This window comes from Aegilops tauschii, chromosome 6, assembly GCF_002575655.3.
Source record: "Aegilops tauschii subsp. strangulata cultivar AL8/78 chromosome 6, Aet v6.0, whole genome shotgun sequence".
Taxonomy (NCBI): Eukaryota; Viridiplantae; Streptophyta; class Magnoliopsida; order Poales; family Poaceae; genus Aegilops; species Aegilops tauschii.
The window spans coordinates 276072735-276144823 of NC_053040.3; the positions used below are offsets into that span (position 1 = coordinate 276072735).

The 72089-nt window shown below is 46.2% G+C and overlaps 2 protein-coding genes across 2 annotated transcripts; both read left to right on the plus strand.

Annotated features, from left to right (window-relative positions):
- Positions 1-17796: 17796 nt before the first annotated feature.
- Positions 17797-19226, plus strand: LOC141026017 (uncharacterized). The gene is made up of 2 exons (XM_073501965.1): positions 17797-18143; positions 18803-19226. The coding sequence occupies exons 1-2, from the start codon at positions 17797-17799 to the stop codon at positions 19224-19226; spliced, it is 771 nt and encodes a 256-aa protein (XP_073358066.1).
- A 16326-nt stretch (positions 19227-35552) lies between these two features.
- Positions 35553-37029, plus strand: LOC141026018 (uncharacterized). Its single transcript, XM_073501966.1, has 3 exons — positions 35553-35899; positions 36608-36702; positions 36803-37029. Exons 1-3 carry the CDS (start codon positions 35553-35555, stop codon positions 37027-37029), a joined length of 669 nt encoding a protein of 222 aa, XP_073358067.1.
- The last annotated feature ends 35060 nt before the right edge of the window (positions 37030-72089 follow it).

Sequence of the window (72089 nt, forward strand, 5' to 3'; positions counted from 1 at the left end):
TCCGCGAGCCTCAACACTCATTGGACCGCACACATCGGTATGTATGATTTCCAATAAGTTGGTTGCTCGCTCCATTGTTCCGGAGAACGGAGTCTTGGTCATCTTACCCATGAGGCATGGTTCGCACGTGTCAAATGATTCGTAATCAAGAGACTCCAAAAGTCCATCTGCATGGAGCTTCTTCATGCTCTTGACACCAATGTGACCAAGGCGGCAGTGCCACAAGTATGTGGGACTATCGTTATCAACTTTACATCTTTTGGTATTCACACTATGAATATGTGTAACATCACGTTCGAGATTCATCAAGAATAAACCATTAACCAGCACGGCATGACCATAAAAGATATCTCTCATATAAATAGAACAACCATTATTCTCGGATTTAAATGAGTAGCCATCTCGAATTAAACGAGATCCAGATACAATGTTCATGCTCAAAGCTGGCACTAAATAACAATTATTGAGGTTTAAAACTAATCCCGTAGGTAGATGCAGAGGTAGCGTGCCGACGGCGATCACATCGACCTTGGAACCATTCCCGACGCGCATCGTCACCTCGTCCTTCACCAGTCTCCGTTTATTCCGTAGTTCCTGTTTTGAGTTACAAATATGAGCAACCGCACCGGTATCAAATACCCAGGAGCTACTACGAGTACTGGTAAGGTACACATATTTTACATGTATATCACATATACCTTTGGTGTTGCCGGCCTTCTTGTCCGCTAAGTATTTGGGGCAGTTCTGCTTCCAGTGACCACTTCCCTTGCAATAAAAGCACTCAGTCTCGGGCTTGGGTCCATTCCTTGGCTTCTTCCCGGCAACTGGCTTACCGGGCGCGGCAACTCCCTTGCCGTCTTTCTTGAAGTTCTTCTTACCCTTGCCCTTCTTGAACTTAGTGGTTTTATTCACCATCAACACTTGATGTTCTTTTCCGATCTCCACCTCCGCTGATTTCAGCATTGAATATATCTCAGGAATGGTCTTTTCCATCCCCTGCATATTGAAGTTCATCACAAAGCTCTTGTAGCTTGGTGGAAGCGACTGGAGGATTCTGTCAATGACCGCGTCATCCGGGAGATTAACTCCCAGCTGAGTCAAGCGGTTGTGGAACCCAGACATTCTGAGTATGTGCTCACTTACAGAACTATTTTCCTCCATTTTACAACTGAAGAACTTGTCGGAGACTTCATATCTCTCGACCCGGGCATGAGCTTGGAAAACTAATTTCAGCTCCTCGAACATCTCATATGCTCCATGTTTCTCAAAACGCTTTTGGAGACCCGGTTCTAAGCTGTAAAGCATGCCGCACTGAACGAGGGAGTAATCATCAGCACGCTGCTGCCAAGCATTCATAACGTCTTGGTTCTCTGGGATTGGTGCATCACCTAGCGGTGCTTCTAAGACATAATCTTTCTTGGCTACTATGAGGATGATCCTCAGGTTCCGGACCCAGTCCGTATAGTTGCTGCCATCATCTTTCAGCTTGGTTTTCTCTAGGAACGCGTTGAAATTGAGGACAACGTTGGCCATTAGATCTACAAGACATAGTGTAAAGATTTTAGACTAAGTTCATGATAATTAAGTTCATCTAATCAAATTACACAATGAACTCCCACTCAGATAGACATCCCTCTAGTCATCTAAGTGAAACATGATCCGAGTTAACTAGGCCGTGTCCGATCATCACGTGAGACGGACTAGTCAAGATCGGTGAACATCTCCATGTTGATCGTATCTTCTATACGACTCATGCTCGACCTTTTGGTCCTCCGTGTTCCGAGGCCATGTCTGTACATGCTAGGCTCGTCAAGTCAACCTAAGTGTATTGCGTGTGTTCCGAGGCCATGTCTGTACATGCTAGGCTCGTCAACACGCGTTGTATGCGAACGTTAGAATCTATCACACCCGATCATCACGTGGTGCTTCGAAACAACGAACCTTCGCAACGGTGCACAGTTAGGGGGAACACTTTACTTGAAATTATTATAAGGGATCATCTTACTTACTACCGTCGTTCTAAGAAAATAAGATGCAAAAACATGATAAACATCACATGCAATCAAATAGTGACATGATATGGCCAATATCATTATGCTCCTTTGATCTCCATCTTCGGGGCACCATGATCATCTTCGTCACCGGCATGACACCATGATCTCCATCATTGTGTCTTCATGAAGTCGTCACGCCAACGATTACTTCTACTTCTATGGCTAACGCGTTTAGCAACAAAGTAAAGTAATTTACATGGCGTTATTCAATGACACGCAGGTCATGCAAAATAATAAAGACAACTCCTATGGCTCCTGCCGGTTGTCATACTCATCGACATGCAAGTCGTGATTCCTATTACAAGAATATGATCAATCTCATACATCACATATATCATTCATCACATCTTCTGGCCATATCACATCACATAGCACATGCTGCAAAAACAAGTTAGACGTCCTCTAATAGTTGTTGCAAGTTTTTACGTGGTTTGTAGGTTTCTAGCAAGAACGTTTCTTACCTACGTATGACCACAACGTGATTTGCCAATTTCTATTTACCCTTCATAAGGACCCTTTTCATCGAATCAGTTCCGACTAAAGTAGGAGAGACAGACACCCGCTAGCCACCTTATGCATCTAGTGCATGTCAGTCGGTGGAACCTGTCTCACGTAAGCGTATGTGTAAGGTCGGTCCGGGCCGCTTCATCCTACAATGCCGCCGAAACAAGAAACGACTAGTAGCGGCAAGAAGAATTGGCAACATCAACGCCCACAACTTCTTTGTGTTCTACTCGTGCATAGTAACTACGCATAGGCCTGGCTCATGATGCCACTGTTGGGAATCGTAGCATAATTTTAAAATTTTCCTACGCTCACCAAGATGCATCTATGGAGTATACTAGCAACGAGGGGAAAGGAGTGCATCTACATACCCTTGTAGATCACGAGCGGAAGCGTTCCAATGAACGTGGATGACGGAGTCGTACTCGCCGTGATTCAAATCACCGATGACCGAGTGTCGAACGGACGGCACCTCCGTGTTCAACACATGTACGGTGCAGCAACGTCGCCTCCTTCTTGATCCAGCAAGGGGGAAGGAGAGGTTGATGGAGATCCAGCAGCACGACGGCGTGGTGGTGGATGTAGCGGGTCTCGGCAGGGCTTCGCCGAGCTTCTGCGAGAGGGAGAGGTGTAGCAGGGGAGGAGGGAGGCGCCCAAGGCTATGATATTGCTGCCCTCCCTCCCCCCCTTTATATAGGCCCCCTGGGAGGGGGGGCGCCGGCCACAACCCATCTAGAGGGGGGGCGGCGGCCAAGGGGGGTCCCTAGGCGCAGGGGGGAGGCCCATGGGGGGGCGCCCAGCCCACTAGGGGCTGGTTCCCTTCCCACTTCAGCCCACGGGGCCCCCCGGGATAGGTGGCCCCACCCAGTGGACCCCCGGGACCCTTCCGGTGGTCCCGGTACTATACCGGTAACCCCCGAAACTTTCCCGGTGGCCGAAACTTGACTTCCTATATATAATTCTTCACCTCCGGACCATTCCGGAACTCCTCGTGACGTCCGGGATCTCATTCGGGACTCCGAACAACTTTCAGGTTTCCGCATACACATATCTCTACAACCCTAGCGTCACCGAACCTTAAGTGTGTAGACCCTACGGGTTCGGGAGACATGCAGACATGACCGAGACGCCTCTCCGGTCAATAACCAACAGCGGGATCTGGATACCCATGTTGGCTCCCACATGTTCCACGATGATCTCATCGGATGAACCACGATGTCGAGGATTCAATCAATCCCGTATGCAATTCCCTTTGTCAATCGGTATGTTACTTGCCCGAGATTCGATCGTCGGTATCCCAATACCTTGTTCAATCTCGTTACCGGCAAGTCTCTTTACTCGTACCGCAATGCATGATCCCGTGACTAACGCCTTAGTCACATAGAGCTCATTATGATGATGCATTACCGAGTGGGCCCAGAGATACCTCTCCATCACACGGAGTGACAAATCCCAGTCTCGATCCGTGCCAACCCAACAGACACTTTCGGAGATACCCGTAGTGCACCTTTATAGTCACCTAGTTACGTTGTGACGTTTGGCACACCCAAAGCACTCTTACGGTATCCGGGAGTTGCACGATCTCATGGTCTAAGGAAAAGATACTTGACATTGGAAAAGCTCTAGCAAACGAAACTACACGATCTTTTATGCTATGCTTAGGATTGGGTCTTGTCCATCACATCATTCTCCTAATGATGTGATCCCGTTATCAATGACATCCAATGTCCATAGTCAGGAAACCATGACTATCTGTTGATCAACGAGCTAGTCAACTAGAGGCTTACTAGGGACACGTTGTGGTCTATGTATTCACACATTACGATTTCCGGATAACACAATTATAGCATGAACAATAGACAATTACCATGAACAAAGAAATATAATAATAACCATTTATTATTGCCTCTAGGGCATATTTCCAACATGCGTCTCTCCTGGTCGGGCCTCAGTGGTCTGCCAATAGCGATCTGAGGATTTAAATCAGCGAGGCTCTGGAGATAACCCATTACCCGCTGAGTCAAACACTCTTGAGCGATAACATACTGGGCAAGGTTGGCCAGTACTGGGTCTCTTTCGATTCGTCCACCGGGAAAAGATGCTACTTCTCCGGGTGCTGCACGACTCGGAAAGTAATAATATCCTCTTTCGCTGGCATAGGGTACCGCGAATCGAAGACGAGCAAGCGCTTCGTACGCAGCAGCTTCTATGGCCATTTGCGGAGTCGGCATGGATTTCCCCACGAAGGAGACTTCCGTTGGGTCTTGGTTTGGGTTTACGGGAGGGATGTGCACCACTGCCCAATATTTCGAGGTGGAAGGGGTGATCCTCGATTTGAGCAACTCGTACTGGGGTGGATGGATAGCACTCATGGTACTGCAGGTAAAGTCCCACAATATTTTGACAAAACTACCCGGGGTTGCGTCTGGAGTTCTCAGATAAATACTGGGGGTTGGCATGGCAAAGAAATGGCTGTGAGAGTTGTGCACCCGATGAGGGATACTTGGCAAGGTCACGAGGTGGCCTTTTATATAGCATTGGGGCTGGGTTATTTACCGTGGTGAAGGGTAACTAGTTTGTCGATTCTGGTCTATGGGGTCGGGGTCAAAGCCACAGATACACATATCTCATAAATGTGACACGTTGTTGTGGGTGTCGTCGGGGTGGTTTTGGTAGCTGCGCCCGGAATTTAAAAATGCAACTATACGCTAACGTACTTATGCATGGCTACTATTCAAAAATAGGGGTGCACAAGCAGACAGCGTTTAATAATGATGATACAGGATCACACAATTACAAGGCGTAGAAATACTAAGGCTCGGTACTACTAGAGCGACTTAGTCTACTTCGTTAATATCTAAGCGGGCTTGCCATACAGACGTCGAGGCCTCTCCACGGGTTTCACCGTCGGGATTAGCTGGATGAGGTTGAGGGGCTGCAGGGTCGGGGTAGCGATGATGACCATCGCGGGGGTTGTTGGCCACAATCCCGTTGGAGCGTGTTCCCAAAAGGCGACGAAGCACTTCTGGGGACACCAAAGCATTTTGGTCGATGGCTGGGGCAGACCTCAAGGACTCGATCGGGTGTCCGAACAGCACGACTGGGTTGTCGGTGTTGGGCTCATCTTCTCCTCTCGCCGGGGCTCGGCGAACCAGTTCTCCACGAGCTGCGATCAGATCAAGGGTAATTTGATCGAACAGTTCCTCTAGTGCACTTACATAGCGCACAAGATGCAACAATGCAGGATCCGTCTCGTGATCTCCGTTGGCAACCTGGGGCGGCCTACCATACCCGTCACGGCTGGGGTAGTAGTAGAACGAGCGACAGTTAACTCTGGGCGACAAGTGCCGGAGTTGAACTATAGCTTCTCGAGCAGCTAGTTGGATGGCTTGTGGCTCAAAGGAAGTGGTCCTTCCGGTGAACCTGTAGGGGCGTTCTGGCGATAGACCCCTACCATAGATGTGTACAGTGGCCCAGAATTGATGGCTCTCACCGCTCATGGGTCCTTGGTACACAACATACTCTAGGGGCTCTTCTAATGCATAGGCACGGTGGGTGAGGTTTGCGAGCACGGTCACAAAACCTCCAAGGTTGGTTGCTGTGGTCTCATTGTGAACAATGGGTCCAGGCATCATAGCTCGGTTTGGGAAAGAGGCTGTGCTGTGATGGGGCTAGCGTGCCCCTTTTTATAAAAAAGGGGACGGAGTCTTCCTTCGCACGCTTGCGAATGAGACATTTTAGGTGTCGGTCACTGGCGCGTGATCGACGGGCTAGGCTGATAGGTTGGGCACCGACTGCCAAAAGCGTCGGGGTCACTATGTGGCTATCTTACGCGAGAAGCTTGGCCGGGGTTAGGTTAAGGTCTGGTGGGTTGGTTAACCTAGGTTTATTGACCTGGCCAAGATAGAATTAGCCAGTGGTCAGCCTGGCTCTGATACCAAGTTTGTCACGACCGGATTTTCGGTATATTAATTTTCCAGAAAATGGCCCTTGTGCTCATCAGCCCCAGGATTACTGTTAGCTGATGAGGCACCAACTCGATACAGAAATTCCAAGCAAAGTACCAAATATGTAGTACAAGACCATTGTGGCCTATGAGTACAACAATTGGTTTCTAGTGGTTGATGGCGGAAGCGGTTTGTTGTTCATCTGCGTCTATGGGACTCCATTTCCCACAAGAACAGCTAACCAGGATAACTCCTATCTTCGCGAGGCTGCTATCACCTTTGCATGGGTTCCGGGGCTGTCGTCGCAACGCTCCTCTCCATGCAAGAAATCTGGCCAAGACAATAGCCAGGGACAAGCCAGTGAGTACGTTTGAATGTACTCGCAAAAATTATGAACACGGGTATAATGTAACAATGGATAATCATGCTCCGAAATATTCTATGATCATAACGTCAGTCACGAAATAAACAAAATTCATGATGCACGCATGCAGGTTGTTCATGTAAAATATGAATATGCAATACGGGAGTAGAAATAGAATGCACCGATCGAGTGTCTGAAGCGACGCCTCGAAAGGAAAATAAGATAAATCATGCCTCAGTCGGGCGTCTGAGCGACACCACATAAAGGGCTTATAAATAAAAGAAATAACAAGCATGCCACAGTCGGGCGTCTATGAGACACCACATAAAGGGCTTATAAATAATAGAAATAACAAGTATGCCACAGTCGGGCGTCTGAGCGACACCACATAAAGGGCTTATAAGGAAAATAAATAACAAGCATGCCACAGTCGGGCGTTTGAGCGACACCACATAAAGGGCTTATAAATAATAGAAATAACAAGTATGCCACAGTCGGGCGTCTGAGCGACACCACATAAAGGGCTTATAAGGAAAAATAAATAACAAGCATGCCACAATCGGGCGTCTGAGCGACACCACATAAAGGGCTTATATAAGAATAATCACAGTGAATATCCAGGAGGTAGAACCGTCCCAGGGATACTCAATAATTCAAATAATGTAAATGGTTAGTCCACAATAATAATAATCATAATCCTCATATGCCACAGGTCATAATCAATGTTCTGGCTTAGCAGTTTTTCCTCCGTAGACTGACATTAAGACCGACACTAAACCCATCTCAGACTGTAGTCCTTACCCATGGACATGGCTATCCGAATAGATTTAATCTGTACAGAGGATGTACTCTTTACCCATGAGTAACGGATTTCTTTAGTCCACCGGGACTAATTCCGTCTACGGTCTTTTAATTGAAAACACACCTGACCCGCACACACCAGCTTAACTTACCGGCGTCTGGAATCACCCACGACACCTGTCAAGCAAAACTCTAAGTGGGGAGGCTACAACCTCGACTTAGCATGGGATCAAATTTATATCGCGCGCTCTAAGGGGTGCCCCCCTCTCGGTCCCAACCGGAAACACCCATGCCCCCGGACCAGGTGGCATGCCTACCGGATGCAGCCGGTATCTTCCACCATGGCCTCTCTGTACGGTGTGTGCTTGGAAGGGGTTGACAACTTACTGAACCGTACCCTACCTGCGGCAGGGACAAGTGGTAGTACGAAACAAGTATGGGGGTTACTGGAACAAGACTCGATCTATGTCCGACTCAGGAGGTCCAAGTATTCCCTGTATGATTAGCATAACAAATATATTTCCATTAACAGATAAAGTCACCACTCATCATACCTCACCATGCCATACTGGACATACTCGTCTCGACGAGGAACTAGGGACAAGCTCGTGTCTACCCAAGACAGAGACTTTCCCGGCTTCCTTCCGGTATGCATGAAAAGCTTACGAGGATGATGACTATCACCAGTATATCCATTTCTAACAGCAAAGAATCTCATTATGCACTCACGCGTATGATCGTATCGTCACATAAAATAACGAATGCTCCATGTCAAGGTGGTGTTGTAACCGTATCAAACAACACCCAAAAATATCATGCCAGGGTTCAGAATGCTTGCCTTCAAGTGTATGCAAGTGGGGGTGCACTTTTTGAAGGTTGCCTTCTTCTTCAAAATCCTATTTTTGAAAATATTCAAATTAACACATAGTTTAAAAACAGTACAAAAAAGTTGTTTGGAAATTTTTCCAATAAATATGAAAATAAACTAGGCAGAATTTGAGAAACAACAGAAAAAGAATCAAATCAATTGGACTTATATTTTAAAAGTTATAGCCAGTCAAAGTTCTGTTTTTAAATAAAACAGAAAAGGAAACGGTTCGAATAGAAATACGTTTTCGAGACGGAGGAGACGTACTTCTGGGTTTACGCTTTCACTTAAAACAGTGCGGGCCGGCTCGGGGTCACTGACAGTGGGTCCACGGGGCCCACTGGTCAGGTTTGACCAGTCGCCTTTCCCTCGTCTTCCTCTGCCCGAGCGGAGGCGGGACTCCGGCGATCGACGCCGGCGATTGGCGGCTCCTCGCGGGCTCCGGAGCGCAGGGATGGATCCGCGGTTCCTGGGCGGTCCTCCCGGTGGTCGCTAGGTAGGTGGGGGCGGAGGGAGCCGCCGACGGCGAGCTTCGCGGCGGAGGTGGCTTCGGGAGGTTTTGGGGATTAGAGCTACGGTGGTTCCCGATCGCATTTGAGGTGTTGGGTGGCTCCGCGAGACCGAGGGGAAGGGGATGGTGGCACTGGTTAGACGGGTGCGGCTCTGGTTGCGACGAGCGGGGCCGGAGCATGGCGGCGGCCGAACCTGCTGGAGATGGGGAAGAAGGCCTCCCGCCGTCGCTGGCTGGCCGTGGGGGCTTTGGTGGAGTGGCTTGAGGTCGCCTGGGCGCCTGGTCGAGCTCGGGGTCCCTTTTACAGGCGGTTGGGGTCGGTTCCGCGGCGGCCGTGGATAAGAACGCCGGCGACCGTCGTTCTGTAGCTGCAGGGCGACGTGGCGGCGACGAGCGCTTGCCGACGAGTTGCGGATGAGCTCGAGCTGTTCCAGGGGGCAGCTGGCGCGCGGGGGTGGCTTGGGCGGCGCCGTCCATGGCAGGAGCTGTCGGAGCGGCGGTGGCGGCTTGCGTCGATGGTGCTGTAGGGTGCCAGGAGGGGGCCAGGGCGGCTCTGCGGCGAGGGAGGAGTCGGGGCGCGTTGGCTGCGAGTGGGGAAGGGCCAGAACGAGCGCGGGGCGACAGCAGTGGAACGCGGCGACTCGGTGCACGCGCGTGCAAAACGTGCGCTCTGGGCGCGCCCAACGCACGCACGCGAGGTGTTCGGCAAAATGCCAAGGCATGCCAGGAGGCTAGGGTGGGGCTGGGGATTACCAGGTCTAGGCTAGGGCTCGCAAGGAGATCAGTGGACAAGCTTGTTAGGTCAGGGGATCAAGTTCACAATGCAAACTAATAATCATGCCAAATCTGTCCATGCACTCAAGGTGTTCGACAGAATGCTAAGTGCATCTAGGCAACTCTTGGGGTGGCCAAAAACTCCAGACCAGTGTCTCTATAGATGATAAAGGGGGTGGCAAGGTTAGTTGGTCAAGACCAGAAACTTGTTAGTGCAAATATTTGAGAAAACCAATTTTGAGCAGAAACTAAAAGCTATCATCTCATGAACCTAAAATACTCCAATGGGTCCATCCTCCTGGACTTAAGGGTTTTGTAGGGAGGACTACAAGCAGGAAAAAGCTCATGGGTACTAGAGCAAAATAAATTAGGGTTGCAGTAGAAAAAGACAAACTGGACCAGAGAGCAAAAGAGGATGATTTGCTCAAATTTTTCAAAGAACACTCATGGGTCTTTGCATGAAGTTGAATTATATGCATCTACTGACATCTCCAAACACTTGGAAGAATTTTTAAAGAAATATTTAAATAGGTAGTAGTGCAAAAATACCTACTGGACCAGATTTGAAAATTAGGTGTAGAGCTCAAAATCTCCAATGACCAAAGGATATTTTTGCATAAAAGTGATGTGGAAACATCACATGACATCCCCAAATTTTGGTGAAAATTTTAAATGCATTTACCAAATGGTTGCAGTGCACAAGAGGCTCCAAATTTATGAAAAATCATTTTAAAAGAATAAAGCTCAGGAAAAACTATTATGGAAATAAATCCACTGATAAAGAATTGTTTTATTGAGAGAGTATACAAGTCCAATAATATTTTTGGAAAGTCTCCACTTGAGGTAAAAACCCACAATATTAAAGAGAAGAGGGGTTCTGAAATCAAAAGATAAATCCAGAAAATAAAAATTTAATTTCCTGGCAAAATTTCAATTAATAAAACAAAGGTCGGGGTGTTACAGCTCGGAGATGGGTTGCGGGAGCGCGCGGGGTCGGCGGCGACGCGAATCGAACTCCAGCGACCGCGCTTGGGGACGGTGGCTTCGACCTCCCTTGCGTCCCGCATCGCCGGATGGGAGGATCCGTGGGAGGACGTCGGCCGCGCTGGATGCGAGCCACGGCAGGAGGGTGGCGGCGGGGTTGCGGGGGAGGACGACGGCGAAAGGGGATCGGGGCGGGCCGGTCTGTCGCTCTGTTTTCCTTTTTTCTGGATCTCCGAAACATCGCTCGGCTCCTATACAGGCACGCCGTGATCCAAATAACTATTCTAATGCTGGGATTGGAATAGTACTACTCTATATATATATATATATATATATATATATGGCTGGACTATTCTGTTAGCCGTAACAGAATAATATTTTGTTACCCCCCGCCCTATATAGGCGCGACGCGCCGACCATCGTAGAATCCCTCCGACCCAGCCCGAACCCAACCCGCCTTCTTCCGTCGGAGGCAGCCGTCGTGGGCGAGCGAGCGACGGCGGCGGCCGGAGCGAGGGAGCCCGCGGTGCCGTGACTAGCCGGCGACGGATCCGCCGCCTTCTCCTGCCTCCTTCCGTCGCCGGATTCATCGACGAGGCCGTGATCCGCCGTCTCCTGCCTCCTTCCGTCGTCGGATCCATCGGCGGGGCCGTGATCCGCCGTCTCCTGGCTCCCTCCGTCGCCGGATCCAACGACGAGGCCATGATCCGTCGTCTCCTGCCTCCCTCTGTCGTCGGATCCAACGACGGGGCCGTGATCCGCCGTCTGCTGCCTCCCTCCATCGCCGGATCCAACGACGGGGCCGTGATCCGCCGCCTCCTGCCTCCCTCCCTCGCCGGGGCTCCTTCTCTGGGGCAGTGATCCCTGCAAGGTGCTGCCTCCCAGGACCTCTTCGCAAGATGTCCACCACAAGCAGGAGCTGCATCAATGGCGCCGCCTCCCAAGAACATGCCAGTACGCCGCCCACGAGAGGAAGAAGAAGAAGTCAGTCCACTGGAGGTATTGTCTGCTTCCCACGTTTGTGCCAGTACATCAGTTCATCAGTCCTGCTATGAAGAAGAACCTGATAGTACATTGCATATGCTTGATCAGTTCATTACACCCCTGCCACTTGATGCACAATTTGGATGTCGAGGTTACTGTCAGTACCTCTAATATGATAGCTTCAGATCAAAACCAAAAAACGTAAACTTATGCATCAGTCCAAGGAGCTACTAGGCTTTATATAAGGTTCAGCTACCACTGCAAGTTGTATGATGTTATTTCTAATAGTACATGCCGTGTAGTTGCGTCAGTTCGAACTAGTGAAAGAATGTTGTTGAAAAAAAGTATACACATGTTACACAGTAAGTTCAATGATACATAAACTAGGAGTACATCTAGTGTAGTTGCATAAGTTATAGATGAACAAAAGAGAAGACATGCATCAGTTTTATATATATGCATATCCATACATCTCTGAAGTTCAATGTTCAGTTTACAAGCAGTGCTAAAAAACAGTACATCAGTGTTGAGCATGTACGGTTATACTGTTCGACTGAAAACGAAACCAGATACAAAATAGAGAACAACAGTTTAAATAACAACCAGCGATCCAAGTTCAACTTGTACATTGCCTTCAGTGCACGACATGTTACCCATAGCATGTATACGAGAAAAATGCAGAAAAGATTAATCCCAAAACTGTTGAATGTCATTGCAGAAGCGAGCAAGGCGGCACATGCAGCGAGCGTTTGATGAGCCAAGCAGATATGGGGCGCCACCTGGTTGGGTAACACCAGAAATACCACCTGGATACTTCAACAATACAGGCAGATTTCAAGATACACCGGAATCATCAGAAGCACGGACAAGTTCTTCTATGCAGCAAACACCAATATCTGGGAATACAAGCTTTGTCACTCGTGGGTTGCAACAAGGCCAACAATATCCCCAACAACAAATGTTTTCCTTCCCTAGCGCATGCAGAAAGCCAAGGACAGGAAGTCGTGGATGGGTTGCAACAAGACTTCCACCAGTCGCTCCGTCAACATCAATCATCCGTGCTGCAAGGGCGGTTGCGACGGGAAGACCAGGACAAAGAGACAGAAATTTTGGCTGCTCTAGCAGGTTCCAAAGTACAAGATATGAGACATATAGACAGGAGCAACCTCAAAACGAATCTGAGGGGAGACGGCCGTACAATGAGAGATGGAAATCTTCGTCAACATTGCTCCCTCCAAGAGATGCATTGCTGCATGTGCCAAGGGTGACACCACCCGCGCACATACACCAGGGTGAACAGGAAACACCGGAGGCAGCACAGAGCTATACACATGTAAGTATCCATATAGAAAAAAACATACAAGCACAGTCCATACCATGGTACTATGACCACCCCATCTAACATTTTCATAACTGCGTTTTTGTTTGCTCACTGTTGCGTGCAGCCACCTAACATTGAAGCTTATGTTCTGCCAAGACTAGAGATGCGCTATGAAACTTTTGAAGAAGCAAAAAACTTCTACAACGTCTATGCGAAGCACACGGGTTTTGCTGTCAGGGAAGGCCCCAAGTTTAAGACCAGAGCCTACCTTTATTGCACGTGCTATGGAGTCTATGAATCAAAGGTGTCTGAAGCAAATAGACAGCGGAACAAAACAACAGCCAGGACTAACTGCGGGGCTATAATGAGGCTGAAGAAGGAAAAGGATGGAACATTTGTCGTAAAAGATATAGTCTGGGAACACAACCACAGGCTACAGCTCACTCCGGAAATGCTTGTCTTCTTGCACTCCCACAAAAACTTTGACAAAACAATCTTGGAGTACGTCAAGTACCTGCAGTTCAAAGGCATTGAACACGCGCAAATCATGAGCATACTGGGCGGTGATGACCCTGGTAGCTACTTCCTCGAAATGAATGCCAAAGACCTGATTAACCTGTAAGTACAAACTTGTTCTCCTCCCATAAACCGCCTCTGTCTTTTTTCCTCTGTCAGTACAAACATATTACGCAACGCATGACCTGACACCAGTTCAACATGCATTTTTGAATGAACTTTTAATATGCAGGAAAGCAAAGAATTCAAGGATGGATGATGTGGACGATGTCCTAAAGACTGTCAACTTCTTTAGGGAGATGAAAGATATAAACAGGGAATTCTTTTGTGACATGCAACTCGATGAGTCCGACAGAGTTAAGAACATATTCTGGGCGAATGCAAGCTGCCGAGGGGCCTATCAGGACTTCGGTGACTGCGTAACATTTGACACCACATATAAGACCAACAAGTACCATATGCCACTTGGGGTGTTTGTCGGTACTAACAACCACTTACAGACTACATTCTTTGGTTTCGCCCTGATAAGAGATGAGGATGCAGATTCATTCATATGGTTGTTCAAGACATTTTTAAGGTGCATGAGAGGGAAGGCTCCTACATGCATCCTCACAGGCACAACCGCGAAAACCACCCCCAATCACCACCACCCCCCTCCCCCCAAAAAAATAAAAGGAAAATAACACAGTAAAAAATGTTGTGTCAGTTCTATTGGTATATATGCACCACCATATGCTGACCACTCCATGTCTCTTTTCTCATTACCAGACCAGTGCCCGGCAATGGCTTTGGCGATACCAGATGCTTTCGGGAACACAGTACACAAGCTGTGCCGCTGGTACATTATGAAGAAGTACAGGGAACACCTCGCATACCTGTACTACCTGCACGAAGACTTTAAGGAGGAATTCACATCAATCCTCAGCTGGCCCCTCATGCCAACTGAGTTTGAGGATGCCTGGAAAGGACTCATGGATAGGTACAACCTCCATGATGATGCCACGATGGTGGCCATGTGGAACGAGCGTGAGAAATGGATATCCGCCTACTTCAAAGAAATTTTCTGCGCCAAAATGACATCCACACAGCGAAGTGAGAGCATGAACTATGTGATCAAGAAGAACTTTGTAAGTGAGAGACAAAACCTACACCGGTTTGTCAGCCAGGTAAACTCCTGCATCAAAACCAGGAGGCAGACAAAGAACCAAGAGACAATGGGTAACAGGGTATAGCTCTATCACCTGTCGTGAGACAAAAAAGATGCTTACTAAAGTAAAAATTTATTAGTTAGACAAGTTTTTGCTGCGAGAAAACTAAAAATTTGGTCATCATTCTTGCATGTGCAGAAGGAACAAAACACGCTGACCTTCTATGGGTTTGACACCCAGATGGCAAAGGTTTACTCGCGAGCTGTGTACAGCGAGATCAGAAAAAGGCTAAAACTGAGCACACTCTTCACGGCGACAGAGACGGAAGAGCCCACAAAGTACCTTGTGCGCTCCAACAACCCGCAAAAACTGTCTGCATGGTCTCAGCACGCGTTCCAGGTGGTTGCAGACCCCGTGGGAGAAACATATGAGTGCGAGTGCAGGCTATGGGACCACACAGGTGAGGACTACAAAAAAAGATGTTACATACTGTACTACTTTCTTTGCAAAGTTTTTGTTCGAATGAAATGACAAAAAACAAGCACCTCTTCCAAAAACAATACAGGCCTTTTCTGCGTGCATGTCCTGTGCATGATGCAGACAATTAAGGCTGCCAGCGTTCCAGAGAAATACATCCTCAGGAGATACACCAAACGCCCGAACATCCAGCCAACATTCGACAGAAATGACTTGAGGACACTAGCGTCAAACAAGGCATCCCAATACTGCATTGAAAGCTCACTGCTGACGCTGAACATGAGGGTGCACAGAAAAAGTTTGAGAAGCCAATGGCGAGGTCACGGGTCGTCATGGAGAAACTTGAACAAGAACTCGACGCCATGCATTCTGCTGAAAATGGAGGTGTGGCGGACAATGAAGCCATTGAGAAGGATATTGCTACAATGTTATCCGAGATGAATCATCTGGGAGCTGTTGACCCGTTCGACAACGAGGAAGAGGAGCAGCAGCAACCAGAGCTTGCCCATGTGCACACTCAAGAGCACCAACAAGCTCACATGCGAGATCATGAGCTTGATGGTGCTGTAGGCGAACGACATGACAACAGCACATCCTACCACCAGCAGCAGGAAAGAGTGATTAAACCACCCATATTCTCAAACACAAAGGGGAGGAAGAGCAAGACGCAAGCAGCGAAAGCAGCAGCCAAAAAGCCGCCATGCCCCATCAAGCGTGTGGAATTTGGCCCGGACGGCAAACCTCTCGGGATAAGGGCATGCGGATTCTGTAACGTCGTGAGCAACCATAACTACCGCACATGCCCACTCCGGACAGATGGCACTGTCAACAAGCACAAGCAGATTGGAGCCACCCAGGTTTCTACCAATGGAGACAACACACGTAATAACTACACTTGCCGCAAGTGTGGGGTAACTGACGGGCATAATGCCCGCACGTGCAAAGTGAGCAAGGAGGTCATTGGCGCTGAACAGACACAGGGCAAGGTGCAGAGTTCCAAAAAATCAAATGAAGACGATGAAGAAGAAGAGTTTGACGAGAATGACGACCAATCAGACGAAGACAATGAAGATGACAGTGTCGGGGACGAGGAAACCGAAACTGACGATGAAGCTCAAGGCTCAACCAGGAAAGGGCGCCGGCAAGGCACACCATTCGGGGCCAGTTAGGAGAAGCTCAAGACTGAACAACTAAACAATACATAGTGGTCTCAGTTGCCTCGGCACACAATGAGGAAACATTTCAGAAACACTGTCGTTACCAAAACTTATTTAGCTTTATCGTCGATTTCTCGATCAGTACTATAGTTAAGATATAATTTGTGATTTGTGCCCGCTGGACCAGTGACATTATTATGTAAACCATTTGATAATCCTTTTGAATGCAGTCACAAATACATTTGAAAAAACTTATCTGGATTTATCTGACACAAACGCTACTGTCGACCAGTAACTCAGGAACAAAAATATGTCAAGGAAAATTTAAACTCTTATAGTACATCGGTACTGATAGTTCTCAGTCGTCAGTACAAAGGCAGAGTACACATCAGTACTGATATAATTTGTGATTTGTGCCCGCTGGAGCAGTGACATTATTATGTAAACCATTTGATAATTCTTTTGAATGCAGTCACAAATACATTTGTACTGATGAAAAACACTACTGTTGACCAGTAACTCAGCAAAAAAAATTGAAGGAAAATTTAAACTCTTATAGTACATCAGTACTGATAATTCTCAGTCATCAGTACAAAGGCAGAGTAAAACAAACACACCCGTGAACACCTCAAAAACATCGTTTTGAAAAAACAAAGCTATGTCTGCTTCTGCCAGACACAATTCAGAAAGACCATCAGTACATAAAAATAATTACCTCAAACAAAAATGCGAATATAATACATTCTGTACTGATGAAAATCTAATTTATCTGTAAAAAATACTCGGAGATTATCTTGATATAAACAATCCTTTAAAAAATACAAAAATTGTTTTAAAAAACATTAGCATCACACATAGTCTCACTGGTATTTGGTAAGTTCAATTACACTTCAATCACTAGTCCAAGTACCACAGTAGAGGAGTACAGACCTCCATCATCACCAACCCTGACACGTGCAAGTGGGATAAGCAGCTGATAAGTACAGCTTGACAAAGACGGATCAGTGCGACAGTAAAATGCCGTCATCACCACCCTTGAGACGTGCAAGTGGGATTTAGCAGGTCATAAGTACAGCTTGACAAGACTAGTCAGTGCAGCAGTAAAAACCATTTGACTTGGACAGTTACTTCTTCCAGGCCACCACCCGCGCCACCCACTAAGCGGTTGCCATAAGGGACTGCAAACGGTGACCCCACGCCACTACACCCACTACGCCCACGCCCCCGACGAACCGCCTCCCACAAATCCCCGTCGACGCACTGCAAAAAACCCCATTCTCTTCCATCTCTCCATCATCCCCACAAACCACCATTGCCGCTTCCATCTCCACTGCACACAAAGCACAAACTTCTCTCTCACAAGCCCACAGCCGCCGGAGGAGGGCGATGGCGGAGGAACCGTCCACCAAGCGTCATCAAGACGAGCCGTCGGACAAGAGCAGCAACCTCGTCGACGTTCACGTCCCCGGCGAGAAGCGTGAGTACACCAAAACCCTCAGAGAGGTTGAGCTCCACGGCAAGGAGAAGCTGGAGATCGTCTGCACCAGTGAACCAGACAAGGCCGACGAGGTGATCTCCATGCTCTGGAGGAAGCTTGGCGGCATGCTTCGTAGGATCGTCGGCGTTGGTGTGCACTATACCAACGAAGATGAACTTCCCCAGATGGCAGCAGTCCTGCAGTTGTGCGTCGACGACCTCTGCTTGGTGTACCACATCACAGCGGCCACAAAATGGTGAGCCATCCTACTCATTTTCCCTGTTTGGTTTATCTGTTTTATTAGTACTGTATCCTGGAAATCTCATCAGACTTGTTTCCCAACTAGATGTGCTAGTGTGGTTTGTGAAAAGTGGATGCACTACTGCATTTTCTCATGTAGATACACTATAAATGTATTTTTGAACCTGATGCACTGGATTACTATTTGGAAAATCTTGCGGAAGATTAATTTCTGAAGTTGATTGACTAGTGTAGTTTCTGAACTTGATTCAATAGTGTAGTTTATGTACTCGATGTATTAAAAAGATGTTTCTGAACTTGATGTAGTGAAGTATTTTATGAATTTGATCTAATGTTATTTTCATAAGAAAATAAACTAAGGACTTGGTGAAGCACTGTTTATGTGTTATCCTATTCAACAAAAGTAAACTAAACTAGTACCAAAGCAGAACATACAACACTGACTGAAACTTTGTATAATCCAAAAAGAAGAATAACATGATGTACTTAATTTAATTTCAGAACTTTGTTTACTAGTTTTTGAAGTACATTCATCCATTATTTATGCTACATAAACATCTACTTAATGGATTCATCGCTTGTAAAACAAAACAAAAATGAATAATTCAAACATCAAAGTAATGCTAATTTTCAAAAATGTCTCTCCCCTTGCAGGCCCAAGCGCCTGAACGAGTTGCTGCAGCATGAGACGTTGTTCACATTTGCCGGTTTCAGCATTGAAAGCGACAAAGAGAAGCTGAAGTTGTCCGGTTTGGAGATCAACCCCAACAAGTTCATCGACATTCAGCGCAAGTGGAGAGTTCCATACACCGGAAAAGAGTACGACTCCTTGACTAATGTTGCAGCCAACATCATCCACCCATTCTACAAAGGCATGAAGAAGAACATCAACACGCAGGAAGACTACAAACTGTGGGGGACCAGCCCGCTGCCAAACAACCTCATCGAGTACGCAGGAGTAGATGTGTACGCCACGTACAAGTCATGGAGCATGATCGACTACATCACAGATGGTTTGGAATTTGCAAAACAGCGGGAGGCTGCGAATTTCTACGACCACCCCTATTGCCCCTTTTAGGGATGAAGATACATCAGAGCCCGCCTTCGTTTTCCTTCCGCTTGTGCTTGCCTTTTATCTTGTTGTTTCAAATTAGTAGTTTGCTCTTGTTGGGTTGAATGAGTATGATTATGTCGTGCTTGTCATGGTTGAACAAGTTTATTTATGTCATCAAGTACAATGTTTTGTTCATCTCATTATATATGTTTGGTAGCTTCGTATGTTGTTAATCCATCATTTCAAATTCAAAAGTAGCTTCTGAATGGAACATTGTGGCTGCTCTAAAGTACTAGTTATGATGCAACTAATCACACAACGTTGTTCTATGTCTAGTTTCGATTCAGTATTGTATAGAAAACATAACGTTGAGATCAATCAGCTCAATTTGAGTTGCTTAACAACACTTCAAAAGTTGAAGCAAAAATTCTTAGTACTTCATGTAGTGTTCTCATTCATATGTAGCTGCTAGAAAATTAACAAGTACTACAAACAGAAAAAGTTAAGAAGCATCAGCACACACTTATGTTGGTCGCTTGCAGATTAAGAATGACAGTACTAGTACACTTGATCAGACAGTACATACTTACTACAATAAAAAGTACATAGAAGCATCAGTCCGTAAGCGCTACTATGAATGGACTATCAGTACAACTTAGTCTACACGCAAGTACATCTTAGATTACACTTACACAAAACTGACAAGAACTAGAACAAAAAGTTTCAGTCCAAGTTACTGGTGGAGTCAAGTACTAGATTCAAACAAACAAAAAAAGAAAAAACTGACCGCCCAAGGTCAGGCGCAGGCCCTGACGCTACTAGATACTTGAACTCGAGCCCATAGGCGAATCCCTAGTAATCCGAACAACATAGGGCCCACCGATCAGGGCCCATAGGTCAAGAGAGACAGAGAGAGCGAGCGTCGTGTATAAGCGCTCGGGTAAGTATTCAGAGGAGTTCGACCAATGAAACTCGGCTGCGCTTATAAACAGGTCCGGAGCCCCCTCGATGTAACGCCCACGATGCGGCTATATCTCCCACGTGTCGAGGCACGACTTAGAGGCATAACCGCATAGTGGTTTTGTCGCAAGAAGGGTCATCTTCACACAATCCCATGTAATGAACAAGAATGGGATAAAGAGTTGGCTTACAATCGCCACTTCACACAATACATAAATATCATCATACATCATCGAAAATACAATCATATAGGCCGACTACGGCCAAAATCCAGATGAAAATAAGACAACCCCAAATGCTAGATCCCCGATCGTCCCAACTGGGCTCCACTACTGATCATCAGGAAAAGACACATAATAACGACCACGTTCCTCGTCGAACTCCCACTTGAGATCGACGCCATCATCTGCACTGGCATCGTCGGCACCTGCAACTGTTTTGGTAGAATCTGTGAGTCACGGGGACTCAGCAATCTCACACCCGCGAGATCAAGACTATTTAAGCTTAAAGGGGAAAATGGTGCAAAGAGGTGGAGCTGCAGCGGCAAAAGCATATATGGTGGCTAACTTGCGCAAATGAGAGCGAGAAGAGAAGCAACGGAACGGACGTCATCTAGCAATGATCAAGAAGTGATCCTGAACACCTACTTACGTCATCCATAACACAGACCGTGTTCACTTCCCGGACTCCGCCGAGAAGAGACCATCACGGCTACACACGCACTTGGTGTATTTTAATTGGGTCAAGTGACAAGTTATCTACAACCGGACATTAACAAATTCCCATCTGCCTCATAACCGCGGGCACGGCTTTCGAAAGATAATACCCTGCAGGGGTGTCCCAACTTAGCCCATCATAAGCTCTCACGGTCAACGAAGGATAAACCTTCTCCCGGAAAGACCCGATCAGTCTCAGAATCCCGGTTTACAAGACATCTCGACAATGGTAAAACAAGACCAGCAAAGCCACCCGAATGTGCCGACAAATCCCGATAGGAGCTGCACATATCTCGTTCTCAGGGCACACCGGATGAGACATCCTACGAGTAGAACCAGACCTCGAGTTTCCAGGAGGGGGCCCCGCAGTCTGCTCAGTTCGGACCAACACTCGAAGGAGCACTGGCCCGGGGGGGTTAAAATAAGATGACCCTCGGGCTCGCGAAAACCCGGGGGAAAAGGCTTAGGTGGAAAATAGTAAAACCAAAGTTGGGCCTTGCTGGAGGAGTTTTATTCAAGGCGAACTGTCAAGGGGGTCCCATAAATCACCCGACCGCGTAAGGAAAGCAAACTCAAGAAACATAATCCCGGTATAACAGTAACTAGGGCGGCAAGAGTGGAACAAAACACCAGGCATAAGGCCGAGCCTTCCACCCTTTACCAAATATATGGATGCATTAATTAAATAAGAGATATTGTGATATCCCAACATATCCATGTTCCGACATGGAACAAACCTCAACTTCACCTGCAACTAGCAACGCTATAAGAGGGGCTGAGCAAAAGCGGTAACATAGCCAAACAACGGTTTGCTAGGAAAGGATGGTTAGAGCTGACATGGCTAAAATGGTAGACATGATATAGCAAGTGATAGGTAGCGGAGCATGGCAATAGAGCGAACAACTAGCATAGCAAAGATAGAAGTGATTTCGAGGGGTGGTCATCTTGCCTGCAAGGTTCTCAGAGTTGTCGAAAGCTCGATCCTCGTAAGCGTACTCGACAGGTTCCTCGTTCACGAACTCGTCTCCCGGCTCTACCCAAGACAAGAACACAAACAAACGGAACCACAATCAACAACGAGAAATGCGCAAACACCATGATGCAAAACATGTATGATATGCAAGATATGATATGCGATGCATATGCGTGCTCCGGAAGGAAAATGATGAACATGGCAGTAACTTGGCAAACCAAGCATGCCACTAGAAAGATTAGATGATTTTGGTCGAAATCGATATAAAGATCACCGGAATCGGATGCACGGTTTGCAAATGGCAAGCAAAACAAGGATGACACTAATCTGCGATAAACAGCAAGATAGCACTTAAAATGCAACAGGTAACAATGCTACAACACCCCAACATAGCAACAAAGCACATGGCAGTAATCTACAGGAGATGCTTGACAAAATATGAACACTGAGCTACGGCTAGTTCACAACATATCAAGCTCAAACAAGCATGGCAAAAGTGCAAAAGATTACTGGTTCACAGACTTAGTGAAAAACTGGACATGGCAGAAATCAGCATCAGGTAGCAATGTTCAGAGCACGAAATCAACATGCTACAGGAACTAAACATAGCAAAACAAGGCATGGTAGTGTTCTACTAAAAGCACATGACAAAAGTCCCTTACTGACCATAAGCCAAAAAGGAACAGAAGATATGATGGCAAGCATGTTAACATAGCAAGTTTCGTTATCAGGTTTCAGACTTAGCAGAAAACAGAGCATGGCAGAAATATTAATATGTAGGCCTCTTTGTGAGCTTGATGCACTCACTACAGAGCAATGCATGACAAACCAAGCATACCTACAGCAATATGGCATGTTTATGAAGCTAACCATGGCAAGAACAATTGCATAGCATGTACGGATCAACTACAATAAGCTTGGCAAAAAGGCATGTCATGTTAAGAAGCTGCCAGGAATATTTTATAGCAAAAGTAGAGCAAGATTGAGTCATGCTATGGCACTCTATAATTGCAAACAATTGCAGGAATGGATCAATTACAACTATAGCTACAAAACATCCTTACTGAATATCTCCAAAATATGTATGGATCTCTCTGTAGCATCAAGTTTACATGGCAACAAAATTACAGCAGACGAGGACTTTGAGAAATCACTAAGTCCCTGAAATCAGAAATATTACGGGGCCTACTTTGCATGATTGTGCTAGTCACCACAGAGATCACAAAATTCATGGACTATACCACTGGAAAGATGGCATGGCATACTTCAAAACACATGTAGAGCTCATGCTCAAAAGATGCACAGATTAAATGATACAAAAATGACAAATCTCCAAGTTCTGTCAAGAACCAGAGAATAACAGCAACTAGCCCTCTTCTAACGAAGATTTGGGCTTCAAGATGACCTCTAATGAACATGGTGCAATTGAGCAAAATGAAGAGCATCACGAAACGAACAGTTTGACATATTACACGCGCGAATCGGAGCTACATGCACAGAGTTATCGCATCGGGAACAGAGCAAGGTGCTGATGAAATTTCAAGACTTAGAAAATAAAAGGGGGGTCTCGGGTCAACCTTCCTGTTGACCAGATCGGATCGGGGCCGGCTCGGGCGCGGGCTTGCGGTGGTGTTCGCCGACGGGAGGAAGAGGAGGCCGGCGGGCGACGGCCGGAGGGAGGAGGGGCGCCGGCCGGAGGCGGCGAGCGCCGGAGGCGCGGCGGCGGCGATGGCCAAGCGGCGGCAGAGGGCGGCGGCCGCGGCGGCGGGCCGGCGGTCGCGGGAGGCGGCGGTGCGGGGCGATGGCTGGGCGCGCGGGCCGGCTGCGGGCCGGCGGGCCTCGACGGCGGCGACGGAGGAGACGCGCCACGCGGCGCTCTGCGGTTCGTTGGTTTCGGCGGCGGACGTGTCCGGCCGACGGCGGACGCGTCCGGCGGCGCGGAGGGGAAAAATCTAGGGTTCGTCTGCGAATCCGTTTTTCGGGATGCCCACTTATAAATAGGTAGACGGAGCTAGGAGACTCCAAATGAGGTGCGGTTTTCGCCCACACGATCGTGATCGAACGACCTAGAGCATGGAAGTGAGTTTGGTGGGTTTTGGGCTGGTTTTAAAGGGGTTTTTTGCTGGACACTCAAATGGACTTAGCGGATGCCTGGTTAACCGTTGGAGTACCAAACGACCTCCGAATGGAACGAAACTTGACCGGTAGTCTCCGGGTGGTATAAGAAGACCACTTGACAAGCCTCGGTACATTCCGAGAAAGTTTGACACACGCACACGAAAGAAAACAAGAGGGGTGCTCCAGAGGAGATAGGAGCGCCGGATTGGAAAACGGACAACGGGGAAAATGCTCGGATGCATGAGACGAACACGTATGCGAATGCAATGCGCATGATGACATAAAATGAAAAAGCATGACATGACAAAATACAAAACGAAAGACAAAACCCGACAACGGAGAGAAAAACATAACACATAGCCGGAAATGGCAAGAGTCGGAGTTACAAATATGGCAAGTTACATGCGGGGTGTTACAACACTCCACCACTACGAGAGGATCTCGTCCCGAGATCTAGGTCTGAAAGAACTCCAGATATTCGGAACGGAGATGGTCCTCGTGTTCCCAGGTGGCTTCCCAGTCGGAATGATGCGACCACTTCACTTTCAGGAATTTGATAGACTTGTTGCGAGTCTTGCGCTCAGTTTCTTCAAGAATAGCAACTGGGTGCTCATGATAAGACAAATCTTCTTGGAGGTCAATCTCTTCGAAGTCGATAGTGCGCTCAGGCGTCTTGAAGCACTTGCGGAGCTGTGACACGTGGAACACATCGTGCACGTTCGCGAAGTTGGAAGGAAGTTCAAGTTGATAGGCGAGGTCGCCTCTTTTACCAATCTTGAAAGGACCCACGTATCTAGGGGCAAGCTTCCCTTTGATACCGAAGCGACGAGTGCCTTTCATTGGAGAGACGCGGAGGTAGACATGGTCTCCGATCTCGAAAGCCAAATCACGATGCTTACTATCATAGTAACTCTTCTGACGCGATTGCGCAGCTTTGAGATTATCACGGATGACTTTACACATTTCTTTAGCTTCAGTGATTAAGTCATTGCCAAGAAGTTGGCGTTCACCAGTCTCTGACCAATTGAGAGGAGTACGGCACTTTCTGCCATAGAGAATCTCGAATGGGGCCTTGCCCGAACTCGCTTGGAAGCTGTTGTTGTAGGAGAATTCAGCATAAGGAAGACAATCTTCCCATTTCATGCCAAAGGAAATGACACAAGCCCTGAGCATATCTTCAAGAATTTGATTGACTCGCTCGACTTGGCCACTAGTTTGAGGGTGAAAAGTTGTGCTGAAGCGAATGTTTGTGCCCATGGCCTTCTGGAAGGAGTCCCAGAACTTAGAGGTGAAGATGCTTCCACGATCAGAAGAAATCAATTGTGGAATGTCGTGCAAGGAGACAATTCTGGAGGTGTAAAGCTCTGCCAGCTGAGCTGCTGTGATGGATTCTTTGATAGGAAGGAAATGAGCCACTTTAGAGAGCTTGTCGATGACAACGAAGATAGCGTCATTTCCGCGCTTGGACTTGGGGAATCCAGTCACGAAGTCCATTTCGATATGATCAAACTTCCATTCCGGAATAGCAAGAGGTTGGAGGAGACCAGCTGGTCATTGGTGTTCTGCTTTCACTCTTCGGCAGACATCACATTCATTCACGAATTGAGCAATTTCTCGCTTCATTCGAGTCCACCAATACGACTGCTCGAGATCATGATACATCTTCGTACTTCCAGGATGAATGGAAAGGAGAGAATTGTGCGCCTCGTTCATTATGACTTTCCTTAGATCACCTTTCGAAACCACAATCCGGTCCTCGAAGAACAAAGTGTCTCTGTCATCAATGCGATAGCACTTGTATTTGGAAAGACCCTTGTCGATACCACGTTTCACCTTCTTCACCATGGCATCAAGGAGTTGTGCCTCACGAATTTGATCTTCCAAAGTAGGAGAGACTATGAGGTTGGCAAGAACGCCTTGAGGAACAACTTGGAGATTCAGCTTGCGGAAAGCTTCACAAAGATCCGGTTGGAAAGGCTTGAGAATTAAGCTGTTGCAATAAGCTTTCCTGCTTAAGGCATCTGCAATGACATTTGCTTTGCCTGGAGTATATTTGATACTCGGATTGTACTCTTGAATCATTTCGACCCATCGACTCTGCCTGAGGTTGAGGTTGGGTTGAGTGAAGATATACTTGAGACTCTTGTGATCAGTGAAAATGTCCACTTGTCTTCCCAACAAGAGATGTCTCCACGTAATCAATGCATGGACAACTGCCGCCAACTCAAGATCGTGAGTGGGGTAGTTCTTCTCGTTGGGCTTCAACTGCCGAGAGGTATAGGCCACAACCTTCTTCTCTTGCATTAACACAGCACTGAGACCTTGGAGAGAAGCATCACAGAAAACTTCATACGGCTTGGATTCATCAGGAGGAGTCAAGACAGGAGCTGTGACTAGTTTCTGTTTGAGAGTGTTGAAAGCAACGTCACACTCGGGAGACCAGACATATTTCACATGCTTCTGTAGGAGGTTGGAAAGAGGCTTTGCAATCTTGGAGAAATTCTCAACGAATCTTCGGCAATAGCTTGCAAGACCCAGAAAACTGCGAAGCTGTTTGACATTTTTGAGGAGGTTCCCAATCCAGAACTGCGGACACCTTCTCGGGGTTAACAGCGATGCCTTTGGCAGAGATGATGTGGCCAAGGAAAAGAACTTCATCGAGCCAAAACTCACATTTGGAGAACTTCGCATAGAATTGATACTCTCTGAGCTTGTCGAGCACCAATCGCAAATGTTTGGCATGATCCTGCTTATTCTTGGAGAAGACCAAGATATCATCGAGATACACCAGAACGAATTCATTGGTATAGGGGTTGAAGATGAAATTCATCATCCGAGAGAACACTGGAGGAGCATTGACAAGGCCGAAAGACACGACAGTATATTCATAAGAACCAAAGCTCGTTCTGAATGCTGTCTTGGGAATATCTTCTTCACGAATGCGAATCTGATGATAACCCATCCGAAGGTCAAGCTTCGAGAAAACTTTAGCACCTTTGAGTTGCTCAAATAGCTCATTGATGTTGGGAAGTGGATACTTGTTCTTGATAGTCTTCTTGTTCAATGGACGGTAGTCGACACAAAGTCGGTCCGTGCCATCCTTCTTCTTGACAAAGAGAACACCACAACCCCATGGAGAAGAACTCGGTCTGATCAAACCCAGACGTTCTTGTTCATCGAGCTTCTTCTTCAATTCCTTCAGCTCGTTTGGTCCAAGCTTGTATGGACGCTTGCAAACGGGTACAGTACCAGGCTCTAGTTCGATAACGAACTCAACTGGCCGGTGCGGAGGCATACCCGGAAGCTCTTTTGGAAAGACATCTTGATACTCGCAAACGACTGGAATTTGAGAGATGGCATCCAATTCGCCCTTCTCATTGAGAGTGAAAAACCGAATGGTTTCATCACGAGCGGCAAAAATAATCACATCCTCAGACGAGTGTGTCAATTGAATTTCCCTGGCAGCACAATCAAGTTGAGCCTTGTGCTTAGAAAGCCAGTCCATCCCGAGAATAAGATCAATATCCGAGTCACCAAGAACAATTGGAGAAGATTGAAATCTATAGTCGCCCATCTTGATGGAGACATCGGGAGCAACCAAACTAGACGACAAAAGCTTACCCGGAGAAACAACTTGCATAACTTTGGATAAAATATCTGTGTCAACATTGTGCTTCGATGCAAATTGGTATGACAAGAAAGAATGCGATGCACCAGTATCAAAAAGAACTTTTGCAGGAATATCATTAACTGAGAGATTACCCATTATCACATCAGTAGATTCCTCCGCTTGAGCTGCATTCATCATGTTCACCTTTGCAGACTTTGGATTATGCTTGACCACTGCATTGCTGGAAGATCTGACAGGAGGAGGAGGAGGAAGACGCCTCTGGTTGAAGCACTTGTTAGCATAGTGACCTTTCTGCTGACATTTGTTGCAAGTCACCTCTGAGAGTGGACGGTGATAAGGAGCATTGGACTTTGGAGCTTGGTTCTGAGACTTGTTCTGATAGCCAGAGTTGGAAGAGTTTGAAGAACCATGGCCACCTTTGTTCTTCTGCTGGTAAGGCTGACGAAACGGAGGAGGAGGTAACCAGAACTTCTGTTGCTTAGCTGACACAAGTGAGGAAGAAGAAGACTGAACTGCGTCTCTGACTCTCTTCTTAGAAGCCTCACACTTGAGCTGAGCAGCCTCTTGCTTTAGTGCCATATTGTAGAATTGATCAAAGTGAGTAGGCTCAACAAGAACGAGAGCTAACTGCAGATCCTCTTTAAGGCCACCTCTGAAGTGATAGATCATGCCCTTTTCATCAGGAATGTCTTGTTTAGCGAAGCGAGCAAGTTTCTGAAACTGAATGTTGTATTGATACACAGACATGTTTCCTTGCTTGAGATTGCGGAACTCCTCACGCTTGCTCTCAACAACACTTTGTGGAATGTGGTGCACTTTGAAGTCCCGACAGAAGTCAGTCCAAGTGATCACACGACCTCCTCTGGAATCTTTGTATTGCTGAAACCAATCAGCATCTTGGTCCTTGAGCTGGAAAGAAGCGAACTTGACAAAGTCCTCAGGCCTGACATTGCTACATTCAAAATGCATGTTGATGTCCACGAGCCAATCATCGGCATTCGTGGCCTCGGCACAGTAGCTGAAAGACTTGGGCTGATTTGCGAGAAACTGGTTGAGAGTGGCAAAGTGAAACTGATTCTTGCCTTGACCTTGATTGCCTTGATTGCCTTGCCCTTGAGTACGTTCTTGCAAGAGTTGTAGAATCATCTGAGCATTGGCGTTGGTGGCTGCCATGATTGCTTGCCATGCCTCCGGAGGTGGAGGTGGTGGCGGAGGGTTCGTTTGACTCCCTTCATTGCGATCCGGATTCTGACGCGTTGGCGGACCCATCCTGAAGAGGGTGACATCCGTTAGCATCTTGATAGACAAAAGATAAGTAGAATCAATGGATAGAAATTGCAACATATAGTCTTCACAATAAACATTCGAACGAAGATGAACGAATGAATTCCGTAGTAAATCATCACACTTTCATAAGTTGAGAAGCCACTTGAAAAAGATATGGAATGAACAATTGAATTCGAAGAAACTCGAATACCACAATACAAAATAAAACAAATTATTGGCTTGCAGAATAAGCCGGAACAAACATATGATAGATATTTCGTCCGAAGTTTTCGTGGTGGGGCCCACACGGGCTCAATCGTACAACACCATCATGTACAAGGCTGTGCACATGACATACGAAGCGTCCCCGAGTCGGCAAAGCCATGGACTCTTTAAGACACAACGAGACCACTGTAAAATCAACCGTATACAGGCGGACCACTAGACGTCGAACCCCAATCTCATATCATGCGTCTGTCGGAAAGATATCCTAAGGCTACTAGAATTCCCACTTATAAACTCCCGAAACTTTCTGGTTATGCAATCTGGTGTAGGGGATACAGGGGACACAAAATATATCACCCAAACTAACAATCCCTAGATCCGGCTGTATCCATCCGTCAACACATAACCAAGAAACCTTCGGAAATTGTTTACCTCAACCTTCGAAAAACATCCGTTATACAAGTTATGGCAATACTCCCGAACTCCCGCCCCAGTACTGGGTGGCGTCGAGGTGATCTCACCAACAACTGCATAAAAGAGATTTCGATGTCGGCGAAACTCAGGTATTCCAGAACTGCAACGATAAAATTGTGACGACAACACCTCGGAGCTCAACTCCCCGGGACACTGCCACAACCCCTAAATGTCAGGAGGCACCAAGAACAATGTTCTCGTCACAAATCGATCGAAACGATTCCAAGATACCCGCGTGATCCTAAATTTTTTTTAGTGAAATTTGAGGAGAGAGTAGTCAAAACTTCTACGTCAGGAGACCTCACCAGAGCGACGAAGGAACTGAGGAGTAAAGAGAATCCTACTCTCCGATATATATAATCCTAAGACTCAAAACATTTTTATTCTAGACTCAACAACGCCAGCGATTCGATCAAGCAGGGGGCTCCTAAGTCGGGGATGGCTCTGATTACCAACTTGTAACGCCCACGATGCGGCTATATCTCCCACGTGTCGAGGCACGACTTAGAGGCATAACCGCATAGTGGTTTTGTTGCAAGAAGGGTCATCTTCACACAATCCCATGTAATGAACAAGAATGGGATAAAGAGTTGGCTTACAATCGCCACTTCACACAATACATAAATATCATCATACATCATCCAAAATACAATCATATAGGCCGACTACGGCCAAAATCCAGATGAAAATAAGACAACCCCAAATGCTAGATCCCCGATCGTCCCAACTGGGCTCCACTACTGATCATCAGGAAAAGACACATAATAACGACCACGTTCCTCGTCGAACTCCCACTTGAGATCGACGCCATCATCTGCACTGGCATCGTCGGCACCTGCAACTGTTTTGGTAGAATCTGTGAGTCACGGGGACTCAGCAATCTCACACCCGCGAGATCAAGACTATTTAAGCTTAAAGGGGAAAATGGTGCAAAGAGGTGGAGCTGCAGCGGCAAAAGCATATATGGTGGCTAACTTGCGCAAATGAGAGCGAGAAGAGAAGCAACGGAACGGACGTCATCTAGCAATGATCAAGAAGTGATCCTGAACACCTACTTACGTCATCCATAACACAGACCGTGTTCACTTCCCGGACTCCGCCGAGAAGAGACCATCACGGCTACACACGCACTTGGTGTATTTTAATTGGGTCAAGTGACAAGTTATCTACAACCGGACATTAACAAATTCCCATCTGCCTCATAACCGCGGGCACGGCTTTCGAAAGATAATACCCTGCAGGGGTGTCCCAACTTAGCCCATCATAAGCTCTCACGGTCAACGAAGGATAAACCTTCTCCCGGAAAGACCCGATCAGTCTCAGAATCCCGGTTTACAAGACATCTCGACAATGGTAAAACAAGACCAGCAAAGCCACCCGAATGTGCCGACAAATCCCGATAGGAGCTGCACATATCTCGTTCTCAGGGCACACCGGATGAGACATCCTACGAGTAGAACCAGACCTCGAGTTTCCAGGAGGGGGCCCCGCAGTCTGCTCAGTTCGGACCAACACTCGAAGGAGCACTGGCCCGGGGGGGTTAAAATAAGATGACCCTCGGGCTCGCGAAAACCCGGGGGAAAAGGCTTAGGTGGAAAATAGTAAAACCAAAGTTGGGCCTTGCTGGAGGAGTTTTATTCAAGGCGAACTGTCAAGGGGGTCCCATAAATCACCCGACCGCGTAAGGAAAGCAAACTCAAGAAACATAATCCCGGTATAACAGTAACTAGGGCGGCAAGAGTGGAACAAAACACCAGGCATAAGGCCGAGCCTTCCACCCTTTACCAAATATATGGATGCATTAATTAAATAAGAGATATTGTGATATCCCAACATATCCATGTTCCGACATGGAACAAACCTCAACTTCACCTGCAACTAGCAACGCTATAAGAGGGGCTGAGCAAAAGCGGTAACATAGCCAAACAACGGTTTGCTAGGAAAGGATGGTTAGAGCTGACATGGCTAAAATGGTAGACATGATATAGCAAGTGATAGGTAGCGGAGCATGGCAATAGAGCGAACAACTAGCATAGCAAAGATAGAAGTGATTTCGAGGGGTGGTCATCTTGCCTGCAAGGTTCTCAGAGTTGTCGAAAGCTCGATCCTCGTAAGCGTACTCGACAGGTTCCTCGTTCACGAACTCGTCTCCCGGCTCTACCCAAGACAAGAACACAAACAAACGGAACCACAATCAACAACGAGAAATGCGCAAACACCATGATGCAAAACATGTATGATATGCAAGATATGATATGCGATGCATATGCGTGCTCCGGAAGGAAAATGATGAACATGGCAGTAACTTGGCAAACCAAGCATGCCACTAGAAAGATTAGATGATTTTGGTCGAAATCGATATAAAGATCACCGGAATCGGATGCACGGTTTGCAAATGGCAAGCAAAACAAGGATGACACTAATCTGCGATAAACAGCAAGATAGCACTTAAAATGCAACAGGTAACAATGCTACAACACCCCAACATAGCAACAAAGCACATGGCAGTAATCTACAGGAGATGCTTGACAAAATATGAACACTGAGCTACGGCTAGTTCACAACATATCAAGCTCAAACAAGCATGGCAAAAGTGCAAAAGATTACTGGTTCACAGACTTAGTGAAAAACTGGACATGGCAGAAATCAGCATCAGGTAGCAATGTTCAGAGCACGAAATCAACATGCTACAGGAACTTAACATAGCAAAACAAGGCATGGTAGTGTTCTACTAAAAGCACATGACAAAAGTCCCTTACTGACCATAAGCCAAAAAGGAACAGAAGATATGATGGCAAGCATGTTAACATAGCAAGTTTCGTTATCAGGTTTCAGACTTAGCAGAAAACAGAGCATGGCAGAAATATTAATATGTAGGCCTCTTTGTGAGCTTGATGCACTCACTACAGAGCAATGCATGACAAACCAAGCATACCTACAGCAATATGGCATGTTTATGAAGCTAACCATGGCAAGAACAATTGCATAGCATGTACGGATCAACTACAATAAGCTTGGCAAAAAGGCATGTCATGTTAAGAAGCTGCCAGGAATATTTTATAGCAAAAGTAGAGCAAGATTGAGTCATGCTATGGCACTCTATAATTGCAAACAATTGCAGGAATGGATCAATTACAACTATAGCTACAAAACATCCTTACTGAATATCTCCAAAATATGTATGGATCTCTCTGTAGCATCAAGTTTACATGGCAACAAAATTACAGCAGACGAGGACTTTGAGAAATCACTAAGTCCCTGAAATCAGAAATATTACGGGGCCTACTTTGCATGATTGTGCTAGTCACCACAGAGATCACAAAAATTCATGGACTATACCACTGGAAAGATGGCATGGCATACTTCAAAACACATGTAGAGCTCATGCTCAAAAGATGCACAGATTAAATGATACAAAAATGACAAATCTCCAAGTTCTGTCAAGAACCAGAGAATAACAGCAACTAGCCCTCTTCTAACGAAGATTTGGGCTTCAAGATGACCTCTAATGAACATGGTGCAATTGAGCAAAATGAAGAGCATCACGAAACGAACAGTTTGACATATTACACGCGCGAATCGGAGCTACATGCACAGAGTTATCGCATCGGGAACAGAGCAAGGTGCTGATGAAATTTCAAGACTTAGAAAATAAAAGGGGGGTCTCGGGTCAACCTTCCCGTTGACCAGATCGGATCGGGGCCGGCTCGGGCGCGGGCTTGCGGTGGTGTTCGCCGACGGGAGGAAGAGGAGGCCAGCGGGCGACGGCCGGAGGGAGGAGGGGCGCCGGAGCGCGGCGGCGGCGGCGGGAGCGGCGAGCGCCGGAGGCGCGGCGGCGGCGATGGCCGAGCGGCGGCAGAGGGCGGCGGCCGCGGCGGCGGGCCGGCGGTCGCGGGAGGCGGCGGCGCGGGGCGATGGCCGGGCGCGCGGGCCGCGCGGGCCGGCTGGCCTCGGCGGCGGCGACGGAGGAGGCGCGCCACGCGGCGCTCTGCGGTTCGGATGTTTCGGCGGCGGACGTGTCCGGCCGACGGCGGACGCGTCCGGCGGCGCGGAGGGGAAAAATCTAGGGTTCGTCTGCGAATCCGTTTTTCGGGATGCCCACTTATAAATAGGTAGAGGGAGCTAGGAGACTCCAAATGAGCTGCGGTTTTCGCCCACACGGTCGTGATCGAACGACCTAGAGCATGGAAGAGAGTTTGGTGGGTTTTGGGCTGGTTTTAGAGGGGGTTTTTGCTGGACACTCAAATGGACTTAGCGGATGCCCTGTTAACCGTTGGAGTACCAAACGACCTCCGAATGGAACGAAACTTGACCGGTAGTCTCCGGGTGGTATAAGAAAACCACTTGACAAGCCTCGGTCCATTCCGAGAAAGTTTGACACACGCACACGAAAGAAAACAAGAGGGGTGCTCCGGAGGAGATAGGAGCGCCGGATTGGAAAACGGACAACGGGGAAAATGCTCGGATGCATGAGACGAACACGTATGCGAATGCAATGCGCATGATGACATAAAATGAAAAAGCATGACATGACAAAATACAAAACGAAAGACAAAACCCGACAACGGAGGGAAAAACATAACACATAGCCGGAAATGGCAAGAGTCGGAGTTACAAATATGGCAAGTTACATGCGGGGTGTTACACTCGACTAGCGAGGTGGGACTAAAACCAGAGCGCATGCGCACGCCGCACTGCACAGCCGCGCGGACGAGCTATCAGGGCCGGAAAACGGCCCAATAGCCTGCATCGTTTACAAACACCCCACCAATAAGCCTACTTAAACAAACCAGAGGGCGAGGCAAAGAAATATAAACTACAAGAAAAATGTTCGAAACTGAAAATATATAAATTCAAATATTAGTTCGCAGGAAATAACTTTGAATACGAAAAATATAAATAAAAATAATTTTAGCTCTGCACCACGGATAATAAAAAAAGGAGAAAATATGATACAAAAACAACGAACCTCTAAAAAGAAGAGAACTTAATAGCGTATCTGTTATATGTACATAATTTAAAAAACCGAATTAAATATTACTTTCAAGTTCAACTAGTAAAATGCAAAAAGTTCAAAACATATAATGTTTGTCAATTATGCTAAATTTCTTATTTACATAAAATCTGACAAGTTCAACTACTAAAATAAAAGAAGTTCAAATAGAATTTATTTGTCAATTTTGCTAAATTTCTAATTTATATAAAATCTGTACACACCTCAACGAACGATCTGGTCGTAAAATAATCTCAATCCCACAAACCACCCAAAAGAACAAAAAAAACTCAGTTCAAACATACATATGACATTAGTACTAAAAAAGCAGGATCAGTCAGGCCACTCACACCACTACGACACCAAATTTCAAAACCGCACGCTGTATGAAATTACATTTCAGTTCACACAGCACTAAACCATAAGTGCACTAAAATGAGAATACAAAACTATAAAGGCCTAACTTAGGTAAGTACAGATGAAAATAAAATAAGTACCAGTTTTGAACAACAACTCCCAGGGCACTGAAAAGTGTCTTCAGATAAACTAGTCTATAAGACTTCAGTGGAAAAACAAGACTTAACATCCTCACGGAAAAACATCACAAAGCATACGTCACCTAAACAGTCCAAAATGCCGTCATCACCACCCCTGAGACGTGCAAGTGGGATTTAGCAGGTCATAAGTACAGCTTGACAAGACAAGTCAGTGCAGGAGTAAAACCATTTGAATTGGACGGTTGCTTCTTCCAGGCCACCACCCGCACCACCCATTGAGCGGTTGCCACAAGGGACTGCAAACGGGGACCCCCACGACCACCACACCCACGCCCCCGACGAACCGCCTCCCACACATCCCCGTCGACGCACTGCAAAATACCCCATTGTCTTCCATCTCTGCCTCATTCCCAGAAACCACCATTGCCGCTTCAATCTCCACTGCACACAAACCACAAACTTCTCTCTCCCAAACCCACAGTCGCCGCAGGAAGGCGATGGCGGAGGAACCGTCCGCCAAGCGTCATCATGGCGAGCCTTCGGACAAGAGTAGCAACCTCGTCGACGTTCACGTCCCCGGCGAGAAGCGCGAGTACACGAGAACCCTCACAGGGGTTGAGCTCCACGGCAAGGAGACGCTGGAGATCGTCTGCACCAACGAACCAGACAAGGCCGACGAGGTGATGAGCAGGCTCAGGATGAAGGGCGGCGGCTTGTATCTGAGCTTCATCGGAGTTGATGTGGAGTTCACCAGCGATGATGAACCTCCACAGATGGCGGCAGTCCTGCAGTTGTGCGTCGAGGAACTCTGCTTGGTGTACCACATCGCAGCAGCCACAAAATGGTAACCCATACTACTGTTCATTCATCTGTTGTACTAGTACTACTCACTAAAAACTTCATTAAACTAGTTTCCCAACTAGATGAACTACTACACTTTGTGAAGTGTATGCACGAGTACATGTTTCTCAAGTTACATGCATTTATGAAACTGTGAAGTGGATTGTTTCACCAGATTAGCATCTGAAAAAATGTTTATAGAATTCTGAACTTGATGCACCAAATTAATTTCTGAACTTGATGTGCTAGCATAGATTCTGATCTTGATGCACTAGTATAGTTTATAGAATTGATGTATTTAAAGATGTTTGGTGAAGTGGTATAGGTCCATATCTTGATGCACATGTTTCTCAAATTAATTTCTGAACTTGATATAGAATTGATGCACAAAGATGTACCAAGCACTGGTATAGGTCTTTTATTCAACAAAAAAGAAAACTAAACTTGAATCAAGCAGCACATATATCATTGAATCTGGTAAAATGATTCTTGAATTTGGTGAAGCACTGAAGATAGCAAAAAAGAAAAATAGCATCGTGTAGTTGAATTTAATTTCAGGACTTTGTGTACTAGTTTGTGGACTACATTCATCCATGACTTATACTATATAAGCATCTACCTCATGGATTATCACTTTCAAAACCAAAAAGCAGAAGAATTAAATCTTCAAAAAAGAAGACTAATCTTTAAATGTGTGTCTCCCCCCTTGCAGGCCCAAGCGCCTCAAAGACTTCCTGCAGGAGGAGAAATTGTACACATTTGTCGGTTTTAGGATTGGAGGTGACAAGCGGATGCTGAACAAGTCTGGTTTGGAGATCAACCCCAACAACTTCATTGACATGCAGCTAGCACAAGTGGAAAGATCCAAAGACCAGCAAATACTACGACTCCTTGGCCGATGTTGCAGGCGGCGTAATCCACCCATTCTACAGCACCATGAAGAAGAAGATGGACAAGAGAGAACACAAACTATGGGGGACCAGCCCACTGCCAGACAACCTCATCACGTACGCAGGAATAGATGCGTACGCCACGTACAAGTCATGGAAGACAATCGACAACATCGTGATAGGTTGGGATATTTCAAAAGAGCTGGAGGCTGACCCCTACTACCACTGCAACTTCGCAGAATGAAGATGCATGAAAGTCTGCATTCGTGTTGCTCGCACTTCAGCCTGTCCTTAATATTGTTGTTTCAGATTTGTAGTTTGCTTTCGTTATGTTGAACCAGCTACGTTATGTTATGTCTGTCAGGGTTTGAACAAGTTTGCCTATGTATATCATGTACATCGTTTGCTTATGTCAGTCAACAAGTTTGCTAGCTTCCTATTTTGTTCATCCATCATTTGAAGTTGAAGTAGGTTGAAGTTGAAACCAGTCATGCAGAAACAAAAATCATACATGGATATTTTCACAAAAAACAAAAACAGTGGCAGACTAACTAAGGACAACAACAAATAGTAGAATTGGGCGCTTAGTACAGCTTAGACATTTACGGTAGTACTATCACACTAAGAAATCAGTTTTTAGTTTCAGAAGAACACTAAAAAGACTAAGTTTCAGCCGAGGACAACATTCACTACTAACAGCATCGTGCTAATAGTAGTTAGAAATTTACTGAGTACTGCAACAGGAAAAGCAAAGAACAATCAGTACATATTTCCCAGCCACTAGCATGCTAGGACCGAGAGTTCTGGTACACTTGAAGAAACGGTACATTCATTCTACAAAAATATAAAAAGGAACGGGAAGCTTCAATTCACATTCCATAAAACATTGACACACTCAAGAATAACAGTAATAGTACAACTGAAATGTCAGTACAACTTAGTCTGTAAGGCAAGTACTATGATCATACAAAACATTGCCTTGAGAAGAACCACAGCCTAGAAAATAGGTCCCCCCGGAGACCTATTTAAATCTAGCTAATTTAAACCAGTATTTAAATTTTACTATGAAGTTCAACTACTACAATTCAAGAAGTTCAAACAAAAATTTGGCTCTCAAATCTTGCTAAATTTCTTATACTTGAATAAAATTTGGCTAGAGATGACGTAGCAACTTGGTCGTAAATAATTTCAATCACAAAAAAAACTTCAGTTCTAATACATTATATGAAATCAGTTCTACATAACAAGGAAGCGTCACTCCACTCACGCTAGATCCACAAGTGCTATCGTGACACCAAATATTAAAAGCCTTACGCTGAACGACATTACAATTCAGTACTAACATAGCTATACTATAAGTACAAGAAAAGAGGGTACAGAAACTATAAAGGTCCAACCTAGGTTGGGACAGATGAAAACCAAATATATCTCACTTTTCCAGCAACAACTCGTAATGAACTTGGGAAAAGGTGTTTTCAGTTCAACTAGTTTACATTGTTAAACATTGTGCCACACTTAAACACAACACAAAATATACCAGTAATTACATAGTACTTGACTAGACATCCAAACACTACAATCAAAGCCTACAATGTTGTCAAGAGATATATCACACAACTATCCATTTCACTACGCGAATGATGACCATTTCTTCTATGCACCAGGAGCCAAAGGCTGAAACTCCTTGGGAAGCTCAGTCACCAGAAGTTGGTTATTCCGGTTGAACACAACTCTATACAGATCCTCAGCATTCCAATCAACAATACGAGGCTGCAAAACATTAAAACAAATTATTAAAAATCATGACACATTAAAAAGAAGAATACACAATAAGCCAAACACAGAAAAGTGAAAAGCTCAACTAGAACCCACATCATTATCTCAAATGTTCCCAATGATCTTTTCACCATCATAGCATTCCGCATACTTCAGAGTATAATGGCCACATTCATTCGCCCCTTGAAGTGGAACCTTCACAAACATTGGTTTCTTTGCAAAAAGCTCCCATTTGGGCTGCTTGCTCGCATTTGTACTGAGCATCACCATAAAAAGCCTTCATTACTTGGACCATCCTGGAGATCTGTAAAAAAAGAAAATAGACCACACATTTTCAGGTCTCAGAAAAGCAGAAACAAAGACGCGGAAAAATTAATCCAGTACAGATCATAAATGTCACTCACAATCTTCTCGCAGTCTTTATGATAGGTGTTCTTTGAAGGACGATGGTTCTTCGGATAAGGTAAAGAGTCAAGGATGTCGACGCTACTTTGGTACCGATTCATGACATATAAGGAAAAGTGGTTCACTTTCTTATCCTTTGCTAAAACCATAGGCTTGAATGGAGGCATCATGATCTAAAAACAAATGACCAAAAAAGAGATGTTAAATATTCAAAATAAAAAACAACATGACAAACAAACAATTAAAACCAAAAATCAGCTAGTAGAACTCACAAGGTCAGCAGTGAGCAAGTCTTCCTTTTCTTTAACATAGCTCTTGAAATCTCTCGCTGCACTCTCGACATTAAACGGTTTATTTTCAGCACCGTAAAACGTACAGTCAAGCACAACCTACAAAAAGCCTAGAAAAGAAATAGACAGGTGGAAAGGATCAACAAGCAAAGTATTATTAAAACTCGTAAAACAATAGGCAGTCTTGTTTGAGAGAAACAAACGATCTGATTGATTACCATGATGAAATATGGACTCAGCAATACCCTTTTCCCAGACGCAAAATCAACATTTCTATCGGGATCTTTCTTCCAATCATCAATAAGGAAGTCCTTTACATCACCCTCCATCATTTGCCCAGGTGCAAAAACTTCTCAGATGCGTTTCCCAGTGAAGCTGGTTATGCTATCATCGGGCTGAGGTATCATTGAGAATGTATTCCTGCAGCACGGACAAGAACAAAAACCAGGGAAAGCAAGATAAGGCATTCATAGCAGTTCAAGTTGTATAAAAAGTAACAGTTCATGTCATATTTATCTAGCAGTTACAAACAACAAATGAAAAGAAGAGGAAACGTAATGAGAGATACTCACTCGGCATACTTCTCACATGCTTCATCGCTAAGCAACAGATTATACAACTTGCGAGCCTTGTCCAGGTGAGGGAATTTATGAGAGTGAAGTTGCTGCAGAGGGGAGAAAAACTTTATAGGAGCTCTGGGTGCACGCTTCGTGCTTGTAACATTGCTAGAATCCAAAGCAGGATCCTTCCTAGCACCACCAGCTCTACAGGCCACTATTCCAGCAAGTGGGGATAAACCCTTGGCAGCAGCAGCGCTCCTGGTGACTCTTCCCATGCCAGCAATCTTGTCAAACGCATCATCATCGCTGTCTATCAATTCCACAATGGGATTCTTGGATGTAGAGGGGCTCCCTGCACAAGCAGCCGTAGAACCTTTTAGAGCTCCCAACCGCCCCTTAATAACACTAGACCTTGTCTTTTCTGGAGAACGCCCCTCGCTAAGATCAAGAGATACGCGCTCGAGCTCCGAGAACTGGCTGCCAAAGATCCTGTAGTCATGCTCATTAAGATCCAGCCACTCACCTGCAAAAATAAAAAAATAAAAGACCGCATCAAGGGTAAAGTTCAAATACGTAATTCATGACAGTACCAATCAAAGAAGTACAAGCTGCAAAAAATTACAAAAGGTCATGCATTACGTACAGGGTTCGATGCCAAACAAAGCACAGAAGTCAACATCAAACACATGGCTAGTTGCGCAGGTATACAGAAAAGTCTTCCTAATGTCAAGAATGTCTGCGTGGCTGTAATCTAACATTTCAATCACACCATCCTCCCGTCAATGATAGGTCTTGCAGCTTTGTAGCATAAAGAATCCACAACCATGCCTGTTAACAAAAGAAAAAACAAATGGGTACATCACAAATCCGAAAACACAGTAACACCACCCTCCCAGCAACAAAAACAACTAACAAAAACTCATTAAAACGGATACTCACGTGTTTTTCTGCTGCGGCACCTGCACAAACTCGCAAGAGAAACCATCAATATGCGCCGACGAGAACGGTTTCGCCCTGTCTATGCTAGACTCCCTCCAAAGCTTCTTTATGCTATCTGTCATAGTCCTTAAGAATCTAACTGCATCACTCCAGGTTTCATCGCGCAGTGAATCAAGACACTCAAAACGACGGAACCTCAAATTCTGAACAATCAAGCACCAATGCCCAGATTCTTCGCTAGGCTTCATGGTAGCCGCAATGGACGGCGGATCAAAAGTAGGGAAGAGAAGCTGACAAAAAAATCGCAGAGGAAAAATGAATTTAACAAATCATAATGAAACAAAAAATTCAGCCTCCAAACAATAAAATAAAAGAAGAAAATTGAAATTCAGAAGTACAAACAAAAATAAGATAATCATAAGTTCTAATTGAGTAAGCAAAACACTACAAAAAATATATGCTACTCTAGTTAAAATTGCAACAAACATATCAGTTCAATTTCCTTGCAATAATAAGTTCAGCTTCAAAAAAAGAAGCACACATCATTCATAAGTGCAGGGCTAAAATCAGGCTGCTCAAGTTCATTCCCCCACCTCCCAAACTTGCAAGAAAACAGGACAGTTCTAGTTCATGAGTACAAAAAGTACAAGTTCACCTACTTGGTCAAAACCATCAGCACAAGATCTCGTGAACCAATTTAGCACATTGGAATCAATATTTCCATCACAGATCTTGGTCTGTTGTACAAAAAGAACAACAACAGTTAGAAAATTGGCAAAACAAGTTATCATCCTATCTACAAAGCAAAATACTGACCGTCACCCATCTGGGAACTATCAACTTGTCAGTGCCTCGGTACTTCTGACGTAGAGAATATGAAACAACGTCAGCATTGTCTGAGTTGAGCATGCCAGTGGGGACAAACGCTTTAGCAATAGAACCAACACTGGCATCACATTCTTTATTTTGAAACATCGGCTTGTGAGTAGAAAAACACAAAAGATTACATGAATTAAAACTACTGCAACAACAACCATTCTCATATGAGAGAAAGGAAAAGAGACAAAAATGGTACGGGCAAAATCCCAAACATTTCGTACGGTTCATGCGCAACCTCGTAAAAGCGAAGAAAAACATATCAACCTTAACAACATTTCCACTTTCTGCTTGTAGAAAAAGAAGAAAAATAATAAGTTCAAGCACTACAAGTGAACATGTCCAAAATGCCAAAATTGAGAAGTACGCCTCATTTACAAGTCCTTACCTGCACTATCAGTGTTTGACGACGATGGTAGTTCCTGTGATGAGACCAATATGCCTCCAGTTTCAGGGTTTGACGATGGCACATCTTGAGAGGACACCAATATCGCTGCGCTTTCAGGGTCTGTGGAAAGAAAATCCTGGGACGACACGAGCGCCTCCTGCGTCAAGGGCCAGAAGAAATCGACAGAAGTAAATCGTCATCCTCGGATGGCACCTCCTCCATGTTAGAAGCATCTTGCAATGCATCACCGTAATCAAGCCCTCCAAGCGGGAAATTTTTCGGCGGCAAATCTTCAAAATCAGAAAGATTTTCATTCCCAGCAATACCAACACCAGGCGGTTTGGCATCAAGTATGCTAGCAGCACCAACATCCTCATCAGCAACTTTGGTACCAACATTGTGCCCACTACTCAATGGAACACCATGAGCATCATCTCCACCACTAACGACAGCCTCACGTTCAACATCAGTCATCTGAAGAAAAAAATTCAGAAAAAGTGAATAATATGAGAAAAACTAACAATCAAAAATAAGCTAGCGAGAGGTGCACAGAAAAACAAAACCTTAGAAGCATTCACAGAAACATCATCGATCTTGCTGTTGCTAACATTCAAAGCAACATCACCAACGGGCGAACAAGGCTCGTCGCCAACAACAGGACCCTGATTTCATATGTAATGAACCAAAAAAACAATGCTATTATTAGCAACAATAAACACAAGGAATTAAACCACAGTAACAAAAAAGGTAGGTATCACCTGCAAAACCCTTAACGGTGTGGAATAGAAAAATGAACAAGCAAGGCACATTGGTGCGCAAGAAAATTCAATAAATATGAATAAAGACATTAAAAATAAAAATAACCTTGCACTTATTAGTAGATGGATCATTAACTCCACGGTCAACAGCAGCCTCAACATTATGACTGGTCTCCTGCATCAAAACAAAAAATTAATAAACAAATGAAGATCAGGAAGTTCAACTACAATACTGACAGCAGAACAACATAGTAAAAACATACAAACACCGAGGACTGACTCACATCAACAACAGGGTGCTCCAAGCCAACATCGTTCGTATGGTGATCAGAAACATTAACCTCAGTACCATCATCAGCCCTGCTGTCGGTGGCAGCAGCCTCATCCTGCTCAATCTGCATGGAAGAAAAATTAATAAACAGATGAAGATGAGAAAGTTCAACTACAATACTGACAGCAGAACAACATAGTAAAAATTGCAAACACCGAGGACTCACTCACATCAACAACAGCGCGTTCCAAGCCAATATCGTTCGTTTCGTGATCAGGAACATTAGCCTCAGTACAATCACCAGCTCTGCTGTCGGTGGCAGCAGCCTCATCCTGCTCAATCTGCCTGATAACAACTTTTGCACTTTCTTCATATGGCTTGCAGCAAGAGTCTTGCATAGTTTTGAAACGCTTCATGTTGTTCAACAGACGAACCGAGCTCTGAACTAGATCAGCAACACCGTCACGCATATCACCAATAAAAATTCTCTCCATCTCAATATAGTCCACTGCTTCCTCAGCGTTAAATTGATGACCTTCAGGAAGGATACCATTGATACAGCTCAGACGCTCAACTGTCGTTGGGACCTTTTGCAGCTCAGAACACACATTGCTTAAAATATGCTCAGCGCGCTCCAACGCAGAAACAACAACATCAATACCAAAACCCTGCCTCTGTGAAGTACTAGCATTACTAGGGCCAGGGGGAACATAACCAGCACCCTCAACACCACGTCCATCTCTCAACTCATCGTGCAGAGATGAAGACTTGGGAACCTGAGACGACGGCATCTCTAGGACTGGCCGTTTATACTGTCGGAAAAAAACAACCTCCTCTTGAGTTTTCCACTACAAACAAGGGGAAAAATAGTTAATTAATCAATGCAACACACTGGGAAAAATAAAACATGATATTAACAGATTTAAATCAACAGCACTATCAATCTTTAACTGTCAGTGCCAATTTCTTAGTATTTACCAACAGGACAGTTGAACAAAGATATTCAGTTCAACCACACATGAAAAAACAGTACTAAAAATCATACCTAAACCTCACAAAGCTTAAGAAATGACAAAATCTAAACAGGTAACTCTGCGGGACACATGTTCACTCCAGCAAAAATAGCTATACCTAAATAAAAAAAGGTCTCCAAGACACGAAAGAAATAAAACTCACCGGAAGCTTCCCAAACACCCAAGTCTTTGGATCTGCATTGCCTTTTTTTACCAAATCTGCATCAACCAGATCAGAAAGCTTGATAGGATCCATGAAACATATGCTGGGGACTCGCATGTCAGGCTCCGCAGTCTTGCCACGGATAAGGCAGTCGAGGTACATTAGTACAGGCCCTATAGCATAGCCTGTGATTGCCTTCCCAAGGGTAACACCATCTTGGTACCTGACAACGGCCCTTCTAAGCTCATCAACCATCAGCTGACAATAATCCATATTAGCCATGTCCTCAAAGACGAGACCCTCAAACATTGCTGCCTCTCTGGAAACACGCGGGGCGGCACCAGGCAACACAACCTTCATAAACACAATAATGAAGAACACTTTCAGAGCAAGGTCATCTTTGCTAGGATCCTTGACGAGCACCTTGAGCTTATTCCTCAAATCCTTTGTCTTGATATCTATGTTCCTGCTAATGTCAAGCTCTGATCTTAACTTCATTAGAGCGTCGTCATATCCATCCTCTGACGGCCTTGGCGGAGAACGACCACCATGAGGGAACCCAAATAATTGTTGTATACCATCGCTAGTGATGCGAAGCTTCTTATTAGCCTCACCCATGTCAAGAGTCATCGTATCAGCATCTATCCTCAGGTACAAAACTCCCATCAGAGGGCGGGAAATGTTAGACTTCACCCTCCAATTGAAGATAGAACCAAAACCAGCTGCACGAACCCTAGCCACGTGCCGACTCTCAAGCAATTTAGCACAAGCTTCAACCTCTCCCAACGAACATCGCACAGTTAAGATCAATTTCCGTTGGTCACCTTCATCCAAGGCAACTTTTCCGGCATTGCAGACTGAGGCATAGCCTAGTGGTGGGAAGGGGCTGATGCCTTCCCACCCACCCAGGTTCAAGGCATGGTACTTGCAATTTGGGTTTGTTGCACCAATTATACTGTAAGGGGTTCCCTTACAGTCTTTCTATCAAAAAAAACTTTTCCGGCATTGCGTCCCACCGGCTTGACCGGACTCATAACGCTAACAGGATGTAAATGAAAATAAAGAAGCCACACCTTAAATAAATGAATATAGAAAACAAAACAAGCATATGAAGGCAAGTAGAAAAAAGAAAAGATTGCACAAGTTCAACTATTGAAACAACATCAGTACCACCCTCGATTGATGCAAACAATGACCAGCCTCGCCTGGCCAGCATACCAGCCCAGACACAATTAAATCATTGCAAGTACAACTAGTTAGTCACATATAGTACAAAAGACGTACCACTGCAAATTCATCTTCAGAATCAACTTCGATATCATCTTCTTCAGATACAACATCTTCAGCTTCGACACGAGCACGCTTCTTCACACCTTTGTTCACCTTCGCAGGATGAACGTTACGCTTATTATTTTCTTTCAACAAAGAGCGCTCTCGAAGAGGAGGAGAAGAAGGCTTCTTATTTGTCAAAACCCGTGGACTACGACGAACAGGGGAGCCACCAAGTTTGCTTGGACCAATCTTCATAGCAACACTATCCCCATCAGCTTTGCTATTACCAGGTTGGGAACTAGCTTTCACACGTGGGCTACGCCTTTGTGTGCCATCAGGATTTCGATCTGACATCTTCCTCTTCAAAACAACTTTCTTCTCATTAACTGCATCACGAGTAAACACTTGCGTCAAACGAATTTGCATCAGGTTTGTCTTCACATGCATGTCACTTCCATGAGATCCAACATCAACAGTTGAAAAGGCCGCGTCACCACCTTCAGGAGCTTGAGCAACATCCCGATCACTTCGTTCAACACAGGCAGCCTTTTGACGCCATTCCAACTCCTTTCTCCTCAAGAAATCACACTTCTTCTTTCTTATCCTTTCATCCTCGAGTTGTAACTCCATAGGAACATCCTCAGCCTGAGTAACAGGCTCAGTGCCATCAACACACTATGACTGAGTAACAGACAACTGCAAGCTGCCATCAACATCATCAACGTTAAGAGAATACATTCCATTATTAATATCTTTGACAACATCAGCAATGTCCTCAGCAGCACCATGGTTGTCATTAACTGCATAAACCAACAAACATAAGCACGCACGTATAAAATCAAAACAAAATTAACATTGCAGAGACAAGATAAATAAAGTGCATAGCATCAGACACAAACAAAAGGAACAACTGATGTAGCTAAGCATATTTATGTATTCAAGGCTGATAAAAAAAGAGCAAATATAAGGGAAACACCAGCAACATCCGCAAGTTCTTCTAGCGGATTTGGTGTCTCAAAAATAAAATTCACAAGATCTTGAAAGCGTTCTGATTTTTCAGAATCAGGAGGCACCGGCACTCCAACATCTGCAACAACATCATAATTAGCAAAAAAAAAGTACAGGAACAAGAAATCAGTTCGACTATATGAACACTACAAGTGCACCCAATAAAACAATATGAACCCACCACTGGCGCAACAAACTTCAGAATGAAAACTCTTTCAACATCATACCAGTTCTTCACTAACTACTACAACCTATTCAAATGCCATGACAACAGTTCAAACTACAGATGGTGATCAGTACTACAACATGTCTGCAGGTCACATCAACCGCCAAAACTATACACACCACACAATCCAGGGCAAATTTAACAGCTATCAAAATACATACAACTTATAAAGTCGATACGACCACACCTATACAACCTAAAAACCAGATCAGTTAAAACATCATCCAAATTACAGGGAAAATCACCTGCATTCAACTTGTCCGGACTGGATGATGTACCCATTAAGATCTACAGACCTAAAATCTGCCGAACCAGATCTGCAAGACACATGAACAAAAATTAGGGCTCTGACCTATTTCAGAAACGAAGCACGCCATACAAAGCAAAACTCTTACAAGCAAACACAAAATCCACCACGGAATCGAGTATCACTGTCGCCAACCACTCGTTCAAGAGCAAAGGAACCCTAGTGAATCCAGCCTGAAACAGCAAGAGAGCCAGAGCTAAGAAATAGAGGGAAAATCTGTACATAAGAGGACGCAAGGGAAGTGAATCGCAGACCAAAAGGAGCAAACAAAGCACCCAGACCTCCACCCCTGGGGTTCAACCCGCCGGCCGACGCTCCCGCGGCGAAACAGGAGAAGCAACTTCTCTGCGAGAAGAGGGGAACGAAGAAGGAATCGATTTGGAGAGGGGAGCAGAGCGGAACGGGGGAGAGCGGAGGTTAAAAGGTGAGTGCGAGAAAACCGATGACTAAAGCCCAGAACCGTGGCGAAGCCCACTATCTCTGGGCAGTTACCAAAGATAATAGCAAAAATTAACTACAATAAAAAAATAAATACAATAAAAAAAATTAATATGGAGGGAGAAAACAAACAGCTAAAGTACAAATAATAACTCACAACAGTACAATAAATATTATCAAAAAGTACAAATGAAATAATAATTCATAACGGTGCTGGTTTTTCCCCAAAAAAATAAAGATAAGATAACCGGGGCAAATCATGTACTACTATGCCCCTCGGTGCGGTGCGGTGCGGTGCGGGGAACAAGTCATGTTACGGAGATGTGTCAGTACTACTATGCCCCTCGGTGCGGTGCGATGCGGGAGCAAGTCCATACAAGGATGATGTGTCAGTACAACTATGCCCCTCGGTGCGATACGGTGCGGGGGCAAGTCATGTTACGGACTCGCCTCCGCGTGCGACGCCGCAGCACGCCGCGTCGTCGCCTGCTACGGCTCGTTCCTGGCTCGGCCTCACCGGGATGGGGGAGGGGGGTCCCGACCCCCCCTCCCCCTGGCTCGGCCTCGCGCTAACGTGGCAGTGCGCTCGTTTGACAGGCGCAGTGCGGTTATTCTGTCCCCCCCCCACACACACACAACCACACACCCCTAAGATAGATAATGGGGGCAAGTCATGTTACGGACTCGCCTCCGCATGCGACGCCGCGGCACGCCGCGTCGTCGCCTGCTATGGCTCGTTCCTGGCTCGGCCTCGCCGGGAGGGGGGAGGGGGGTCCTGACCCCCCCGGCTCGGCCTCGCGCTAATGCAGCAGTGCGCTCATTTGACAGGCGCAGTGCGGTTATTCTGTTCCCCCCCACACACGCACCCACACACCCCTAAGATAGATAATGGGGGCAAGTCCATACAAGGAAGATGTGTCAGTACAACTATGCACTGAGGGGCAGTGCGGTTATTCTGTTTCCCCCCCACACGCACCCACACACCCCTAAGATAGATAATGGGGGCAAGTCATGTTACGGACTCGCCTCCGCATGCGACGCCGCGGCACGCCGCGTCGTCGCCTGATACGGCTCGTTCCTGGCTCGGCCTCGCCGGGATGGGGGAGGGGGGTCCCGACCCCCCCTCTCCCCGGCTCGGCCTCGCGCTAACGCGGTAGTGCGCTCGTTTGACAGGCGCAATGCGGTTATTCCGTTTCCCCCCACACGCACCACCCCACACGCACCCACACACCCCTAAGATAGATAATGAGGGCAGGTCCATACAAGGAAGATGTGTCAGTACAACTATGCCCTTTGGTGCGGTTCGGTGCGGGGGCAAGTCATGTTACGGCTCGTTCCTAGAACAAAACTCACAAGAACTAGAACAAAAAAAGTATCAGTCCAAGTTACTGGTGGAGTCAAGTACTAGATTCAAACAACAACAAAAAAAAGGAAAAATTGACCGCCCAAGGATCATAAAGTATCAGTCCAATTTACTGGTGGAGTCAAGTACTAGATTCAAAAAACAAAAAAACAAAAAAATTGACCGCCCAAGGACAGGCGCAGGCCCTGACGCTGCTAGATACTTGAACTCGAGCCCATAGGCGAATCCTAAGTAGTCCGCACAACGTAGGGCCCACCGATCAGGGCCCACAGGTCAAGAGAGAGAGCGAGCGCCGTGTATAAGCGCTCTGGTAAGTTTTCAGAGGAGTTCGACTGGTGAGCCTCGGCTGCGCTTATAAACAGGTCTAGAACCCCCTCGACCAGCGAGGTGGGACTAAACCCATAGCGCACGTGCACGCCGCGCTGCAGAGCCGCGCGAACGAGCTATCTGGGCCGAAAACAACGACTCAGGCAGATGGCCCAACACAATACTTCGCCCCATTACAAAATTCCAGCCGATCACACATGACAAAAAAATGCAGATATTTAAAAAAACCTCACAAGATATAAGTTCAAAAACAAATAATGTAAAAAGTTCAAACACATCTTAATTGTAAATAAAAATTTCAGAAACAAAATTATAAAAATTTCAACTACTACAATTCATAAGGTTCAAGTAAAAAAATACTGTGCAGCAAAGATAAAAAACTTTTAATTGTAAAAATACTAGAAATATCATTATTTAACTGTAAAAAAAATGTGATCCAAAATTCATCTAAAAAGTAAGAAAAAATGTTATACAACAAACAAATTTGATTGGTAATTGACAACCTGAAATAGTTCAGTACTATCATTAACAGAATGTAAGTTCAACAATCTCGAACCCAAAAAAAGGGGTTCTACAAACATCATCAGCGTATAGTTCCTTCTGCGAGCTATGTACATGAAAATATACCAGTCAAAACAAAGGATGCCCATTAGTTCAACTATAGAATTGTTCCAGTACTAATATAAAGAATATATAAATAAAGCAGTTATACTTGAGCAAAACAGATAGGAAAAGCATTACATAAGTTGTTCCAAACCATCTGATAATACAATAGAATTCAACCATCTCACATGCAGAAGTTTTAAAGAAAATATACTGCAACATAATCAACCACACACAAATCTCACAACCGGCGTCATTTGCCACATTTAAACCTACAGCACATAAATTCTGAATGTCAGAGAGTCATCTTCCCTGGAGAACATAACCATAACCACATCACCATCCTCAAATCCAGACTCTGCCACAAACTCCTTCCACCCAGTAGTTAGGTTGATGCAACCATCAAAGTCGATGTGGTAGGCAACTTCCATCAACTGATACCCATTTTTGTCTGAAGTCTCCATCTTCAGAACACCGGAACTAGGAGCAACAATCCTGATCCTGGGTGACATTTTCTGCAAATGGGCATGGGAGTACAAAACAAAAGTGAACATCTGACATAACTGAATTTTTACATAGATATATGAATGGTTTGCATAACAAACTGAAAAGAAAAAATCTGAACCAAAACAATAACACATAACTGACTAGTCATGTGAACTGACTAAACTGAAGAAATATACATATCAACACACCTACAGTAAAAACATCTGACAAAAAACAGATCAAGGATTATAAAAAATTGGATAAAAACTGTTTAGTAATGAACAAATACACACAGAAATCCCTACTGTTAAATTCTGACAAAACCAAATAAAAAAATATAGACAAACTATTCATAACACTAAACTACAGATCTAGTCCATGGGATTCAAAAAGAGACCTACAAAAAAGTAGAAAACAAAACGAATAGAAACACATACCCATGATTCCTTCAAGTCACCAACCGTCAGGCGACAAACATATGGCGCACGAAACCCATGGTTGCTGTACAGCAGACAAGAAAGTTGCCCACGACGCTGAGTCTGGGTGAGCTCCAAACCAGATTCGTACACACAGCCGTCAGCTATGCGCGCCATCTTTGCCAGGCATCCGCATGAACAATCCTCCATGGAACACACAGGAACAGGGAAGAAAACAACGGAGAGAAGAGGGAGGAACCTAGATCTAATTCTGGAAGAAGGGAGAAAAAGGACGGGCTGACTGAGCCACACACCACACATAGATGGATAGAATTTATAGCCAGGGAGACTCGCAGATTATAAAAATAATAAATAGGCAGGTGGGTAGCCAGCTGGTAGGAAATAGTTATTATATAAGCCATGCAACATTTGACCGCAAATCAGTTCAACTTTTGACAAACAAGCAGTTCAACAGTGCACATGTCAAAACATATGCAGATAAAACAACACATTCAGAGATAAAATAGTTCAATTCATTTAGTCATTCAAACATTTGCTCCCTCACAACAAAAATCTTAAAAACATAATCTTCACTACTTCAGTCATAACGATCAAAGAAACGACGCCATTTGGCCCTGGTGGATGGATGTGGAGCCGTGGCTGCTCTCGCCCTAGCCCAACTGATGATCTGAATATGATTCCTTCCCCTGCCCTCTGGGAAAAGAAGCTCCAATTCATTGGAGTTGCAAGTATCCATCACCTCGCGCGCAAGGCGTCTGTTGAACTCTGCCTCTAGTTCCTCCTCGGCAGCACGTCGTGCCATCTGCCTGCGCATGCGCCTCCTCCTCCTCCTCTGCTCCGCTACTGCAGCCCTCACATCGACGGCATCCCCCTCCTCCTCTATGACCTCTCCCAACTCAGGATCCATCTCGCTTTTCTTTGCTTGCAGCTGGTAGAATGAAAGTGACAGAGGGCTTGGGCTTTATAATCAAAGTGCAGAAGTATCGGTAGGCAGCCAGTTCCGATGTCAAGCGCACAGTAAGACAACTTTGACACGCAGCAGTCCAGCTACACATACGGCAGCAATTCAAACAAACACTGAAAAACACACAACTTAATTACACAGTTTGACCAGATTACAAGAAAAATCAGAGCCTACAGTCAGCCGCCATACACCACCTCCGCCAACGACAAAATAACATGGGAATCCAGGGTACAAACAACTCAAAAGAAGCAAAATTAACAACGCAAATCTTTTCATACAATCCTCATATCTCTCCCTGCAACACCAATTCAAAAGTAAAACAACAGAAAAAGAAGAACACATTTACATGGCGGACGTGGAAAACGACCAAGAACACCAAAACTTGTAATCAGAAATTACAAATGAAATTAATATCCAAAAACTCTAACATACCGATAATTCTCACATTCAAAACAACAAATAGGACGTAAATTGAGGCCTACGAACACCACCGTAAACACCAACGCCCAGAACACGTCCGTCGCCAAATACCCACGCCGTCACCTCCGGTGACTACAGATCACAAAACACGACCAGGTGAGCGCGCGCACGTGCGGAACCCCTTACATGTCTCCTCTAGCAACGAATAGCCCGCAGCATCGCGCCGGAGAACGCCCGGAAGCTCCACGTTGCATCCCCTGTTTCCGCCCGTCGTACACGCAGGAAGATCAGTTCAAGAGGAAAACTACGTCAGTCCAACCTGTAAACCACGTCAGTTCAAGAAGGGTAACAGAATAATATTCTGTTACGCGTAACAGAATAGCTCAGATGTGTGTGTGTGTGTGTGTGTGTGTGTGTGTGTGTGTATAGCCCGTCTATTCTGATAATATTATCAGAATAGTTATTCTGATAACACTTCTGCACTGCATGCTCAACGCGAGGGCACTGCACTTTCTTTAGCAAGAGCACTGCATTACAGAGACTAGTGAACTTCGCGTCGGAAAAAACTGCGCGTACTATTTTTTCGGTACTGTTTTCGCTCTAATTTTTTAACCATTTATCAGAACGAGGCGTGTAATATATCGTTGGAAAGCTACGGATTAGGCGCAACTTCTCCATGTTGAACACTTTCCGAGATTCCCCGCAGTTTAAGAGCAGTTTCAAAAACGGTGCGGCCCACAAAGAGTGGCAGCGAGCGTTTTTCGCGTTTTTTTCTAAACCGCTCCTTGGAATGAGGCAAATGATACACCGTTGGATAGATATCGTCGAGGCGCATCTTTTACATATGTATTATTTTCTCTAATTCGTTACGGTTTAAGATCATTTTCAAATTCACTAAATCGCGGAATTCTGTTTTTCAAAAAATTCAAATTTTCGGTAATGTTTTCGCTCCAGTTTTCTAACCGTTTGTCAAAGCGAGGCGTGTAATATACCGTTGAAAATCTATGGACGATACGCAACTTTCATATGTTGAAATGTTTTTGAGATTCCTTACGGTTTTAAGTTAATTTTGAAAATCATGCGGCGGACGACGAGTGGCAGCAGTCGTTTTTGTGAAATTTTTACAAACCGCTGGTCGGAATGATTCAAACGATACGCCGTTGGAAAGATATCGACGAGGCGCAACTTTTTCATGTAGAACACTCTCTCTAATTCTTTAGGCTTTAGGAGGAATTTCGAATTTACCGAAATGCGGACACTCTGTTTTTCGCGACACCCAAATCGATGTGGGTACTTCATCCGACTGAAAACCGCACTGCATAGGACAGAAAAACCGCACTGCATCAGACGGTTAAGAGAACTGCATGGTTTCTTTTATTCAAACGTAATTTGTTCAAGGACGAGAAAGTAGAGTGCACTTCACATCGGGTGTAAATGAACCACAACACTACCAAGAAGTAAACCGCATTACTTTTTCGCTTCCGCAACAATTTTTTTGCACTTACAGGATGAACAACATCACACGGCCGACCGCACTGCTTCAGAATGAAAATCGCACTGCATAGAACGGGCAAGCGAGCTGCATAATTTCTTTTTATCGGACGTAATTTTTCTCACACGAGTTTTGTTGTCTTTTTTTAACATTTTTATGAACGAGAGTCGACCGCAACACTTCCGAAAGTGAACCGCAATACTACCAAAAGTGAACCTCATGAGTTTTTGTTGTCTTTTTTCATACTTTTGTTAGGCGTGTATTCTAGGCAAGTGGACCGCAGGAACTGAGGTGTGAACTTCATCTAATAAGAAGCTAGCTTCTTTTGGAGATGTTTTTTTTCTATTTACTAAGTGAAGAGAACTGCATGCTGAGATTTTGCATTACTTTTCTCACCTTCTCAGAGAGCGAACCTCTCTTCAGAAAATATAAAACTTCACTAGATACTATAGTGAACTTCAGACATACACTTAAACATTCGAATCACACATTTTTCTCCTTCTTGGAGAGTGAACCTCTCTTCAGAAAATATAGAACTTCACAAATACATACATCCAGCCAACTAAAAAGAGTATACAAAAAAATTGGTGCTGGAACTACGCACCCGCACTGAACATGCACAACTAGCGCACTGCATGCATGAGCCGTCCGCACCACCGGGAGGATGCGGAGGCCACAGCCGCAGCGAGGCCACGCCGACCTCAATTCGGTTGGAAGTCAAAAGGGCGAGGGAGGGGAACGTCGTCGTCGTGCCTAGCGACCTCCCCCGGATCGGCCGCCACGGATCTCACCGGCGGCGGTGGCTCGAGCTCGCCGACCTCCTTTTCCCCTCGGCCCGATGGAGCCTGACCGTCGATCCGGCGCTAGTGCAGCAAGGAGGCCGAAGTCTCCGGATCAGGTCACGCTAGGGTGCCTCGGGTGCTCGCCGGAAGGTGGCCGCCCTGGATTTAGCAGGCGATGTAGGAGGTAGGGGATGGAAACAGAGGGGAGCTTGAAGGGAGCTGGCAGTGGTGGATCTGGGCCTCCTCGATGCATTCGTCGCCGGCACCACCGCACGACTAGATGGCCGTAGTTGATGCCGGGCTCAATCCTGATCCGCGGGATGACATGAACTGCAGAAGAGAGGCTCGATCTGGTGGGGATGGGGTGGGGCTGCGGGTGGAGAGCAGAGCATCGCCCGCCATGGCGATGTCTAGCTGAGGAAGACGGGGAGGGAGGTGGTGGGGAGGCCTTGTTGTGGCGGCGCGTCGTCGGCCTCTGGAAGAAGGCCGGCCAGGGGGCGACGTGTGGCCAAGCGGCGAGCGGCGGTACCGTCCCCGATCCAGCGGTGAGGCGTCGCGGCGGACTGGATCCGGCTGCCCACGGGCCGACGCGAGGATGGGGTGGTGATTGGGGAGGAACCCACGGGGCCGCTCCGCGGTAGAAGGTGGGTGGGGGGAGGTGCTCGGGGGGCGGTCGCCAATGGCGCCTATGTGGAAGAAAGCTGGGATGGGTGGGGTGGGTGGGGAAGAAGGTACGGTGTGGGTGGGCCGGTTTCTTTTTTGTTCGCTGCGTGCAGTTCGTTTGTTGATTTTTTGTCTTCGGGCAGGTGTTATCAGAATAAGAAAAGTGTTAGTAGAATAAGGTCTTAAGGGGTGTTATTAGAATAGACTCACCCTATATATATATAATTTCGATCATGATGAACCAGATGCATAGGATAAAACTTCTGATGAAATTCCAATTTCAATTGGTTGTAGTTCCATGATCCAATATCATCACATAGCATATACCATGCCAATGCCTTTCCCTTCAAAGATAAAGGGAAGACCTTCTTCTTGACAACATCCTCGGGCAGACCCGCAAGATTAAATAATCCACAAACTTCATCCACATAGATTAGGTGCATATCAGGATGTAACATTCCATCTCCTGCATAAGGATTAGCTAACAGTTTCTCTATCATACCCGAAGGAATTTCATAACAAATATTTTCAGTAGGTTGAGGAGCAACTCTTTGCTCTTCCGGTTGAGGTGAAGATACCCCGAAGAAGCTCCTCAAAGGATTATTTTCCATAGTGACAAGTGATAGTAAATTTCAGCACGTAATATAAATGTTTCCTTACCAAATTCCACTTACCAAAGGCGCTTCACTCCCTGGCAACGGCGCCAGAAAAGAGTCTTGATGACCCACAAGTATAGGGGATCTATCGTAGTCCTTTTGATAAGTAAGAGTGTCGAACCCAACGAGGAGCAGAAGGAAATGACAAGCGGTTTTCAGCAAGGTATTCTCTGCAAGCACTGAAATTATTGGTAACAGATAGGTGTGTGATAAGATAATTCGTAATGGGTAACAAGTAACAAGTGTAACTAAGGTGCAGCAAGGTGGCCCAATCCTTTTTGTAGCAAAGTACGAGCCTGGACGAACTCTTATATAATACAAAGCACTCCTGAGGACACATGGGAATTGTTGTCAAGTTAGTTTTCATCATGCTCATATGATTCGCGTTCGTAACTTTGATAATTTGATATGTGGGTGGACCAGTGCTTGGGTGCTGCCCTTCCTTGGACAACCCTCCCACTTGTGATTAGCCCCCCTCGCAAGCATCTGCAACTATGAAAGAAGAATTAAGATAAATCTAACCATAGCATGAATCATATGGATCCAAATCAGCCCCTTACGAAGCAACGCATAAACTAGGTTTAAGCTTCTGTCACTCTAGCAACCCATCATCTACTTATTACTTCCCAATGCCTTCCCCTAGGCCCAAATTGTGGTGAAGTTTCATGTAGTCGACGTTCACATAACACCACTAGAGGAAAGACAACATATATCTCATCAAAATATCGAACGAATACCAAACTCACATGATTACTTATAACAAGACTTCTCCCATGCCCTGAGGAGCAAAAGTAACTATTCACAAAGCATATTTATGTTTATAATCAGAGGAGTATTAATTATCATTAACAATCTGAACATATGATCTTCCATCGAATAAACCAACTAGCATCAAGTACAAGGAGTAATCAACACTACTAGCAACCCACAGGTACCAATCTGAGGTTTTGAGACAAAGATCGGATACAAGAGATGAACTAGGGTTTGAGAGGAGATGGTGCTGGTGAAGATGTTGATGAGATTGACCCCCTCTCGATGAGAGGATCGTTGGTGATGATGATGGCTTCAATTTCCCCCTCCCGGAGGGAGGTTTCCCCAGCAGAACAGCTCCGCCGGAGCCCTAGATTGGTTCCGCCGGAGCTCGAGACAGCGACGCTTCGTCCGAAAAGCTTCCATCTGATTTCTTCCTGGTCAAAACACACCGTATAACAAAAGATGGGCATCGGGGGCCTGCCAGGTGGCCCACAAGGCAGGGGTGCGCCCAGGGGGTAGGGCGCACCCTCCACCGTTGTGGATGGAAGGTGGCTCCCCTCTGGTGCTTTCTTCACCCAATATTTTTTATATATTCCAAAATAATTCTCCGTGAAGTTTCAGGATTTTTGGAGTTGTGCAGAATAGGTCTCTAATATTTGCTCCTTTTCTAGTCCAGAATTCCAGCTGTCGGCATTCTCCCTCTTCATGTAAACCTTATAAAATAAGAGAGAAATGCATAAGTATTGTGATATAATGTGTAATAACAGCCCATAATGCAATAAATATCAATATAAAAGCATGATGCGAAATGGACGTATCAGCAATCCACTCAGATTGTACGTTAAAAAATTCGTGCAAACACGGCCGGATTTCATTACTGGAGCGATCCACTCAATGTTGCATGCACTTTGAGCATGTTGGCAACTCCACTGCTATCTTTGTGGCTCATCCTACAATTAACGCCGACCCATTTCAGCACTCCTGCAAGGCCCAGAGGTTAATTTGAACAAAAACCTCGAGGTTTAATTTCACAAACATGACTTATAAGTTGATAGAGGTCATATCACTTTTTTGGAAACATGCCATAAAATAACGTGATAGACCTTCTTTCAAGTCAATTAACATGTGTTCAAAAGATAAAAATTGTCAAAAAGTAACGCGATAGACCTTCGATTAACATGTGTTCAAAAAATAAAAATTGTCGAAATTACAAAATAAAGACCTCGAGGTTCAACTAATAGGATGGAGCACTGTAAACATTTAATTAGGCCAATTAAACCTTTACAGTGACCCATCCAATTAGTTAATATCGAGTCCACTTCCCATCTGGTCACCCATCTGATGACTACTTGAGCCTCAACACAGTTAACTTGAGAGTTCTGTTAGATGAGCTATCGGTAGGGAAGCTGTTCCTTGCTGATATAGGATGCCTCTTCATATCCTTTATGGCCCACTCGGATGACCGCATGTTGCCTCCTGATGGCCAATGCCACGTCCGCCGTGAAATGTAGAAGCTTCCCTCCCTCGTCTAGCTACTTCCCATGTTTTCCCCTATTTTTTGTCGCCTGCCCACCTATAGAACCGTCTTGCGCCGACCAATTCCTCTCTAAACACCTAGCGAGGCGGTTGAACCGAACAAGTCTAGACTTGTTTCTAGTGGATTCGTTGACGTGGCATCGGAAGTGTATGATAGCTGACTCTAGCAAAATAATTGACTACCACGTTGTCATAAATGAGCATGGGGCCCACTTGTCAACGTGATGGACGGACGAAGCAACGCAAGACAAAATGGAGCACGGAAGGGTGCGAATTGATTGGCTCACGTGTGATGACCACTGCAGGAATGCACTCAGATTGTATGTAAACAAATTCGTGCCAACACGGCCGGATTTCATTACATTTACATAAAATAACTGGTTTCCACGCGGACTAGGTTTCAAAGATTCCATTTAAGTTTAATGTAGACGTTTAAATGCGGCGAGGAGGCTCATTCAGCCGGGCATGCAGCGGGCGACGCCCTCGGCTAGCGCGTGGCTTCAATGGCGGACGCAGTGAGAGGTCATGTCTGCCCTGTGCCGCCTTGACCGTGGACCTTAGTACATTAGTCGTTTGATTCGTAGGATTGAATCCTATAGGAATTTTTACTAGTATCGAATCACGTGTACTACTACAACATTTTATTGGAAATCTAGAATCCGCTCCAACTTTTTTTCACTTCCTTTCTTTCTCCTGTGGAATCAAACACTCAGTGCTAATACTATGGGATTCAAGTGGACATGCCGCTCGAATCCTTTGTTTTTCCTATTCCTGCGTTTTAAGAATCCTAGTACTTGCTCTAAATGATGTGCGAATCAAAGAAAAGAAACGGAGGGAGTACTTGCTCTAAATGATGTGAGTTCCGTTCCTCTTAGTTAATGTGTAATTCTCTATATGTACAGTCTTTCACGAAAGGAGGGAGTAGGTTGAGCACTTGAGCGTGAGTATGTGTGTTGCGTCGTGTGTTGTGTGCTGCGTGGATGCGTAAGTGTTGCGTGCGTGCATGTGTATGTGTGAGTGTTGCATGCATGCATGCATGAGGCTTCTACTCCCTCCCATTGACATGTTCATATTTCAAGCTTCATTAAAACGTTGCATGCAAGAATTAAGAGAAAACTCACTGATGCATGTAAAAGTTCTGGTCTTTTGTTCTTCATGCATGCACGCATGCATTCCAATTAATACGTTCGCAAACACAATTTTCTTGTGGAAAATGAGCCCATTATGAGTACACCATTATTTGAGTACTACTTTGGTTGATGATTTTTTATTGACCTGCATATATACTGGAAGGAGGGAGTAGAGTACTACTAGTAGTACTCCTGCATAATTGGCGCCGGGTGCCTTGGCCAATGGTTCTTGTTGTTGGATAGGATGAGAGTAGAGGCATAGGGATACTGTAGATAGGAAGTCTTGGCGATCCATTATTCCCTATCTCGGTCAGAGAGAACTACTTATTCACCTAGTTAGTGAAGTGACAATACACGCTGCAGCTGATGGGACACTTAATTAATAAGTTGAGCCAACGTGTTGGTATTACTAAATCAGCCTTACCCTGTACTGCCATCATGTGTGCCAGTGGAGCACGCTTCCGCAAAGACGCCTACGCACCTCTCTCTTCCATTAACTGACGATTGGGCCCTCTTGTGGTAGACCCACATGTCATTGGCTTAACTATTTACACTCCGAAGGATGGAGGGCCACGGAGGGTAATCCGGAATTATTAGGCCAGACGAAACTAAGACCTGCTTTTTCGCTTGGCTCTGTTGGCATTGCATTTACGCATTGGGTTAATTAACTTACCGAGAAAGAAGGGACTGCATGCAAGCGTGACGGTCAAGACTACATGCAAGGAGGAGAGAGACGGGGCTGCATGGAACCGTAATAATTAATATAAGCATCCAATGCATGCCTGATTTAAGGGGTCTTTCTCTCTTTCCCATACCCAGCTGTGTACGCGGAACCGATTACTTTCTGTAACTGCCCAGAGTTATTTTTGCCTTGGTCTTAAAGATTCTGTCAATGGGTCTTTTAAACCCGGACGGATGTAGTACTATCTAGTACTCTCTTAAAAAAGGGCCGACCATGTCCATGGCTAATCCCTCCATCTAGGTGTATAAGTCATAGGTTGTGCACCGTGACCAAGGTGAAGGGGAAAACGAGAGATTTTAATGCTTATTTGCTAATTAATAGCATTGCATGCAATAAACTGACCACTGCATTTCATGTTTGAAAGTCTAAGTCATTGATGTCATACACGCCCCACATCTCTTATTGGTTGATTCCTTTATTTATGTCAAGAAACAAGAAATGCGGTGAAAGTTAACGCACCGCGTCCAAGTGTTTTGGATTATTTGGTTTTCATAAGATGGCATCCCTTGCTCCGTCATTGAGTGTGTGCATGATTCACATTCCATTGAAGAAAATAATGTTGCATACGTGCCGTCGAATAAAATAACTTTATTTATAAATAAAGCGCCACTGTGTCATGGTCGAACTTTGATTCATTCACACCTGGTTCCCGACCCACCACTGACAACTACTACACTCGCTGAATTATCACGTGAGCTATCTCTTTGTACAGAAATGATCTCACCATGTACCCACGCGTGAGTACGAAAGAGGCAAAGAGTACCTGCGTCTGTGCCTGCACCTCTTCTCTTCGTGCATGTATTCCTTTTTTCAGGTGATTCGTGCACGTACTCCACCTACGTTCATGACTGTTGGTGAGTCTCTCCTACTACTTACTCCATTTTCTTGCATGACCCGTGGACCTGGATGCTGGATGTCCCACGTGTCGGCAAAACGAAGAAGAACACTTTCCGACGACCGAGAAGGAGCAAGGAACCCCGCGATGGAGCATTCTGGACTCTTAATATATTTTATATATTCAGCGATATAAAACCAAGCCAATCTTCTCCACATCTAGTAGACCTCCGAAACACGGCAGCCCTGTGTAGTTTACATCATAAATGGCACACCTCATGCTATCACCATATTTCTTCGCCTCCGTGCGACACCTAGCTCTAGTAATCCACCAGCTCGTATCGCTTCTCGCTCCTCATCTCTCTCAAAGTGCGGCGGGCTGGCGATTTGCCGTCTATTGAGGTCGGTTAGCGACATGCGAAGAGCATTCTAGAAAAATTACTGTTCTCTATTGTTATGCCCAGAAGAGGAAGCGCTTTGACCGACGGACCAAACGAGATAGGCGTGTCGCGCCGTGAGTGGGTCCATTTTCTTGTTTTGAAATTGTTTGGTGTAGTAGTAACACTTGGTTTTGCACCTTCATAGAATGATGAAAATCCCCACTAAAACGGCGCTTTGCTTTCTGCTAATCCCGTCAACCGTTCTTGTTTTGTGCATTAAATTATCAAGTGCCATGATTAAGATATAATTAACCAATGCATGTAAAACATTCTTGTTTAGTGCTGTAGTACTCCTCCCGCATGCATGCGTTGGGATTAGCCCTTCATCCACGTGTTGCGATTAGTAATGTATTCTTTGAGGTTGCCTTTGATTACTGATAAGATTTTATATAATTTGAAAATTATATCATTCGAAGATCCTTTCACATACGAAATTGACGGTATGCTTTGAGCAACTTGCATGTTAGTTTGTCTTGAAAAACGCTTTAGGCCCTATATATACATCGACAGATGGAGTACATGATACTAGCAAACACTCACCATCTAGTAGTTCACTGGTTGGTTTTGATTTTTGTATTAAGTAGTGCTAGTACACTTGATGCTATGCTGCTACCGTCCAATATTCGCGTGTGGTGGTTTCTAGAATAAAAAAGGAGGTAGTACTTACTGTGAGAAAGGTGAAGTGATGGTTGCTTTGTCCGAGCAACTTCGTACTCTAGGAATATTGGAGAACCAACGGATTCAACGAAAGAGTGAAATGATGGTTGCTTCATCTGAGCAACTTACTGTGGCGAAGGCGGGGCTCTATGATTCGACTGCTCACTAGTCATTATTACTGCGGTGCAGCAACCGGGTTGAATCTCCCCTGCAGTTGTGCACTCAATATTGGTGCATGGCAGGTGGAGCCGGATGAAGGATGTCCCACATGTCGGTGAAACAAAGTTGAATGGTTTCTGGCATTGCTATCAATCTTTCAGGATTTGTTTGTATGTACACATAATTTTCCAGCATAATGAAATTATACTGTAATGCTATGAAGGTTCCAACTTTGGTTCCCGCAGAAAAAAAGGTTTCAACTTGGGATTCAAGTGTCCTCTTGTCTCAAGATTGTCTCATTATAACATTCCATCAAATGCAAATGAAACTACCATGGCTGCTAATGCATCTCAATGATTCGCAGATCAACACCAATATTCACATCACAACTGAAGACAAAGTTGTGACAAGGTGTACAAATAAAGAAAAATGGAGTATAATTGATTGACGCTGTTCGTAAGCATGGCTCTGTTTCCTGGCCACAGTGTTCATTGGTTGGCAGCTAGTTTCATGCAGCTTTGTAGCCAAGAAAGAGGTGTATGGAGGACATGACAATCCGATCATTTTGTGTAGTTCAACTAAAATCGAGCTGATCATCCCTGTTTGCAAAGATATTCAGTCAGTGTGATTACAATAATAGTGGAACTAGATGATGAAACATTACACTCACAAATAGAAGCCGATCACCTCTGCGATCTCTCTTTAAGATTAACTACTTGTTGGAGAAGATTAGGCTCGGAGTTGGATGAGGAGGATAGAAAAACTAATCTCCCTTTCCGCAGTCCCACAGAAATGTAAAAACGTTGGGCGTGTGACATTTTAGCGGAACTGCACAAAACACGCTTAAGAAAAAAAGTGATTTGTGCAGTTCACCAAAAGGTCACAATAGCAACGAGGTGAAATGGACAGCCCTGTTTGCAAAAAGAGGTAGAAAGGAAACAATTACTGCCCAATAAAGGGTTGAAGACACATACGCCAGCAAGAAAGAAGCATATTCCATGTCATAAGGGAAAGATATCAGCATGGTGGATTATAAAAAACGGTGTGAGAACGAGATTGCAAGATGGAAAGTACGCCGGACAAGCTATGTTTTGGGCAAAGAACTAGGGATGATCCACATGCAGGATTTTCCACATGCAGCAATGTGGGAAGATGGGCAGTGCAGCAAGGCAGGAGGGGATACCTGGGGGTTGTCGGGATGTAACTAGGAGGGCAGCAGCGGGCGGGATCTTCCCATACTGCGGTAGTGAGCAAGTGGCATAGGCCCTACCGCGCCGGAGCTTGGTCAGAGAGAACGGCGGGTACCGCAGATCGGGACGTGCTGCCTCGGCGCCGTCGAACGGAGAAACGATGCGCATATTCCCTTTCCGCCGATGGACGGGATGCGGCCGGATCAGTGAACAATGGTGAGAGAGAGAGGCCACCGCCGCCTTGTGTGAGATACTGTGAAGATAGACAAACCCCAGCAGGCAGGCTCCATTGTATATAGTGGAGCAGACTACTTTTTTCTCCATAACAATCGTTTTATATTCTGTGTACGTACCATTGAGCAATATAACTTTATTTAAAAATAATGCGCCAACGCATCAAGTCGAACTTTGTTTCGTGTACGCATGGTACACGACCTCCGTAGTTAAACAACCACTACACGCTCTCAAATTAGCACGCGGGCAGCCATTTTGTACAGAAATGAGCTCCACCGTGTACTCGCGCGGGTGTGGCTGGGCATGGAGCATGAGTACATGCACCTATTCTCTTCTTCTACGTACACCACCTATGTGGGTTTGTGTGAGAGAGATACAAACCTAGAGAGAGATAGTGTGTGGGTTCATGAGTGCTTTTTGGGGGGTGCGTGAGAGATAGACAGGGAATATGTGTCGATGATATCTCAAACAAAAAAATGTAACATATGCAATGTGTGTGAAACAGAGGCCTGGATATATCATATATAGAGGGTGCGATCCACGAGAAGAGAGTGGAGGTATCATCGGCATGAGGTATCCATAGAATCGAAGAGAGGGATGAATTGTGTGTGTGAGCATGCGATCGATAAAGAGTGCCATGGAATTTGTGTGTGCCCACGTCAAAGATATAGGGTGGCTGGTCTACTGGAATGTGAGAGGGGCAGGTGTAGTTTGTCTCTATGGCATGGATACCTACCTATAGCATTCGACTATCTCTGTGTGTGTGTGTGTGCCCGCGCGCGCGAGATCGATAAAGAGTGCCGTCGAATTTGTGTGTGCCCATGTCAAAGATATAGGGTGGCTGGACTACTGGAATGTGAGAGGAGGAGAGAGACCTACCTACAACATTCGACTATCGGTGTGTGTGGGGGGGGGCCGAGACCTAACTATAGAGGTAGAATGTCGCGGGAAACCAAGGCCACCAATGGGACCAGGAGGCCCCTTGCTAGTTCGGCAGGGGGATGTCGCGTTGCACAAAGAGCAGACGAGCGTGGGGCAGCATGGCAGAGAATACACATGCAATTTTACCCAGGTTCGGGCCACCGTGAGGCGTAAAACCCTACTCCTGCTTTGGTGGATTGATTGTGGAAAGGTGGTGGAGGAGCGTAATACACTTGCCTAGTAGGGGTTGCCTCAAGGCAGCAGTGACTGCGCGCGTATGGGGGTGTGAGTTATCCAACCTTCTAACTCTTTCTACGGTTGCCATGGGGCTCCTTTTATAGGTCAAGGGGTTACCACAATGGCAAAGTAGTCATTACACACTGATAAGATAGCAAACAGTGCTATCATACCTAACTCTGCGGGCTGACTAGTGCATTAAATGCATCACTCAACGTCACATCGTTGGTTGCCCGGCAAGGCTTGCCGGGCTATCTTGCTAGCTCTAGGCCTGCTCGCTTGACATGTCGCAGGAAGGGTGTCATCTGTTGGTTTTTCCTGTAGGGAGAGGCTGCAATGTGGCGAATGGCTGCCACTTAGTCACTCTACGGCTTGACACCACACTGATTGATGATGTGGGTCATGGTGGAGTGGTTGGTGGGGTGATCTCGTCTCCGTGAGTCCTGGCAGGCCCTGCCGGGATGCTTTGGATGTCTGCCTCTAAGTGTGGCCTCGCCCCTTGTGGGGCTCGCCTGCCCAGCTAGGGAGGCCTTTCCTCAGATGTTGTCTTGCTTGTCTAGCTTGATCTTGGTCTATCTAATCTACGTTGGTCCTTCAAATCTCTTAGTCCCTTGTACTCTAACTTTAGTTGGTGCTTTAATCTTGATCTCGTGTCTGTGCACAGTCTGGGCAACAGACGCAGGGTTTGTTGCACCGACGGAAGCCCCCGGGCCTGCCCCGAACGCGCTGTCGAGCGTTGTCGAGGTAGGGCCTAATAAGTGAACAGACGGGGTCGCTGAAGTGGTTGGTCTCTTGAAGTCTTCTTTGCTTCTTCCTTAGCCTTGATTCCGGGCTAGTTTCCGGTTTCTCCACGTGTTGTGTAAAGCCAATAATGGTGGGGCCGCTCCAGTAATGGCCCATGAATGACTTTAACACACGGGGTAGAAACTGCCAATTCACTCTTCCCACCACGCCCTTATCCCTTGGCAACGTATGCTGCATGCATCGCGTGGGGTAGGTAATGGAGGCACATGGCGCGGGAGAGCATCAAGGTGAGGGCCTGGTCATCTTGAATTGGCGGACGACGACGATGGTCGGCTGCTAAGGGAGTGGCTCCCCTCCCCGGCCCGCCTATAAAAGGGAGGGGCGGAGGAGGGCGGAGTCACTCATCCTCGCATTCCCCCTCTTCTGGATTCTATTTCTCGTGGGATATGCTAAAGAAGAGAGCCTGGGGCCAGCCCTCGGGCTCTTGGTTGGGGCTAGTGTTGCCAAATGCTGGCGCTGGCGCTAGGAGAGTGAGCCTAGTCCTTGCCGCGGAAAATCTCTTGGTTCCTTTGAGGCTCGGCCGGGAGGTGGGGCTGGAGATCATTGGTAATCCCAGCACCGCCCCTCCTGGAAGTCTTGGGGCTGATGTCGACGAGAGGCGTGCCTTCCTTCCCGCCGAGGTGGGGAGCGGCGCGCCTCAAGCCCCCTGGCCGTCTTGGAGCTCGCCGTCTCTACGGGCAAGGCGCCGTGCTGGAGTTCCGGCCTTCCCTTGGAACGGTTTTGATGAAGGTGGAGCCTGGGGAGAAGGAGAAGGCGGGAGGGAGGCCGTCCAGTAGGAGCACGACTGCATCGATGCGTTCGTCTTGTACTGGCGACCTGCTGCCTGTGTGTCTGGCTCTTCCCCCCTTTTCCCAGCGCCGTCATCACCGTTTCTTCCGGCTGCCGGGAAAAGGCTTGCCCCCCTGGTGCTTTCTCTTCCCCCAGGGGTCTTCTAGCTGGGCCCGGGCATCCTCCTCTGCCGGTGCCTGTGCTGGAGCTCCCCGTTTATTCCTGGAAGTGGGGACCAGGGGAGCATCGAGGTGCTCTGCACATCTTCCTCCTTCGCAGCCTTGCCACTCCCGATCTTGTCAGGCTATGCTCATCAGCTCCTCACGGGGATCGGGGTGGCATTGTGTCGGTGCATTTCCCGCCCTCTTCTCTACCGACCGCACTAACTGGGACAAGAGGGACAGGGAGAGGAGTTTACGTTGCACTTATCTTTTTCAATCTTAAACTTGTCGGCACTTGCCAAATTTTAATTCAAATAATGTAATCTCTCGAGTCCGTATTTGTGTTCTGTAATGCTTGTACTTGTATCAGCATATTAATGAAAAAGATGAACCTTGCCGGGAACCCGTGCATGTATATGTCCATGCAGAGGTGAGATGCCTCTTTAATGTAGATAAACGAGATTTCCCAGGCAGGCTCTCCTACCGGCACCCTTTTTGTCTGCTAGAGAATTGCGTCTACCGGGCAACAGACCAAGGGACCAGCCCCCCGGCAACTTCTTTTTACCAAAGGCCACTGCGACCATCCTGATCGAAGCAACGTTCAAGCCAGGGATGGGAGCACCTAAGTCTGAAAAGAGTGGCGAGGTTTTCTTATGCACAAGTTGTAGCTTACAGAACACTAACGGACAGGAGGTAAAACTTATATGTCTTGCTTGGCGGGGATCGCAGTGCCGGGCAGTCTTCTCAGCTCCTTGTTGAAGCCAAGTTCACGGCAGGAACCTGCAGCTTCATGCAGATGAGAATGAATGCAGGATGTGATCCTATCTATATGCATATGCAAATGCTCATGAAATGCTTATGCAGTGATCTTGGAATGCTCATGCATGCATGCAATCTTGGTCGCCCCCCACAGCGCTTCTTTATTTGCTCTTGCACAGGGTCATCGCCCTGGCTTTGTACAAGGGGTTACATGCAGCTCAAGCAAGGCCTGTACAAAAGGGTGGTTGTCGGCTAGGGCCCGACAGCCGTGCCTTACAGGTAGAACTTGCGGAGATGCTCAATATTCCATGAGTTTTACAACTGAGTGCCATCTCCAGTCTCCAAACGGAATGCACCAGGTCTGGTGACTCGTACTACTCGGTAAGGGCCTTCCCACTTCGGTGACAACTTGTTTGTACCCTTGGCGGATTGAACGCTCCTAAGGACAAGGTCACCTTCCTCAAAATACCGTGCGTGAACCCTCCGGCTATGATAGCGACACAAGGCTTTATGATAGCGTGCAGCACGCATAGCAGCCCGGAGACGGTTATCCTCGAGTAGCACAGCTTTGTCACGCCTGTGCTGATCTTGCACTACTTCATCGTAGGCAAGCACTCGAGGCGACCCGTAAATGAGTTCCATGGGGATAACTGCTTCTGCTCCGTAGACCAGGGAGAAGGGAGTCTGCCCGGTAGCTCGGTTTGGTGTCGTTCTGAGGGACCAGAGAACTATCGGCAGCTCCTCGATCCACCGCCTGTCGTGCTTCTGCAGCATATCAAAGGTTCTTGTCTTGAGTCCGCGCAGCACTTCAGCGTTCACCCCCTCAGCTTGTCCATTGCTCTAGGGGTGTGCCACAGAGGCAAATGAGATCTTGCATCCGAGGGCATGAACATATTACATGAAGGTGCGACTCGTGAACTAGGTGCCGTTGTCGGTAATGATCCTTGCCGGAACTCCAAAACGACACACCAGATCTTTCAAGAACTTGATAGCTGACTGAGCAGTCACCTTTCTCACGGCAGTCACTTCCGGCCACTTTGTAAACTTGTCGATAGCAACGAACAAGAATTCAAAGCCCCTGATTGCTCGGGGGAAGGGGCCGAGGATATCGAGCCCCCAGACCGAAAATGGCCATGATAGAGGGATTGTTTGAAGAGCTTGGGTAGGCAGGTGTGTTTTCTTGGAATGGAACTGGCAGGCTTCACATTTCATGACTAGCTCGATCGCATCTTGGAGAGTTGTGGGCCAATACAATCCTTGTCGGAATGCTTTCCCAACTAATGCCCTTGATCCAATGTGGGAGCCACACATTCCTTTGTGTATCTCAACCAGCAGTTCCTTTCCTTCTTCCCGGCATACACACTTCAATTTCACACCGTTGGGCCTCCTTCTGTACAGAGTATCATCGACAAACTGATACATACTGGCCCTCCGGGCTACTCTTTAAGCTTCATCTTGGTCGCGGGAAGCTCTCCGGTTTGGAGGAAGTGGACAATGTGCCTTGCCCAAGTTGCAGCCTGGGGCTCGGCAACGAGGACTAGCGGCACCTCCTCTGCTGCGGGTACACAAGCCTCGTTCGCGGGGTCCATGGGCCCGGCTGGAGGGGGTGGTCCGGCAGGCTGTGAGGAGTTGTTTCCGGCAGGGTCTCTGCTAGGAGCGGACGGCTCTACCGCGAGAGGCTTACCGGAGTCCAACTTTCTCCTCTTCCGGGCCATTGTTGTCAGGGATACGGAGGGCTGAGTGAGATGGAGAACAAAAGTCCCTGGTTCCACCGGAAGCTTCTGCACATCACACTTTGATAGATGTTCAGCTACGCTGTTTTCCGCACGGGGTACGTGCTCTGTTTGCAATCCGTCAAAGTGCTCCTCCAACATCCTCACTTCCTCGACGTATGCCTCCATCAGTGGAGTTTGGTAATCCTTGTTGACTTGTCTCACTACAAGCTATGAATCTCCTCGAATGATCAGCTTCTTAATTCCCAATTCGGCTGCAATCCTGAGCCCGGCAAGGAGCCCTTCATACTCAGCTATATTGTTGGTTGCATCTTCCTGGGCAAATTGCATTTGGACGACGTACTTCAAGTGCTCCCTGGAGGTGGCAACAAGAAGCACGCCAGCTCCTACACCTTGTAGGGAAAAAGCACCATCAAAATACATAATCCATTTTTGGGGCGATTCCTTGCCGGGAATAACTGTCTCTATCACTTCCTCATCGGGGGTTGGAGTCCATTCTGTAATAAACAATGCCAACGCCCTGCTCTGAATAGTTGATGTGCTCTCAAACTTCAAACCAAAACTGGATAACTCCAAAGCCCACTCCACTATTCTGCCAGTAGCCTCAGGGTTTCGGAGTATCCTTTGCAACGGGAAACGAGTGACAACCGTGATCTCATGGGCTTGGAAGTAGTGGCGCAGTTTCCTTGAGGCCATGATAAGACCAAAGATCAATTTTTGCATGCCAGAGTACCTCGATCTAGCCCCTTGTAATAAGGAGATGAAGAAGTACACTGGGCACTGCACCACTTTCTTCCTTGCCGCATCCTTGGGGTTCCTCTCGTTGTCATGCTCATTGCTGTCCTGATCCTTCTCTGACTCTGTCGGTCTCTGCTCACTCTCTATCTCACCCAATTCTCACTGCGCTACCAAGGCTGCACTGACCACTTGGTTCGTTGCCGCTAAGTACAGCAGCAATAACTCCTGGGGTTTGGGAGCAAACAAGGTAGGCACAAAGGACAAGTAGGCCTTCAATTCTTGCAAAGCTGCATCTGCTTCCGGGGTCCACTTCATAGGCCCTGCCTTCTTCAAAATTTTGAAGAACGTCAGGGCGCAGTCGGTAGACTTGGACATGAATCTGCTTAGCGCGGCAACGCATCCCGTCAGACGCCTCACATCCTTAACTGTTCTTGGCGCTTGGATCTGCTCGATAGCTTTGATCTTGTCGGGTTTGGCTTCGATCCCGCGATGGGATACGAAGAACCCAAGCAGCTTGCCGGAGAGAACACCAAATACACACTTCTCCGGGTTGAGCCTCAAACTGATCTTGCACAGATTAGCAAACGTCTCCTCCAAATCCTGAATAAGGGTGGCTCTATTCTTGGTCTTGACCACAATGTCATCCATATAAGCTTCTATGTTTCTGTGCAGCTGCGGCTCAAAACCAATCTGGACTGCCCTTGCAAAGGTGGACCCGGCACTCTTTAATCCGAATGGCATGCGGACAAAACAATACGTACCATAGGGAGTAATGAACGACATCTTCTCTTCATCTTCCTTGGACATGAAGATTTGGTGATACCCAGAATGTGCATCCAGAAAGGAGAGCAAATCACAACCTGAAGTGGAGTCCACAATCTGATCAATATGCGGCAAGGGGAATGGATCCTTTGGGCAAGCTTTGTTGAGATCTATGAAATCTATGTAAAGCCTCCACTTCCCGTTAGCCTTCCGGACTGCCACTGGATTTGCCAACGACGTGGGATGCAGCACTCCTCTAACCAAACCAGCTGCCTCAAGTTTCTTGATCTCTTCCGCAATGAACTGCTGCCTCTCCAAGGCCTGCTTCCGGACTTTCTGCTTAACAGGTCGGGCGTGTGGGCAGACAGCAAGGTGGTGCTCTATTACCTCCCTGGGAACACCGGGGATATCAGATGGTTGCCAGGAAAACACATCGATATTCGCCCACAGGAAGGTAACGAGCGTGCTTTCCTATTTGTCATCGAGGGTGGAGCTGATAGTGGAAGTACCATCAGCGCCAGCCAGCCCTGCCGGGACCTTCTTCACTTGGGGTGCAGCAACCTTGGACCTCTTGCTGTTGGAACACTCCGGCACGTCGTCAACGGGTGCCTTGCACTCGGTGGGGGCACGCTTCCCAGACTCTTTGTCGGAGTACCTACAATCTCTCTTTTTTCCTTTGCTTTCCTTAGTAGGAACCGCTGCTGCTGCTGCCTCTGCCGCGACTGCGTCTCGGTACATCTTGTCCACATAAATGATTGCATCCTTCTCATCTGATGGGATGTCAATGACTCCCAGTGGCCCAGGCATCTTCAAGGTGTTGTAGGCATAGTGGGATGCCGCCATGAATTTAGCCAGGGTCGGGTGCCCAAGAATCCCGTTGTACGGCAGGGGGAGATCGACCACATCAAACACAATCTTCTCAGTCCGGCAGTTCAGTTCTCCCCTAAATGTTACCGGCAACGTGATCTTTCCCTTAGGATGGATCCTGCTAGGATTAACTCCTTGAAACGTACCGGTAACCTCTAGCTCTTCCTCTGCTATCTGAAGCTTGTTGATAACTGCTGGGGAAATCAGATTCAATCCGGCCCCGTCGTCCACCAGCATCTTTGTGACCTTGAGGTTGCAAATCGTTGGGGATACCAACAATGGAAAACACCCTACCGCAGTGGTACAGCTAGGGTGATCCTCCTCGTCAAAGATGATGGGCGTGCGGGACCACTTGAGCGGCTTCCGGGCCTCTGGCACTGGTTCCACGGCATTGACTTCTCGCGCCCATCGCTTGAGTTGGCAGTGAGAGGTATGCAGAGATGCACCCCCATCAATGCATAGGGCGTCAGTGGCCTTCTGTAACTCTTGCTCACTAGTTTCCTCTTCATACCCTTCATCACTCTGCTCATCACAAACTTCCTTCTCTTGACCTCTGGCGGGCTTTCCTTGGTTCTGAAGGGGTTTGCCGAGGCGATTTACTTCACCGCCTTGGCCCTTACCGCCAGCAAGATTCTGACCCTTTTCCTTGTCACGCTTCTCATACTCTGCTCTCTGTCTCTTGACAAGCTTCTCAACCTGATAACACTCTTGAAGGTTGTGGCCCTTGGTCCGATGAATCTTGCAGTATGACCCATCACCTTTCCCGGCTTTCTCAGTGGCGGTGGCTTCCCGGCAGTTATTGCACATGGCAGCTTCCTTGCCGAGGGCCTCAGCTTTGGCCTTTCTTCCGGTTCTAGGCGTACCCGATCCTTCAACAGTCATCACTGCCTTATCCCTCCGCTTCTTACTGCATTTCTTGCTCTTCTTCTAACTAGTTGATTCATCATCATCCTCTGAATCAGTATTGGTGCAATCTTCCTCTCTGGGCAACTTCCT

Coding starts and splice junctions, on each gene's coding strand:
- LOC141026018 (XM_073501966.1), top strand. CDS start 35,553: ATGGCGGAGGAACCGTCCGCCAAGCGTCATCATGGCGAGCCTTCGGAC. Junction 35,900..36,607: donor ATCGCAGCAGCCACAAAATG/GTAACCCATACT, acceptor CCCCCCTTGCAG/GCCCAAGCGCCTCAAAGACT. Junction 36,703..36,802: donor GCGGATGCTGAACAAGTCTG/GTTTGGAGATCA, acceptor CCGATGTTGCAG/GCGGCGTAATCCACCCATTC.
- LOC141026017 (XM_073501965.1), top strand. CDS start 17,797: ATGGCGGAGGAACCGTCCACCAAGCGTCATCAAGACGAGCCGTCGGAC. Junction 18,144..18,802: donor ATCACAGCGGCCACAAAATG/GTGAGCCATCCT, acceptor CTCCCCTTGCAG/GCCCAAGCGCCTGAACGAGT.